The sequence below is a fragment of the Loxodonta africana genome, chromosome 11 (assembly GCF_030014295.1).
Source record: "Loxodonta africana isolate mLoxAfr1 chromosome 11, mLoxAfr1.hap2, whole genome shotgun sequence".
Taxonomy (NCBI): Eukaryota; Metazoa; Chordata; class Mammalia; order Proboscidea; family Elephantidae; genus Loxodonta; species Loxodonta africana.
The window spans coordinates 47,610,411-47,682,499 of NC_087352.1; the positions used below are offsets into that span (position 1 = coordinate 47,610,411).

The following is a 72,089-nucleotide window of genomic DNA, read 5'->3' on the forward strand; positions in this document are numbered from 1 at the left end:
AAACTTAGCCTTGGCCTTGGGATCCGTGGGCTCTCTTCACCCCAGGATATGTCTTATTTTGTTGAGGAGACTGAGACTCAGAGAGGAGAGCATGGAGCTGGAACCAAACCCAGGTCTCCCAACCCTCATCCAGGGCACTTTCCAGGTATCAACATATGATTCTCTACAGAGGAAACCTTCATATGAAAGCTTACAAAGAAAGATCTTTTTAGGTAGCTTAATTAGGGCCTGTGCCTTCATCCTTAAAAGAAAAACCGTAACAAAAAAGAGGCAGGATACTAAGCACAGAAGACATTAACACCAATATAATTGATTACGGGAAAATTTAGAATAATTGGCAATAGTTTTGACCTATCAAACTAATTAACCTATATTAAACCTATTAACCTAAAATACAAATTTTAGTAAATAATTTCAGAATATGACAATCTGGCTGTCAGCCAATACTCCTGTTACACCACTGGGCTCTGAGACTCAGAACAGTATCATGGGGTTCTCGAATTGCCTTGTGGTGATAGTTGCGGGGCTGCATAAATTCCCTAAAACTTATTGAACTTAAAGTGGGTAAAATGTATGCCGTATAAATTTCACTTCAATAAAGCCGTTAGAGCCAACCCTTCCCCCTCAAACACACATAATACTATGCTATGTAATACAGCCATGCCTCATTTTATTGCCGTTTGCTTTATTGAAAGTTTTAACAACCCAGTATGGAGCAAGTCTATCGGCGCCATTTTTCCAACAGCATGTGCTCATTTCATGTCTCAGTGTCACGTTTTGGTAATTCTCACAATATTTCAAACTTTTTCATTATTATTATATCTTTTTTTTTTATTTTATGATCAGTGATCTTTGATGTTACTATTGTAATTGTTTTAGAGTGCCACAAACTGCACCCACATAAGACAGCGAACTTATTCAATAAAACTTGTGTGTGTTCTAATTGCTCCACCTACCAGCCATTCCCTGTCTCCCTCCCTTTCCTCGGGCCGCCCTATTCCTTGAGACCCTGTTGGAATTAGGCCAATTAATAACTGTACAATGGCCTCCAAGCGTTAAAGTGATAGGAAGAGCCACACATCTCTCACTTTAAATCAAAAGCTAGAAATGAGTAAGCTTAGAGAGGAAGACACATCGAAATCTAGGCTTCTTGAGCCAAACATTAGCAACGTTGTGAATGCAAAGGACAAATTCTTGAGGGAAATTAAAAGAGCTACTCCAGTGAACAAATGAATGACAAGAAAGTGAAACAGCCCTATTGCTGATATGGACAAAGTTTTAATGGTTTGGATAGAAGACCAAACCAGTCACAATGTTCCCTCAAGCCAAAGCCTAATCCACAGCAAGGACTCTCTTCAATTGTACGAAGGCTGAGAGAGGTGAGGAAGCTGGAGAAGAAAAGTTTGAAGGTAGAAGAGGTTGGTTCACAAGGTTTAAGAAAAGAAGCCATCTCCGTAACATAAAAGTACAAGGCGAAGCAAGTGCTGATGTAGAAGTTGCAGCGAGTTATCCGGAAGACCTAACCAAGAAAAAACCAAACTCATTGCCTTTGAGTCAATTCCAACTCATAGCAGCCCTATAGGATGGAGTAGAACTGCCCCCTATAGTTTCCAAGGAGCACCTGTTAGATTTGAACTACCGACTTTTTGGTTAGCAGCTGTAGCTCTTAACCACTATGCTACCAGTATTTTCATGAAGATCTAGCTAAGATAATTGATGAAGGTGGCTACAGCAAACAACAGATTTTCAGTGTAGACAAAAAAGCCTTACATAGGAAGAAAATCCCATCTAGGACTTTCAGAGATAGACAGGAAATGTCAGTGGCTGGCTTTAAAGCTTCAAAGGACAGACTGACTCTCTTGTTAGGGGCTAATGCAGCTAGTGACTTTAAGTTGAAGCCAATGCTCATTTACCATCACGAAAATCCTAGGGCCCTTAAGAATTATGCTAAATCTACTCTGCCTGTACTCTGTAAATGGAAAAACAAAGCCTTGATGACAGCACATCTGTTTAAAACATGGTTTGCTGAATATTTTAAGCCCATTGTTGAGACCTACTGCTCAGAAAAAAAGATTCCTTTTCAAATATTCTTGCTCATTGACAATGCACCTGGTTACCCAAGAGCTCTGATGCAGATATACAAGGAGATTAATGTTTTCATGCCTGCTAACACAACATTCGTTCTCCAGCCCATGGATCAAGGAGTAATTTCAACTTTCAAGTCTTATTATTTAAGAAATATATTTCATAAGGCTATAACTGCCATAGATAGTGATTCCACTGATGGATCTGGACAAAGTATATTGAAAACCTTCTGGAAAGGATTCACCATTCTAGATGCCATTAAGAACATTAGTGATTCATGGGAGGAGAGAAATATACCTACATTAACAGAAGCTTGGAAGAAGTTGATTCCAACCCTCATGGGTGACTGAAGGATTCAAGGCTTCAGTGAAGGAAGTAACTGCAGATGTGGTGGAAATAACAAGAGAACCAGAATTATAAGTGGAGCTCAAGCTAACATCATTCTAAATGGACAGTCTGAAAGCATTCCCCTTGAGAACAGGAACCAAACAAGGAGAACCTTTATCACCACTCTTATTCAACATTGTACTGGAGGTCCTAGCCAGAGCAATTAGGCTAGATAAAGAAATAAAGGGCATCCAGATTGGTAAGGAAGAAGTAAAAGTATCCCTATTTGCAGATGACATGATGTTATACACAGAAAACCTTAAAGAATCCTCAAGAAAACTACAGAAACTAGTAGAAGAGTTCAGCAGAGTATCAGGATATAAGATAAACATACAAAAACCGGTTGGATTCCACACAGAAAACCCTAAGGAATCCTCCAGAAAACTACTGAAACTAATAGAAGAGTTTGACAGAGTCTCAGGTTATAAAATAAACATACAAAAATCACTTGGATTCCTCTACATCAACAAAAAGAACGCCGAAGAGGAAATAACCAAATCAATACCATTCACAGTAGCCCCCAAGAAGATAAAATACTTAGGAATAAATCTTACCAAGGATGTAAAAGACCTATACAAAGAAAACTACAAAGTTCTACAACAAGAAATTCAAAAGGACATACTTAAGTGGAAAAACATACCCTGCTCATGGATAGGAAGACTTAACATAGTAAAAATGTCTATTCTACCAAAAGCCATCTATACATATAACACACTTCCGATCCAAATTCCAATGTCATATTTTAAGGGGATAGAGAAACAAATCACCAATTTCATATGGAAGGGAAAGAACCCCCGGATAAGCAAAGCATTACTGAAAAAGAAGAAGAAAGTGGGAGGCCTCACTCTACCTGATTTCAGAACCTATTATACAGCTACAGTAGTCAAAACAGCCTGGTACTGGTACAACAACAGGCACATAGACCAATGGAACAGAATTGAGAATCCAGATATAAATCCATCCATGTATGAGCAGCTGATATTTGACAAAGGACCAGTGTCAGTTAATTGGGGAAAAGATAGTCTTTTCAACAAATGGTGCTGGCATAACTGGATATCCATTTGCAAAAAAATGAAACAGGATCCATACCTCACACCATGCACAAAAACTAACTCCAAGTGGATCAAAGACCTAAACATAAAGACTAAAACGATAAAGAACATGGAAGAAAAAACAGGGACAACGTTAGGAGCCCTAATACAGGGCATAAACAGAATACAAAACATTACCAAAAATGATGAAGAGAAACCAGATAACTGGGAGCTCCTAAAAATCAAACACCTATGCTCATCTAAAGACTTCACCAAAAGAGTGAAAAGACCACCTACAGACTGGGAAAGAATTTTCAGCTATGACATCTCAGACCAGTGCCTGATCTCTAAAATCTACATGATTCTGTCAAAACTCAACCACAAAAAGACAAACAACCCAATCAAGAAGTGGGCAAAGGATATGAACACACATTTCACTAAAGAAGATATTCAGGCAGCCAACAGACACATGAGAAAATGCTCCCGATCATTAGCCATTAGAGAAATGCAAATTAAAACTACGATGAGATTCCATCTCACACCAACTAGGCTGGCATTAATCCAAAAAACACAAAATAATAAATGTTGGAGAGGCTGCGGAGATATTGGAACTCTCATACACTGCTGGTGGGAATGTAAAATGGTACAACCACTTTGGAAATCTATCTGGCGTTATCTTAAACAGTTAGAAATAGAACTACCATACAACCCAGAAATCCCACTCCTCGGAATATACCCTAGAGATACAACAGCCTTCACACAAACAGATATATGCACAGCCATGTTTATTGCAGCTCTGTTTACAATAGCAAAAAGCTGGAAGCAACCAAGATGTCCGTCAACGGATGAATGGGTAAATAAATTGTGGTATATTCACACAATGGAATACTACGCATCGATAAAGAACAGTGACGAATCTCTGAAACATTTCATAACATGGAGGAATCTGGAAGGCATTATGCTGAGCGAAATGAGTCAGAGGCAAAAGGACAAATATGTATAAGACCACTATTATAAGATCTTGAGAAATAGAAAAAACTGAGAAGAACACATACTTTTGTGGTTATGAAGGGGGGAGGGAGGGAGGGAGGGAGAGGGTTTTTTATTGATTAATCAGTAGATAAGAACTGCTTTGGGTGAAGGGAAAGACAACACTCAATACAAGGAAGGTCAGCCCAATTGGACTGGACTAAAAGCAAAGAGGTTTCTGGGATAAACTGAATGCTTCAAAGGTTAGCGGAGCAGGGGCGGGGGTCTGGAGAACATGGTTTGAGGGGACTTCTAAGTCAATTGGCAAAATAATTCTATTATGAAAACATTCTGCATCCCACTTTGAAATGTGGCATCTGGGGTCCTAAATGCTAACAAGCGGTCATCTAAGAGGCATCAATTGGTCTCAACACACCTGGAGCAAAGGAAAATGAAGAACACCAAGGTCACACGACAACTAAGAACCCAAGAGACGAAAGGGCCACATGAACCAGAGACCTACATCATTCTGAGACCAGAAGAACTAGTTGGTGCCCGGCCACAATCGATGACTGCCCTGTCAGGGAGCACAACAGAGAACTCCTGAGGGAGCAGGAGATCAGTGGGATGCAGACCCCAAATTCTCATAAAAAGACCATACTTAATGGTCTGACTGCGACTAGAGGAATCCCGGTGGCAATGCTCCCCAGACCTTCTGTTGGCACAGGACAGGAACCATCCCCGAAGACAACTCATCAGACATGAAAGGGACTGGTCAGCGGGAGGGAGAGAGATGCTGATGAAGAGTGAGCTAATTAAATCAGGTGGACACTTGAGAGTGTGTTGGCAACTCTTGACTGGAGGGGGGATGGGAAGATAGAGAGAGAGGGAAGATGGCAAAATTGTCACGAAACGAGAGACTGAAAGGGCTGACTCAATAGGGAGAGAGCAAGTGGGAGAAGGGAGTAAGATGTATGTAAACTTACATGTGACAGACTGATTGGATTTATAAATGTTCACTTGAAGCTTAATAAAAGTTAATTAAAAAAAAAAATTAATCAGTGAAAAAAAAAAAACAGTTGGATTCCTCTACACCAACAAAGACAATGCTGAAGAAGAAATCACCAAATCAATACCATTTACAATAGCCCGCAAGAAGATAAAATACTTAGAAATATATCTAACCAGAGACACAAAAGACCTGTACAAAGAACACTACAAGACACTACTGCAAGAAATCATAAGAGACCTACATAAGTGGAAAAACATACCTTGCTCATGGATAGGAAGACTCAACATTGTAAAAATGTCTATTCTACCCAAAGAGATCTATAGACACAATGCAATCCTCATCCAAATTCCAATGACATTTTTTTAATGAGATGGAGAAACAAATCACCAACTTCACATGGAAGGGAAAGAGGCCCCCGATAAGTAAAGCATTACTGAAAAAGTAGAACAAAGTGGGAGGCCTCACACTACCTGATTTTAGAACATATTATATCGCCACAGTAGTCAGAACAGCCTGGTACTGCTACAACAACAGATACGTAGACCAATGGAACAGAATTGAGAATCCAGACTTAATTCATCCATCTATGAGCAGCTGATATTTGACAAAGGCCCAAAGTCAGTTAAATAGGGAAAATACAGTCTTTTTTAACAAATGGTGCTGGCATAAGTGGATATCCATCTGCAAAAAAATGAAACAAGACCCACACCTCACACCATCCACAAAAACTAACTCAAAATGGATCAGAGACCTAAATATAAAATCTAATATGATAAAGATCATGGGAGAAAAAATAGGGACAACACTAGCAGGCCTAATACATGGTATAAACAGAATACAAAACATAACTAACAATGCACAAACACCATAAAAGAACTAGCTAACTGGGAGCTCCTAAAAATCAAACACTTATGTTCATCAAAAGACTTCACCAAAAGAGTAAAAAAGACAACCTACAGAGTAGGAAAAAATTTTTGGCTATGACATATCTGATCTGGGTATAATCTCTAATATACAAGGTACTCCAAAACCTCAACCACAAAAAGACAAATGACCCAATCAAAAAATGGGCAAAGGCTGTGAACAGTCACTTCACCAAAGAAGATATTCAGTCAGCTAACAGGCACATGAGGAAATGTTCATGATCATTAGCTGTTAGAGAAATGCAAATCAAAACTACAATAAGATACCATCTCACCCCAATGAGGCTGGCATTAATCCAAAAAAACACAAAATAATAAATGTTGAGAAGGTTGTATAGAGACTGAAACACTTATATGCTGTGGTGGGAATGTAAAACAGTACAACCACTTTGGAAATCAATTTGGCGCTTCCTTAAAAAGCTAGAAATAGAGCTGCCACATGATCCAGCAATCCCGCTCCTTGGGATATAATGAAAAAAAACCAAACCCGCTGCCATCGAGTCGATTCCGACTCATAGCGACCCTATAGGACAGAGTAGAACTGCCCCTTAGGGTTTCTAATGAGCACCTGGTGGATTCAAACTGCTGACCTTTTGGTTAGCAGCCATAGTTCTTAACCACTATACCACCAAGGTTTCCCCTTGGAATATATCCTAAAGAAACAAAAGCTGTCACACAAATAAATACATGAATACCATGTTCATTGCAGCACTGTTTACAATAGCAAAAAGATGGAAGCAACTGAGGTCCCCATCAACAGATGAATGGATAAACAAATTATGGTATATGCACATAAAAAGGAATATTATGTAACAATTAAGAACAACAACAAATCCCTCAAACATCTCATAACAAGGAGGAAATCCGGAAGGCATTATGCTGAGTGAAATTAGTCAATTGCAAAAGGACAAATACTGTATGAGACCACTATTATAAGAATTTAAGAAAAAGTATAAACACAGAAGAAAATATTCTTGGATGGTTACAAGGATGGGGAGGGAGGGAGAGGGTTATTCACTAATTAGATGAAAAAAAAAAAAAACCCGTAGTAGACGTGAAATATTTTAGGTGAAGGGAAAGACAACACACAGCTAGACTAAACCAAAAGAAGGTCAGTACAACTGGACTAAACCAAAACCTAAGAAGTTTCCTGAATACAACCAAATGCTTCAAAGGCCAGAGTAGCAGGGACTGGGGTCCGGGGACCATAGTTTCAGGAAACATCTAGGTCAATTGGCATAACAAAATGTATTAAGATAACATTAGGCTTCCCACTTTGGTGAGTGGTGTCTGGGGTCTTAAACACAAGCGACTGGCCATCTAAGATGCATCGATTGGTCTCAAGTCATCTGCACAAATGGAGAATGAAGAACACCAAAGATACAAGGTAATTATAAGCCCAAGAGACAGAAGGGGCCATTTAACCAGAGACTGCATCATTCTGAGACCAGAAGAACTAGATGGTGCCCTGCTACAACCAATGACTGCCCTGACAGGAAACACAACAGAGAACCCCTGAGGGAGCAGGAGAGCAGTGGGATGCAGACCCCAAATTCTCGTAAGAAGACCAGACTTAATGGCCTGACTGAGACTAGAAGGACCCTGGCGCTCATGGTCCCCAGACCTTCAATTACCCCAAGACAGGAACCATTTCCAAAGCCAACTCTACAGACAGGGATTGGACTGGACTAGAAGATAGAAAATGATACTGGTGAGGAGTGAGCTTCTTGGATCAAGCAGACACATGAGACTATGTGGGCAGCTCCTGTCTGGAGACAAAATGAGAAGGCAGAGGGGGACAGAAGCTGGCAGAATGGACAAGGAGAATACAGGGTGGAGAGGAGGAGTGTGCTGTCTCATTAATGGGAGAGCAACTAGGAATACATAGAAGGTGTGTTTAAGTTTTTGTATGAGAAACCGACTTGATTTGTAAACTTTCACTTAAAGCACAATAAAAAAAAAAGAAAAGTGGAGCCTGAAAAAAGACGTGCCTAAATTGCTCCCAACTCATGATAAAATTTTAGCCAATGAGAAGGTGCTTTCTATGGATGAGCAAAGAAAGTGGTTTCTTCAGATGAAATCTACTCCTTGTGAAGATGCTGTGAACATTCTTGAAATGACAACAAAGAATTTAGAATATTACATAAACTTTGTTGATAAAGCAGCAGCAGAGTTTCAGAGTATTGACTTCAATTTCTAAAGTTCTGCTGTGGGTAAAATGCTATCAAACAGTGTTGTATGCTACAGAGAAATCTTTCGTGAAAGGAAAAGCCAATCGATGCAGCAAACTTCATTGTTGTCTTATTTTAAGAAATTGCCACAGCCACCCCAGCCTTCAGCAGCCACCACCCTGCTCAGTCAGCAGCCATCAACATTGAGGCAAGACCCTCCACCCGCAAAAAGATTATGATTCGCTGAAGGCTTTGATGATGGTTAGCATTTTTAGCAATAAGGTATTTTTTAATTAATGTATGTTAATTGTTTTTTTTTTAATTATAGACATAATGCTATTGCACACTTAATAGACTACAGTAAAGTGTAAAAAAAAACTTTTATATGCACTGGGAAACAAAAAAATTCATGTGCCTCGCTTTATTGCGGTGGTCTGGAACAGAACCCACATTATCTCTGGAATGTACCGGTATAAGCTACTTGGAAACCTGTTTTGTGAGTGGCTTTGGATTTCTACTTCCCTGGAATATATTTTTGCTCATCAAATTTTTTATGCTTAAATTGTTTATATTTTAATGTTAATTATTATAGACTTCAGTGATGAATTACAAAATTGCTACATATAACAAAAAAAAGCTACATAGCTGTTTTAGCTACATAGCTCAAATCTATAAAACTGGAAATAAACTGTGTTAGGTGGTGAAGAATGACTTAGCCAAGTGTCCACATCACTGGTGAACACTGGGAGCCAAGACCTGGGCATCTGTCCCCTTACTGACGATGCAGTGGTTAAGCGCTACAGCTGCAAAGCAAAAGGTCGGCAGTTCAAATCCACCAGTCGCTCCTTAGAAACCCGATGCTACGAATCGGAATCAGCTCAGTGCAATGGGTTTTATTTATTTATTTATTTTTGTCTCCTTACTAAGCACTTAATGCATATTATTAGTTACAGTGGAAGGAGCCCTATTAGCGCAACGGTTAAGTGCTCGATTGCTGACTGAAAGGTCGGCCGTTGGAACCCACCAGCAGCTCTGCAGGAGAAAAGACCTGGTGACCTGCTCCTGGTAAAGATTATAGCCTGGGAAGCCCTATGCGGCAGTTCTGTTCTGTTCTATAGGGTCTTTATGAGTTGCAATCGACTCGAGAGCACACAGCAACAACCGTTACAGTGGAGGCTGCCTGCGAAGTTGGATGAATGAAAGGGAAGATGGAATTCTTGCCATCAGCAGAAAACCTCTGAGTGGAGTCATGCCCTACTAACCTGGACTCTTGTGACTCTATAGATTATGCACACTCTATGTAATTAGAAAGCAAAGAAATCATCCATGAACCTAGCACTCTTTTTTCTTATATTTATTAACAGTAAAAATTTCCCTTGTTTCAATTCCCTTCTTAATTTTGCATCACAGTGACGTGTTGTGGTATGGTGAGATCCTGAAATAACGGGCTAAGTATCGTTTTTAGTCAGAGGAGTTCTAACTTGGGCAGTAATGCGGTTAAACACTGGCAGTTCAGGTGCCTGTCACCACATTGGTGTGTTTACAGATTAGGGATTCAAAGTGTGCACTGCCCACCCGGTTCTACTTTTTGAAATCACAATGGCAAGCTAAAGCCTAACCTCATATAAAGGGGGATAAAAAGTCTAAAAGCCACCTTTAGATCACAAATACCATGCCCTAGTTCTAACAAAATACTTAATTTGCTTTTCTGTGGAGGTTAAAAAAAAAATCTATTGCTGAATCGATTTCAACTCATAGCAACCCTACAGGACAGAGTAGAACTGCCCAGTGGGGTTTCCTAAGCTGTAATCTTTACAGAAACAGACTGCCCCATCTTTCTCCTGCAGAGCCGCTGGCCATCTTGGCTGCAAAATAGAGTAGGGAAGGGGCTTTGCCTTGCCATTTTGCCTTATTTCCCTTATGTTGACATTAAGGGGACTCATTTTTTTTTTTTAATAATTTTTATTGAGCTTTAAGTGAACGTTTACAAATCAAGTCCGTCTGTCACATATAAGCTTATATACACCTTATACTCCCACTTAATCTCCCCCTAATGAGCCAGCCCTTCCAGTCTCTCCTTTCGTGACAATTTTGCCAGTTTCTAACCCTCTCTACCCTCCTATCTCCCCTCCAGACAGGAGATGCCAACATAGTCTCAAGTGTCCACCTGATACAAGTAGCTCACTCTTCATCAGCATCTCTCTCCAACCCATTGTCCAGTCCCTTCCATGTCTGATGAGTTGTCTTCGGGAATGGTTCCTGTCCTGGGCCAAAAGAAGGTTTGGGGACCATGACCGCCGGGATTCCTCTAGTCTCAGTCAGACCGTTAAGTCTGGTCTTTTTATGAGAATTTGGGGTCTGCATCCCACTGATCTCCTGCTCCCTCAGGGGTTCTCTGTTGTGCTCCCCGTCAGGGCAGTCATCGGTTGTGGCCGGGCACCATCTAGTTCTTCTGGTCTCAAGATGATGTAAGACTCTGGTTCACGTGGCCCTTTCTGTCTCTTGGGCTCATAGTTGTCATGTGACCTTGGTGTTCTTGTTCTTCATTCTCCTTTGATCCAGGTGGGTTGAGACCCATTGACGCATCTAGATGGCCACTTGTTAGCCTTTAAGACCTCAGATGCCACATTTCAAAGTGGGATGCAGAATGTTTTCATAATAGGATTATTTTGCCAATTGACTTAGAAGTTCCCTTAAGCCATAAGGGGACTCATTTTGAAGAGATATTGGTTTGCCGGTTCCGGACGTATACTTATGAATATGACATTCATTCTAAATATAAAAGGAAATTGAAAGTGCTGCAGGACAAATTTGGCCTGAAAATAGGAGGAAAAGCTAGCGCTAACCCAGCTAGAAGGGCTACGCATTGATAGAAAAATATGATCTTGACAAGTCCTTCGTTCCATTAGGTCCTTGTGTAAAGGGGCCATAACGACTCCCTTCTTATGTTAACACTCACAAGAAAAATCACAAAAGAATACAGTGCATTTGCTAGGGTAAAGGTTGGAACGGAGGCTGCTAACAAATCTATCAGGGAAGAAGAATTGACAAAATGATGAGCTAAATGTGTTAACATACATACTGTAATGGATTATCACCTCTTAAAGTAATATTTATGCTTTGATTATCGCTATCAGTGTATTAAGATAATGTCTAAGGTTCAAAAAATCGTGCATAACAGTTCACATAGCCTTGTATAGTTTGGTAAATAAGCAACAAAATGCCTTAGTACATTCATAGGACAAAGAAATGTAACATTTGTAACTGTTAGCTGAAAGACAAATACAATGAATTGATAAGGCTGATCTTAGAGATGAAGGAAAATGCAAAAACAAATTATGAAAAGTGTTAGTTTCAGGGAGTACAATGTTGACTGGTTCTGTGCAGAGTTTAACTCACTGAAGTTAAAGATATCATAAAGCATACCAACCTTGACTATATTTAAAACAGACAATCATTTTTCCCTCTGGAGAGAAGTCTATTAGCTACATTTTAGTAAACTCTGAACCCAAGAGCCTCCAAACCTCACCTTTCCAACAGGAATCACCTTGGGTTTGTTCAGACAGGTCATTATGACACTTAGGAGAAATGTCAACAACTGTCACAGTGCTTTTACCTCCACATTTTACCCAAACTAATGGATGACAAGACTACTTTGGAAATGTTATCAGGAAGGATCAATCCCTGGCAAAGGATATTATACTTGATATCCTTTAAAGTAGAGGGTGAGTGAAAAGAGGAAGACCCTCCATGAGATGGATTGACACAGTGGCTGCAACAATGGACTCAAACATAGCAACAATTGTGAGGATAGCACAGGACCAGGCAGTGTCTCATTCTGTTGCACACAGGGTTGTTAGGAGTCAAAGCCAATTCCACAGCACCTAACAACAACAACGACCCATGACAAAAATAAATTTTAATAATCTGCTATCTTCTGGGAGACCACAATTTCTAAACAATTTCCTTTTTTAATTATCTTTATTGTGTTTTAGGTGAAAGTTTACAGTGCAAATTAGTTTCTCATTCAAAAATTTATACACAATTGTTTTGGGGACACTGGTTATAATTCCCGAAATGTGTCAGCACTCTCCCCCTTTCCATTTCCACTCTTGGTTCCCATGTCCATTTGTCCAGGTTTCCTGTCCCTTCCTGCCTTCTCGTCTTGGCTTTCAGGCAGCTGTTGCCCATTTCATCTTGTATACTTGGTTGAACTAAGACACATGTGCCTCACATATTTTGTTGTTTTGCAGGCCTGTCTAATCTTCGGCTGAAAGGTGGACTTTGGGAGTGATTTCAGTTCTGAATTAGCAGGGTGTCCACAAGCCATAGTCTTGGGGGTTCCTCCAGTCTCTGTCAGACTAGGAAGTCTGATCTGTTTTTGTGAATTTGAGTTTTGTTCTACATTTTCTCTTGCTCTGTCCTGAACCCTCTATTGTGATCCCTGTCAGAGGCACCGTCTAGTTCTTCTGGGCTCAGGCTGGTGGAGGCTGTGGTTCCTGCAGTCCATTACCAAATTATCCTTCTAAAGACAGCTGTTGCTTTTTTCTTGCTCTTCAAAGGATTAAAATTATTGGACAACTTCTCCTGCATTGGGTACAGCCATGCACATATTATTATCATTGTTCTTGTTCCTTAACGAATTTGCTTTGTTTTGTTTTTTCATCTGTTTTCCTTTCTAGCCAAACAGTTCTTTGTTAACAAAACAAAACAAAAACTTGCATTAGGCTACTGAAGAAATACTTCATACTTGCCCCTTTTTTTGAAACAAGACTTTCTTTGAGAACCTTCTCTTTTTTTATGCCTCACTTTTAAATTACAAATTGGATTTAAATTTTTTCCCATGTACTCTATCATCTTTTCTTAGATAAACTCAAAATACTTGTTGCCTTCATTTAACAAACAAATAATATTATGGAAAACAGATAATAGTCATTGCTATTTCAAGGTAAAGAACAAAGCTGTGTGGTTAAAAAGAAAATATGAAGAAATCTACACTCACTCATTATGTATAGGGAGAGTGGTCATCTCAGATATTTTATATTCAAGAGACTGAATTTACCATGGTGACTATATGAAGACAAGGAGTTTTATATTTGAGATCTTTTGGGGGAATAACTTGAGTTTTGGACTTGGACTTAAAGAAAACAACTCCTCGGTGTGTCTTGTCAGACCCCTCAAGAGTTCTTTGTGGAAAGTCAAGGAAGAAAAGGTCACATGTTTCCCTTCCCCCAAGTTCATTCACCTACCTCAGAACAAGTTTTATTCAGGCTCTGTCCCAGAATTTAAGTCATGGACACTCTCACACATACTTGGCAACCCTTGGCCTAGATGTTCTGTGGTCTCAGACCTCTAAACTTATCTAACTACTGAGAGAGTAAGCTTTGTCTTTCTTGCCAATTACAGGGTTCCTTTCTGTGGTTAAAAAACACCACCACTTCTTCCTGAGAACAAAGTTGCAACACCTTGCTGTTTGCCGTTGAGCAGGTCCAGAGCGCTGTGCTGGGTGAGGGGTAGCTGCCAGTTGTGACATGGATTTTAAGTGTGAGTCTTTCCTAAAGGAGTGGAATTCTGGGGCACCTGTCAGGAACATGCCTGGACTTGCGAGTCTCCAGAACAGACGCTCCTTTTCTCATTCGGGCCTCTCGTGCAATTGCTTTCACTTTTTAATGAACATATTAACTTTCTTCATACTGAGTTTCTACTATTCCTAGAAAACTTGATGCTAAACCAGAAAAACATTGGGAGCTTTGTGTCTATGTAAGACAATAAGCTTGCTATCTATTGATAACAATAATAAAATAACAATAATAGCAAACACTCATATAGCACTTACTGTATGCCAGCTCCTGTTTCAAATTCTTTGTGTATACTAACTCATTTTATCCACACAGCAACCCTGTGAGATACATTCTGTAATTATCCCTAATTTAGTCAAATTTCTCCATATGTTACCAGGTGGAAGCTCCAGGTTCTTACTCAGCATGACTCGTATAGGCCAATAAATGAGAGACCAAAGTGGGAGAACAAAAAAGGCATATTTATTTCATTGTACAAGGAAATGGAGTCAGTCAGAGCTTACTGCTGCCAATACTGCTCGCCAAGGGCGGGCAGGTAAGTTACTTTTAAAAGGGTTTACAAATAGGGAGTTCTTACAAGTTACTTCAGCAACATTCTTAACCACTTTATGCAGGCGCAATAGGGTTTACCTCCTAGCTAAAGCAGGATTCAAATGTAAAGCTGAGACAGGTTGCCCAGCAAAGGAAACAATTATGCTAAACAGCACTGTAGGGGAGGAAGCCAGGTAAAGAATGCGGCACTGTGGGGGCTCTGTCTCACTCCTCCCATTTCTTTTTGCACATTGGTCATTCAAGACCAGTGTCCATTTTGAACTATAGCCCAGCTCGGAATTGTTTGGCATATTTTGGGGGGAGGAACAAATATTGGACCTAGACCTTTCATTGTGGCTACTGACCTCATGTCGGTTTATAACTATCTACTAAATATTAAAAGAAAAAGAGTGGTTTTATGCCCCGTTTATGTGAATGTCTCCCTAAAAGATTCTTTCAGATTGCCTTAGCTATTATCTTTATAACTCAGGGCCCAGTTGATGTGTCTGTATGAGTCTTTGTGCGTCCATCTCCAGCTGGGTCACCTTCTCTATGCTCAAGGAGAGGGAATAACGATTCCAATATTATTTTCTAAGTCGTTCCCTCCAGTTGCTCAGAGATTGGAAATAACACATCGATGATCACTACCTGGACTTAGTCAAGCTCCTAACTGGTGGCCATTGCAGGCTCTTTAAACTCACGGTGCTGTTTTTCCACTGGATACTGTTTGGTTCTTCACGAGGATATTAAGTAAGAGTGATGTTCTTAATCTCATTGCCGAAGCGAGCAGACCCAGTGTACATCATTTTAGCCTGAGGCCCTCTTTTATACCTCTAGGTGCATAAGACAACAGAAGATAAATTTTATTATGCCTAATACTATCAGGGTGCAGACTAAGAACTTTACTATCCCTTGCCGTAGTGACCTAGCCCATGTACTTATTCCTGATGGTAACCAACAAAATAAATCTGGTGTTTGTAAGGGTGTTACAGTGTTTAACCAAGTAGCTTGCTGTCTAATTCTATGTATATCCTGTTCTACTTCTCCTGTGTTATTTATCCAAATGCAACAAGAGGTATTTGCTACAGCACAGACTATATTTTCTTGGGCTAATAAAAATATCTTAAGACTACTTAGTTTTCTCATGTCACCTTGGCTAATGAGGTCAGAGATTACTGTTGCGTCTCTGTATCATTAGAAACCTCTTCTTTTATTAGTCCCATAATGATTGCTACATTTCTTCAAGATTTCTCCAATTCAACTATACCATAACTAGGAATTAAAGCTGCCAACCGTACCCTGAGTGTTGGACCAATAGGTTTCTTTTTGACTCTCATTTTATAGTGTATAACAATTTAACATTACCTTTTCAATATTTACTAGTATCGTAACTATGAATATCTAAAGGTAATCTTAAAATTCTCAAAGTGCATTGCCCATGCATTCCCCAGGAATCAAATAAGAGATTGCCCACATAAACTCACTGTCAGTTGGAAAGGGATCATTTAAAACCAGTATAGTCAATTCACCACACACAAAATTTGCTTACAGGAAGCAGAAGGTATAGAAAAAGTTACATGTGACAACCAGATTTTCATTAGAGAATACATGATTAGCAAGATGATATAGGATGGACCTCTCCTATTGGACGTCTTCAGTTAATCTTTTTTAAATCATACTAAGTGTTCTTCTCCAGGGCAAGCTGTCCCTCCTAGGTCTACCTATTAACAGTCAGGGGCCAATTTCTCAGAAGCAGTAGTGTCACAAAACTGTTTTTAGGAGAGAAGAACTTCTAATTCAAGAGTTACAATATCTAAATCCATTAGTTAAATAATTTAGGAGAAAGGAAAATGGTTTCTTATATCTAGAAAGTAGGACCGTAAGATATCAGCGATATTCCCACATAAAACCCATAGTTTCCTTTCATTTACTCAGTCTTAGGTAGTTAACATTTGTTCCACACGATTTTAGATCAGCCACAGTCAGCTTCTGTATAGGAGTTCTGGAAATTTTATTCAGTATAGTCACAGCCCTTTCACAAGTCCAATATAGTCCATCTTTTTGTTGAGACATTTCGGTCAAACATTCTCAACAAATCAGCAAAGTAAAACATGTATCTATACTTAGCTGTTTTGCATTGCTGTATGGCCATGTGTCTATTCTAATGTCGATGGGCATTTGGGTTGTTTACAGCTAGGGCTTTTACAGGCAACATCCATGGGAACGTTCTCATACATGTCTCCCAGAGCACGTGTGTAAGAGTTCCTCTAAGGTAAATATTTAAGGTTGGAATTGCTGATTGTAGAGTACGTACATCTTCAACCTTGCCTGTTTTCCAAAGAGGTTGTGCCAATTTAGAGTTCTACCAGAACTTATGAGAGTTCCCATTGTTCAATCTCCTCAGCCCCACTCGGTGTTGTTAGATGTCTTAGTTTATTGTCAGTGTAAGGAGCATGTGGTTTTTATTTTGCAATTCTCTGATTCCAAATGAAATGGAACATCTTATCAACTGTTTATTGGCATTTGGATTTCCTGTTAGTGAAGTGCCTCTTCAAGGCTCTGGCCTATTTACCATCGTGTTGTCTTTTTCTGATTGGTTCATAGGAATTCTTTATATATTTGGTTAAACGTTACCTAAGTATCTTCTTCCAGTATGCAGTATGTCTTTTCACCCTCTTTGTAGTGTTTCTGATGACCAGAAGCTCTAACCTTAATGAAATTGGGCTCCTCCATCACACCATACAGACAAATCAGTTTCAGAGTGATTGCAGGCCTTGGGGCAGGGCAAGATTTCTTAAACTAGACACAAAATGCACATACCATAAAGGAAGAGGCTGATAAATTTACCTACATTAGGATTAAGAACTTTTTAACATTTCCCTGTGGCCTTCCTAATAACTGTCTTGGGGAAAACTTTTTCTAAGTATAGACTTTCTGCAATTAAGCAAGCTAATGGGACTGAATTCTGGACCATGGAATAGAGATGGGAAAGCGGATACCATGTTCAGGCTTGGCCCATAAAGAGTTCTGGGGCAACTTCCTCTAATCTTCAGTGAGGAGAAAACTAGCTCTTCCTGACCTACTGTTTGTTTGAATCTTTTTCATCTTACACCTGGCTGTCAGCTTTTGAAACTAAAAGCCAAGATTTTGATTGTTGTTTCTCTGGTTCTCCAGACAATTCTCCCTTGAGGCAATGGAAGCTTGCTATCTTTCCTGCCTAACAGCAGGAGGTTCATGGAGTAACAGGGAATATCATACACACCTAAAACTCAGGTAACATACTATTTTCCTGCCATCTTATCAAAATAAAGAACTGGGAACATGCAGCCTTCACTTTATGCTTGTTTGAGGGACAAAACAATCAGAGAAAGATGCTAGCAATCGGAGGACATATTTACAGCCAAAGGCAATCTGTCCTCCTGTGGGAATCCTTGGCAACAAATCAGATAGGATAATATGCTCATCCTATACTTGACAGAGAAGTTGCTTGTTGTCAGGTGAAACAAAGATCCCCTCAGAGACATGCAAGTTTTATGGGCTACCGGACACTGGTGTTGTCTTGCAGACAAAGCGTGGCCATGTTTGGTGGCATCCCAAAAGCATATGCCATCTTGGGCATTCAGATCAGAGCTGTATTATGGAGATGAAGCCACCTGTTTAGATTACAAGGCTTAGAAATACAAGTTTTGCTCCAGCACAACTAGATGGTGCCTGACTACCACCACCAGCTGCTCTGACAGGGATCACAATAGAGGGTCCAGGACAGAGCTGGAGAAAAATGTAGAACAAAATTCTAACTCACAAAAAAAGACCAGACTTACTGGCCTGACAAAGACTGGAGAAGCCCTGAGAGTATCACTCCTGAGGTTCACCCTTCAGCCAAAGATTAGACAGGCCCATAAAACAAAACAAGACTAAAGGGGTACACCAGCCCAGGGGCAAGGACTAGAAGGCACTAGGGGACAGGAAAGCTGGTAATGGGGAACCCAGAGTCGAGAAGGGGAAAGTGCTGACATATCACGGGGATAGCAACCAATGTCACGAAATAATATGGGTATTAATTGTTTAACGAGAAACTAGTTTGCTCTGTAAACTTTCATCTAAAGTAAAATTTAAGAAAAGAAAGAAAGAAATACAAGGTTTGTCATAAAATTAAATTTTAGCCAGCCCCGGGTAGCTTATTTCCCTCTGTTACACACCAGGTTGAGCTAGACAAAAGTCATCCTCATGGTATTTTTAAAGCATCAAAAACTTGAAATGAATCCCAGCAAGTTATTTTGTGGATATTGACAAACTGATTCTAAAGTTTATATGGAAAGACAGAAGACCAGAAAAGCCAATACAATGTTGAAGAAGAACAAAGTCGGAGGACTGACACTACCTGACTCCAAGACATACTATGAAGCTACAGCTATCAAGGCAGAGCAGTTTTGGCCAAGGAATAGAGAAACAGGTCAATGAAGCAGAATAAAGAGCCCAGAAACAGACCCACACACAGTCAACTGGCCTTTGATAAAGGAGCAAAGGCAATTCAACGGAGAAAGGGTGGTCTTTCCAACAAATGGTGCTGAAACAACTGAACACCCACATGCAAAATAACTTGAAATGATCTATAAGTAGTAGTTACTGGTCAGATTTTAAGACAAAAATATTCTAGAAGGCTCTTATCATTGTAAGATATTTTGCATTTCAGAGTATCAGGAGGCCACAGGTGGCTACCAGTATTTTGACCCCAGCTCAGACTATTATTTAGGACAGGCTGAATTCTCACATTTTCATGCCATTCCCTGCAGGTGGGTAGCCCTGGTGGCACAGTGGTTAAAGAGCTGGACTGCTAACTGAAAGGTTGGTGGTTCGAAACCACCAGCAGCTCCTAAGGAGAATACTGTGGCAGTCTGTTTCTGTAAAGATTTACAGCCTTGGAAACCCTGTGGGGTTACTATGATTTGGAATCCACTCTCGACAACAGTGGGTTTTGTTTTGTTTGTTTTCCTGGAGGTGGGAGGCTTTCAGAAAGACCAAAGAAGCTTCCTCAAATTCAGAAATTGCCAGAGATCAGCATAAGCTACACAGAGCAGCACTAAGAGCTATTTTCCTGCTGGGTCTCTACCAGGGAATCAAAGCAGAAGAAGGTAAATGTTGTTGAGTAACGGGTTGGTTGGCTTGGTTGGCTGGGTAGGTGGGTGGTTTGGTTTGGATTTTTCCTGCACTCAGCTTATAAAATAGGTGGCAAATAACAAGAAAGTTAGCTAAGATGATAAACCTTCAATGGGATTTAAGGAATTACTCCCTTCTACCCTGGTGGTATAGTGGTTAAGTGCTATGGCTGTTAACGAAAAGGTCGGCAGTTCAAATCCACCAGGCACTCCTCGGAAACTCTATGGGGCAGTTCTACTCTGTCCTATAGGGTTGCTATGAGTCTGAATCGACTCGACAGCAATGGGTTTGGTTTGCTTCCCGGGTCTTGACATTTTGTAGTTGTGGAAATTGGCATCTGAAGAATGACTTTCCACGGTCGCTCAATAAGTTAATTGCAAAACTGGGACAAGAACCTGGTTCTTCTGCCTCCTAGCCCAAGACTTTTCCCACTTCAGAATACTGCCACCTTGGTGGTCATGGGCTTTATCATAAACGCTACCTACTAGCCATGAGCCAAGCCATCTTTCCTCACCACAAACATAACCTCAGTTTCTGCACAGTGGTCTACTATTTCCACACAATGAAAACTCAAGAGAACACCAAAACCACGCAGTGCAAGTCTTACTAAGACAGGAACCTGGAAGCAAAACACATAACCAGTTGCTGTCGATTCAATTCTGACTCATGGTGACTCCACGTGTTTCAGAATAGAATTGTGCTCCATAGGGTTTTCACTGCCTGTGATCTTCCAGAAGTAGATTACCAGGCCTTTCTTCTGAGATGCCTCCGTGTGGATTCAAACAGCCAACCTTTCAGTTAGCAGCCAAGTGCCTAACCATATGTGCCACTCAGAGACTCCATGCACAGCATAGACCCAACCCATTGCTGTCGAGCCAATTCCTACTCATAGCAACCTGACTGGACAGAGTAGAACTGTCCCATAGGGTCTCTAAGGCCGTAATCTTTATGGAGGCAGACTGCTGCATCTTTCTCCCCCGAACAGTTGGTGAGTCTGAACTGCCAACCTTTGGGTTAGCAGCTGAGCGCTTAACTATTGTGCCGCCAGGGCTCCTTGCATAGCACATAAATAAACAAACTAAATCCACTGCTGTTGAGTCGATTCTGACTCATAGCGACCCCACAGGACAGAGTAGAACTGCCCTACAGGGTTTTCAAGGAGTGGCTGGTGGTTTCAAACTGCCAACTTTTGGTTAGCAGCCAAACACTTAACCACTACGCCACCAGGGCTCATCTGTGCCACCAGGGCTCATCTGTGCCACCAGGGCTCTGCACAGCACATAAAACCAAAAAACCAAACCTGTTGCCATCCAGTCAATTCCAACTCATAGCAACCCAGTAGGACAGAGTAGAACTGCCCCATAGGGTTTCCAAGGAGTGGCTGGTGGATTCATACTGCTGACCTTTTGGTTAACAGGCAAGCTCTTAACCACTATGCCACCAGGGCTCCTACATAGAACATAGTAGGTGCTTAGTAAGCATTTTATGAATGACTGAATAAGTGAATAAAGTATGGAATGTTGTCAGGGCAGTGTATATGTAATGAGGAACCCACAATTTATTTATTATGTGCCTCCTTTTAGGTCTAATGTTCTCAAAATAGCCAAAGGTTAGCTGACAATGCTAAACTTATTAATGATAGTAAACATAGGCTCCAAATTAGGACCACTCTAGTGTTCAAATGAGGAGTACCTGAGTGGCACAAACGGTTAAGCACATGACTACTAACCAAAAGGTTGGTGGTTCTAACCCACCCAGGGGAGCCTCAGAACAAAGTCCTGGCAATCTGCTTCCAAAAAATGAGCCAATGAAAACCCTGTGGCTCACAAAATTCTGATCCGTGGGAGATACAGACAGGGTTAGCTGATGGAGTGACAGAAAGTGAAGGGTAACAAGAAGAGAAGTGTCTTGGATAAATCACCCTTATCGGTCTGAGAAGACTTTGCTTCAAAACCAGCCCAGCTAAACTCCCGGTATCTTGTGAAAGATGATGAATGACCATTCACGTTTTTTAACACCTTTTACTTTTCAACATTTATCTTGTCTAGACTCACAATGAGTCTGGTTATCTCAGTTTTACAGCTGAAAAAATGGACTCCAAACTAAATAAAATAGCCATGATCACACCACCAGTCAGGGCTAGAATGGGGACTAAAACGAGCATTTTCCAATGCAGCAGGGTAGTTCTACAGGCTATTGACTCCTAGATAAGGAGAGCCATGCATGTCTCAGCCCTGTGATCCCCACAGCACCCCGGCATATTCTAAGTCCTCAGCAGACGCCCCTCAAGCTACTTTTCCCCAGGGAGAGGCCACATTCATAAAGGTCGAGAGGCACAGGCTGCTCTGAACTCCAGCCCTATCTCTGCATGTAGTCCTGTGACTTTGGGCATGCTTCCAAGCCTCCTAGACTTCAAGTTCATCTCTTGTTAAAAAAAGAAAAAATGGGTGTAATCATTTTGTTTTTGTAGGGCTTAAGTGAAATCGTACTTACAAAACACATAACACAGGAGCTGGCCCACACACGGGGCATTCAGAAAGTGGAAACTATCATTAAAATGTATATAATCCCTCCTCACTCCCCAGCCAACATTTCAGTTCCTACTAAACATGTTATAAGATCCTGTAGCTTAAAATATAGCAACTGCGGAAAGGTCTCCTCTGCTCAGCTTTTCTCAGCCCCACCCTGCCCAGCCTGGAGAAGCTGACTGAGGAACGCGGCCTGAGTCATCCCAGCTGCCGGCAGGGCAAAGTGAAGTCCCACAGGGCTGTGTCACTGTCCAGACCCCCAACACTCCCACACCCAGCTTTCCTGTCTGCAGAGAGATAAGTCACAGAGGGGCAGCCATGTGTGTTTCTGATCTCTGCACAGTCCACGGTGGACCAGCCGTCTTATCTCAGTCTCTATCCAGCCTCGGTTTGTATATTAAAGGCAGAGAGACATCAGGCTCATACAATACCAGTTTGGAGAGAAAGGCAGAGGAGAAATGTTGGTGATTAGGATATTTCATGGGCAGTTATTAAATAATTATAGCTATTTGAATCTGATATAAGAAACTGAAATATATTTCAGATGTACCTGTTTGCTCATTTTCACTGGCTCATAAATAAATTGAAAGAGACTTCCTGGAAAGTGGCTTGCTGAGTCACCCTATGAAGGCAGCTGTGGTCCATTCTTAGGATATGCGTATGGACGCATTTTTCAGATTCACGTTATTTGTCCCTGTCCTCACCACCGCCCACTGGCTGCCCCCTTTCTCTCTGACATTCCCCCACCCACTTGGGAGCCTGGTGTGGCTGCACCCTCCCAACCCTCCCACTGCTGCCCCTTGGAAGCTGGACAATGTCCCCTGTGGCTCCCAATCTTTTTTTTTTTTTTTTAATGGTAAATCCAAAGTTCTTGGCATTCACTTGATTTTTTTTTTTTATTGTACTTTAGATGAAGGTTTACAGAGCAAATTTGTTTATCGTTAAACAATACACAGATTGTTTTGTAATGTTGGTTGGCAACACCACAACATGTCAACCAACACTCTCCTCTTTTCGACTTTGGGTTCCCCATTACCAGCTTTCCTGTCCCCTCCTGCCTTCTCGTCCTTGCCCCTGGGCTGGTATGCCCAGTTAGTCTCATTTTGTTTTATGGCCCTGTCTAATCTTTGGCTGACGGGTGAACCTCAGAAGTGACCTCAGTACTGAGTTAAAAGAGTGTCCGGAGGCTGCTCTGAATTCCTCCTGAATACAAAATAATGTAGGAAGTTGGGGAGGGACCCCTGGGGAACCTGCTGCCTGTTTCAGGGCAGCAGAAATGTCTGTCGTTGTTGTCCTCATCCTAGTTGATTCCAACTCGCTGGGACCCCGTATGTGAAGACTAGAACTGCTCCATAGAGTTTTCAAAACTGTGGCCTTGGGAAGCAGATTGCCAGGCTTCTGAGGTGCCTGAGGGTAAGTTTGAACCACCAATCTTGTGGTTAACAGTCGAGCACTTAATCATTTGTGCCACCCAAGGACTCCACAGAAACCTAAGGAAATTTCTTGAAATATATGTATGCCTTTGTTAGTATTTTAAATCCTAATACTCATGGCTCTAAACAAGCCCTCCCACTATGGCACTGACAGTTTAATGGCTAGGCTGACCTGCTTATTTAATAGGCAGACAGGGTCTGAATCTGAACATTAGTGTCAGGATTCGGGTTAGGGATCATCCACTGCCATGGTTCCCAGCCCAGCTGCATGCTATACCCACCTGGGGAGTTACTGACACTCCCAGGCCCATTGAATCTGAATCTCTTGGGTTGGGACCAGGCATTTTAGATATCTGCAGATCATTCTAATGTGCAGCTAATTTAGCCCGATGGCTCTTAAATATTACTGAGTCACAGGCTCCTTTGAGAATCTGACAACTACGATGGACAATCCCTTCATACTCAGTTTTAGGGGAGACACTGACACCCTGCGATCCCTTGTCAAGTCAGACTTTTCTTGAGCCAAATGATGAGTGAGGCTGGGTGAGGCTAAGGAGCCTTAGTCCAGCCGATAAGGACCATGAGCTAACAAAAAGCCAGGTCAGTGTTCTTTCTCCTCTCTTAAAGGTGAGCACTAGCCAGAAGCATGTTCTCTTACAGAACATAGCCAGGTACTAGAAATAATGAGATGGGCAACTGTGCATATCTCATTCATTAGGCAGAGCTCAGGCAAATCACAGACTAGTACTGAAATTCATCAGTGTACTGGAATTGTCTTTAGTGAAGTTTACTGATTATCCTAAACCGGTTGCCCTCAGGTGGACTCTGACTCACGGCGACTTTGTGGATGTCAGAGCAGAACTGTGCTCCACGGGATTTTCAATGGCTGGTTTTCTGGAACAGATCACCACACCTTTCTTCCAAGGAGCCTCTGGGTGGATTCAAACTTTCAAATCTTTTGGTTAGCAGCTGAGCATGTTAACCATTTCCACCATCCAGGGACTATGATTATCCTAGATATCTCTTAACTGTCCCGTGAATTTGAACAGCAAGCTAGGGTACAGATGCCTGAGGAGAGCTACCAGGAATCTGTATCCCAGACTTCTTGCCTGGCTTGGTGAACAGATTTCTTTGATGGGAACTTTGAAGCTGTCCTCTGCTCTGCCTTTTTAAAAAAATTCTACTTAGGTATTTTGTTCCCTTTTAGTTTCTCTCATGGCACCCTGTTTATTTCCTTTGGGTGCTTATAACTGCGTTTAATATCCATCTCCCCAACTTGATTGTACCATTCCTGCGGTCAGTGATAATCTCTGTCTTGTTCCCTGCCAACACCTATGCCAGTACCTGGCATGAAGTAGACTCTTAATAAAGGTTTTGAATGAATGAACTCACATGCGAATGATCTTCCATCTTTATCTTGATGGACTTCTCTGGTGCATTTGGCCCTGCTAATCATTGCTTCTCCTCCATTGATTTGAGTGATGCTCAACAGTCTCTTACTCAGACCTCCCTTTCTCTGTTGTTGTTAGTTGCTATCTAGTCAATTCTGACTCATGGAGACCCCATGTGTGCAGAGTAGAACTGCTCCACAGGGTTTTCAAGTTTGTGACCCTTTGGAAACAGATCTTCAGGCCAGTTTTCTAAGATGCCTCTGGGTAGGTTTGAATTGCCAACTTTTGGCTTTTTCTGTACACATCCCTAAAGATCTGGTGTTCCCCAGGTTCACTTCTCATCTCATTTTCTGTTCAACGTTTCTAGTTTTAACATCCACTGATATTCATATGACTCCCAAACTTTAGACCAGGTTCTTCCTAGAGCTTCACAGTTGTACATCCCCATTGTATGCAAGATGTTTCCACCTAAGTCTCCCACTGGTAAATAAAAGCCAACTAACTTTACTCCTTATTTATGTCTCAGATCCATCCCCTCTTCTACCCCAAACCGCTATAAAATTGAGGCTACCTCCTCTGTGGCTCTCTGGATTTTAGACTCGTCCACTGAAATCCATCCTCTATTTTTTTTTTTTTTTATACAGGTATCTAAAACCTCAACCTTTTGAGTTACCCCTTACTTATACTAGCACAACCATTCTACAGGATAAAGTCTAAGCCTTTTACTATGACCAACCATGCCCTGTTCTCTCAAGCCCCTAATTCTGCCTCTCCTGCCTCAAACTTTAAGGTTCAGTAACATCAAAGTGTCTCATATGCCATGCTGATTCTCCTCATCACATATTTGCTCATACTGTTCCTCTGAGAGAAATAGACCAGTTAACTTCTCATTCTTTAAGACCCATTGTGGTGGACAGCCTTCTACAGAGCTTACAATAATTCCCAACTTATGGTATTCGTGTCTTATGTAATCCCTGCCAAGTGAGTTGTTTTTAACAAATAGGATACAACAAAAATGATGGGGTATCACTTCCATGATTCCATGATTAGGCTATAAAAGATTGTGACATCCGTCTTACTTGCATTCAGTCTCTCTCTTGTTCTTCTTAAGTGCTTGCTCTGACGAAGCAAGCTGATCAGGCCCTCATGGCAAGCAACTAGACAGCCTCCAGTCACCTGCCAGTAGGAACTGAGGCCCTCTGTGCAACAACCCTGAAGAAACTGAGTCCTGCCAACAGCCACATGAGTGAGCTTGGAAGTGGACCATTCCCCACTTGAGCCTTCATATGAGACAGCAGCCTCAGCCATCGCCTTGATTGTAGCTTTATGAAAGACCTTGAAGCAGAGGCCCCAGCTAACCCATGCCCGGATTCCTGACCCACAGAAACTACGAGATAATAAACATGTGCTATTTAAAGTTGCTAAGTTTTAGTGTAATTTGTTACACAGCAATAGATAACTAATACACTTTCTTCAGGCAACATCTATTCCGTGAAGACTTCAACACCTCCTGCCAAACACACACACCCACACTTTGTGAGCCTCCTCATAGCTCCCACAACTGTGTGCTCCCCTCTTAGCACTGTAGTTAAAGGATTCACTGCAATCATCCATGTCTGTATTGATGAATCCACTAAATCTGGAGGCATTTGAGGACTGTGGCATGTCTTCTTAGTTATATTGTTATTTTTGTATCTGTAGTGTCAAATGTTGGCACATATGATCAAAAACTATTTTATAATTCAGGACCAGTGAATGGTGGTGGTTGAACAACGTGATGATCATAATTCATGTCACCGAGCTGTACATGGGGACAGCGTAGACATAGCAAATGTTTTGTTAACTGTATATTTACTACAATAAAAAAACTTTTAAGATTATTTTATGGATGAATGCACGAATGACTGTCATTTTGCTAAGTCATTTGCTAAGAAAAAAAATTGCTAAGAGAGGGTCAAAAATAAGTTAGATCTGCGCTATACCTGTAGGAGCTTATAATCAAGTCAGAGAGGCAGATGTAAAATCAATTGACATAAATGTGAATAAGTGCTGGATCATGATAAGAAAAAAGTACTGTGGGAACATGAAAGATAGACTACCCTTTCTGATTTGGGCAATCTGAGAAGACTTCTCAGAGGGGATGGTTTTTGACATGAGGCTTGGAGGGATAGAGAGCTTTAAGCAGTGAAGATGAGACGGGAAAGAATCCAAAGTGGATGAGATGCAGGAACAAACCCTAGTAGATGAAGATTTAGCAGGAAGAGAGATTCAGCCCTGGAGCTCAGAAAAGAAACCCAAATGGAGATGAAAGTTAGAAATCAGTTAGCTCAAGGGGAGCACCTGAGGTCATTTCTCTGAGAGGAAATGGGGAAATGACCTTTAAAGAGCAAGATAAAAGAGGAACTTGTTTAGGACAAAGAGTGAAGAGAATTCAAGGCACATGTGTCCTGTGCTAATACACTTTACACAACTTGGAAGGAGGAGGTGATGCCTAGCTTCAGAGGTTGAGCATGATGCAGTCTAAACAGGGGCCCTGCAATGTGGCAATTCGGCAGCTTTAAGAAATTAGGCTGCTTTAAGAAAACTGTATCAACTGAAAAACTTGAAGATGGAAGACAGATTACAAGACTATAAAAATATGGTATGTTTGAGGAAGTCGACCAAGGAAAAAGAACCTTTGGAGAAACAGTCCCAGTGATAAGTGGGTAGACCTGTCCATTGTGACTTCTGAGTCTCTGGTGATTTTGACAGTAAGACTACTTATCTGAGAGTAAAAGCAACGTCTCTCTTTATTTGAAATAAAGAAATACCTGACCCTACCTGTTTTTTCTCTTCTCTTCGGTGAACACTTTCTCGGTTTGTAACTATTCATTCTGGACCATTTGCAGATGTTTCCTCTGGTTGTTCTTACCTGTCTCCTCAGCTAAACTGGAAATTCATAAAGTTAGGAGGGTGCTGTTTCCATCTCTTCACTCAGTACACACTTCATAATTCCAACAAAAATCGTGGTAACGTTAGATATTTGTAAGCTCTTGGCAATTTCCTGAAGTATTTTTTTCAACAACCACTCATTGAGGGCTTACAAACTGCCAGGCCCTGGCCAAATGCTTAGCATCTATGATCTCTTTTAATCCCCTTAGAAGCCTTGTGATATAGGCACAGGGCTGGTGAGTGTGATTACTTCTTCTCGCAAATAAGCCAAAAGGAAAAACAAAAAAGCAGGCCTAGCTTATTTAGATGGAGGACCTCAGAGTTAAATCTGCCAGAAGTACACGTGGTCTCATATTCCAACCACACTTAGGGATTTGCCCAGGACTGAGGAGAGTTTCCAGCACATGAGACTTTCCATTTTACAGCAAGGGCAATCCCAGGCAAACCACGACCAAAGAATTTTCCAATAAAACATTGCAATAAAAAGGCCGATATGGGTGGTCTATCTGCAATATTTATTATGAAGAAAATTCCAATGTAACTATAAAATGATTTGGATTGAAAAATGATAGCCGAGTATATTTCTAAACATGTAAAGATCTATACTTGCTCATGTAGCCAGCTTATTCTAAAAACAGTGTGGCTTGCTTTATTAAAAAACCAAACCTGTTGCCGTGGAGTGAATTCGACTCACAGCAACTATAGGACAGAGTAGAACTGCTCCATAGGCTTTGCTCGCTTTATTACCCATGCTTTATTATCACCTTTCTTCCTTGTTCACGTTAATTTAAAGGCGTGGAAAAAAAGTCCAGATTTATCATCCAGGCCCGGTACTTTCCCAGGGCCCCAGGAAAGGTCCGTGGCTTCCATAGCAACAAGAAGAGTCATCTGTCAAGTATTAGCCTGACTTCCTTATATTCTTTTGTAACTACATCTTGAAAGTTAAACTGAGGTTTTAGTCCCAATTGGCTAATATCAGAAATCTCTTCGTATTAATGTGACACCAGTAAAAAATTCCAAAGACTGGAAAGGAGCCCTTTTCTCACCTTACTTGTGGGTGTTAGAGTGTGTTGTATGTGCCATTACTTTTTTAGATGAGAAAGTTGGTCCTCCCCCGCACCCCGCACCCCGGTCGTTTTCTGATTAACTGATAAATGTGTATGTGTCATGAATACAAAGCATCTGGGAAAATCCTATTAAAAAGTAACCTCCAAGAAAGGCGAGGATTTCATTTAAAAAAAAAAAAAAAAAAAAAACCACTCGTGGATCCCTGCCCCTCCCCCAACACGTGTCCAAAACGAATCAGAAAGAAGGCAGCCTTGTTAATTTAGTTGTTCTGTGCTGTTCAGAAAGAAAGAGAGAGAGAGAGAGAGAAAAGAAAGAGAGAGCTGAAGAAAAGAGAAAGTCGGAGAGGAAGGGAGGAAGGAAGGGAAGTAGAAACGGCAATCGTTTCTTGGTCCTACCCTCTGCCTGGCTTGGTGAACTACGGTGGAGGCAGCGGTTGAGCACAGAAGTTGCCGTTTTGACCGCTTCTCTTAATCCTTTTCTGTCCCACTTACAATAGCTCCTGCAGGTCTATCTCCGTAGGTGTTAGTTTTAGCTCCAGATGATAAAAAGCTAACAGATGGGTAGAGTATCTTTCATCCACCACGGATTTCCTTCTGGGGATGTGGTGAGGGACCGCCTTCCCTAACTGGCTGGCTCTGGCTTCTTGGATAACACGGGACACTTCCCCGAGGTCTGGAATTCGCTGCTTGCGATCAGAACAAACAGCTGCCGTGCTATCCAGAGGAACGCCACCGGGGCTGCGCTTCTCAGTGTTTTTTCACATATCAGCTGGCTTAATAATCAACCTTCCGCCCGCAGAAAGCCCAGGGATATAAACCTGGGCTGTATTTAGTGAGGCGCTGGGCTGGAAAACAAACTAACTTCGCTCTAGGAAAGGGACCCCTGCCCTCCAGCCCCCCATGCTGACAGGCATTTGTAGTCCCGCGGGCAAAAAGCAGACAGTTTTGAGGTCAGAAAGGCACAAGTTCAAATCCTGTGTGTTCAGCTCATTTGTCAATTGACGTGGGGAAAATTGCTAGTTTTCTGAGGTTGTTTCCTCCACTATAAAATAATAAGATAATCATACCTTCCAGAGAGGAGAGTGGTAAGCACTAGATGCAAAAGATTATGTTTCTAAAGTGCCTGGCACATCCTGGGTGATCAGCATTAAGTACTCATCTTGTGAGAGTTTTGTTCTTATGAATACAAACCCAAAATAGCACTAGCTAAGCCCCGGGAGTGAATACAACTCAGGTTCTCTAAAGTGAAGAAATTTTTAAAAGAGCAGCGGGATTGGGTCCTCCACATTAACAAACTTTCACAATCTCCGGGTAGAAGAGAGTCCTTCAGAATTTCCCACTCAAAAGCAGGCTGGCCCAAAGCTAGTTAAGTCAAAATAAGAAGGAAAACTCCTTTCTTTTTCCCGAGGCACCATGTAAATCAGGACGCGGGTTTTTATACGAATACATGGAAGAGGCTTCAGATGAGTACGGGCTGAGAATAGATGGCTTACCATCACCGACTTTACAGATTAAAAACAGTGGCCTCATCAAGGTAAACGCCGCCATTTCCCCTCCCAACCCCACCCCTATCCTACTGCCTCCTTCAAAGGGTTTCATTTTAGTCCAGTCTTAACTGGTTAAGATCTCCCACGGCTTTGTAAGAAAGCTAACATCTAACCCCCCGTCTTGAAGGGACAGTTAGCTCACATTTGCTAAGCGCTGATGAGGCAAATTTTCATGATGATTTAAACAGGCATATGTTACATCTATGTTACATCATTTTATGAGAAAGCCAAGATGAAGTCATTTACCCGTAGTCCCACAAAGTGCAAGTGACAAAACAATTGGCTAATTCCAAAACCAGATGCTGCAGGCAATCGTGGGGAGAGGAGCGCTGTGGTTTCGAAAATAGCTGAGTGTAAGTACGATGTTGGAAATAAGTAAGTTTCATACGCTGATCAGAGATGGTTAGCGAGAGCACGACATTTAAGAAGTCTCTTTCGGAAACGCAAGAAATATCCAGGAGGTATTTGCACATTCCATTTGGGCCCCAAACCTAACCCCAGGCACGTGCAGTTTCTAATCACAGAGAATACAGGGTACACTGACAGAGGCGTAGCGGGAGAGGTTAGAGGGAGGCATTTGTCCCCGGGCGCGAATCCAAGGAGCGCCAGACGAGGCCGGCCAGCGAATTACCCCCACCCCAGGTGACCAAGCTGGCCCGTGAGTCACAGCACCCCCCCCCCACCGCCCCTGTCGAGGAGCCCGACGGGGGAGAGGGCGCGCAAACTTAGAGATTGCCCTTGTGCGCACGTTACCCTCGCCACGCCTCTCTACACCGAGTGTGTCAATTGCGGGGGGGGGGGGCGGGGAATGGGACCCAGAGGGTTTGGTCAATAATTTACTAAGTCAAGAAATCCTAAACCTCCATCTATAACTCTTATCAACAACTTTCTCATTTTTCTTGTGTTTGGGAGATTAAGTAGTTGAATGAAGACCATGGCAGAAGAAATTATAGGTGGGTGTGAATGTTTTCACTCTGGATTTGCTTAACTGATTTCTGAGTCCTTAAAAGGGAGCCCCTTAGTGCCTGGCTAGTATTGACAAAGGTTTTGCTATTTAACCATGACCTATTACATTAGAATATTCAAGAGATTACCCGGTAGGGTGTGTCTGTCAGGTGACCCATCTATTTTCAGCTAGGTATAAGAGGTAGCCCTGACAGAGTGACTCCAGCCATTTGGGAAACCAGAATGAATGGGGAATTGTCTTTCTCAAGAAAATGCTTACAAGGCAAAGAAGTTCCCACCCAGTCTCCTTCAAGACTTAGAATCAGTATTTGGGAGAAGAATAGGAAAACAGATTTTTTTAATTTTATTTGTTTTGCTTTTAAAATCCCACTTCCCTGCTGCTTTTTTTGCAAACTCTTTAGGTCCCTCTAACACACCTGAAATGAGGTCGGGAATGGGGGGGAGCGGGGGAGTGTGGAGGCTGCTAGTACTGGGAACCTGATGGAAGAACTTAAGACCCTTCTGACATTTCCTTTTTTTTTTTTTTTTAATTCAAACCACCAGGGGTCCTTAAAGATGATCTGAATCTCCTACTGTCAGGAGAATAACTCTGGCTCAGAGAGGCTGCCTTGCTCACGGTCACACAGCTCATTAATGACCTTGAAAGGCCAGCTTCAGAACTCCATCACATCCCCAGTCCACCAGTGTATATTTAAGGTGCCAATTATCTCCTTGGTGCACTAGCCCCTTTGACCAGGGTTTGAGGAGTTTGGAGTGACTTTCACCATTTCTGTTGCAGCACTGAGGGCCCGAATTGCCTTAGGCCAGAGGAAAGTTGTGCAGGGAATCAGCAGGGAAACAGGAGCAAGGGGCAGAAGGAACTTGCTCAAAATACTTCTAACCCATTGGTGAAAGGGGAAGGAAGCCGTGATGGGGACAAAGGTGGAATTACTCAGAGCACTGGGACCTCCCAATTATCCCCTGTTGTAGGCAACAGATCTGGTCCCCATCCTTCACTTATTTATTCAAGTACTCATTCATTCCGCAAATCAATATCTGGTTCTTGCCAGGTACAGTGCTAGCACTGGAGCTTCAGAAATCCCCAAATTCCAGAACAATTGTTCTGCCATCTCTGGCAGTTGTCTCAAAAGCTCCAAAAGACAAGGAAAGCTGCAGTGCCCCAGACCCAGGTACCTGAAGACAAAACTGGAGGAGTCTTGGAAATGCTCGAACTGGTCTCCCTGCTCCTCTCTCTGAACCCTATTCGAACTCATTCTTTTACCAGAAGCTCCATCTCCAACCGAGCCAAGGTGGGTTGACACGTCCCCCACACTTTAACCTCTTACAGTCCATTTGTAATTTCCTCTTTGAGGATCCCTGTCCTGTAGCAGCCCCAACCCTTTTATCTCTACCTATGCAAAATTTTCTCTACCTCCAAGTCCCAACTTAAATACTAACCCACTCCTAAATGAAATTGACTGAATGGCAATGGTTTTGGTTTGGGGTCCTAAACTCACACCACTTTGATTTATACTTCATTCTAGAATGACTAGTCCTGGCAGTAAGGAAACTGTGTCCTGTTCAGCTCTGTGTCCTCCTCAAGAGGAATTTTATAATATTTGCACTTAAGAAAGGAGTCCAAGTTCAAGGAAAATTCATCTGCTACAAGCAGTGGTTCCCAGTCCTGGTTCCAGAGCCCTAGTTAGATACATATTTTCAAATATATAGACTATTGAGGTTGAGGCTTTCTTTTAAATATAAACTCAAGTATGTTAATTCCTAGTAGCCTTTTGTCAGTCCACAGATACAATTATGTGGGTATCTTGGAAAATTTTTGACATTAAAATATATTACTTTTAAGCAAAGGTAACATCAAGGTTTGGTTTTGGCTACCTAAAGAGGTTTATGAGCAGGGAGCTACTCTCCAAAGACCTTGAAGTCCAGCCTACAGATTGGCCGACCTTTTATGAAGCCAACCTCCCCCTCCTCTTCCTCCTGCAATACAAAGCTCCCCTCCCTCAGGGAGCTGGCACCTTTGTCATGTACCTCTTCTCCCTGGCTTCCCATCCGTCTGGTCCTCCAGCTCTCATCTCCTGCTGTGACCTTCCTCCTGTAACCTTTACTTCCTCCCCCTCGCCCCTCTTAAAGGAGGCAATTTCCATTCCACCATGTCAGCAGACTTATTTTTGAAGGCAGGGGTGGGGTGAAGGTGTGGTTCCTAGGGTGAAGCTACAAACTAGGGGTATCTTTTAGTTCTCACACTCAAACAGGGAGGCCACGAGTCAACCTACTTCTGCACATGACCTGCTGGGATGAAGCAATACTTGCTGCTCTAGATCGGGGCAGAGCAAGGGAGAAGTGTGAGGTCACCTAAAAGGAAGTGAAGGGAGCTACTCTTGCCTCAGACCAACCCTGGAGCAATCAAGTACCTTTAATTAGATCCTGGATTTCTATAGCCTACTTGAAATTAACGTAAGGCATTTGGCAGCACTCAAGATGGATGTCTGCCATTCTTTTTTTTTACTATTTCCTCTCCCAATTCAAGTGTAAATCCCTTGGCAGCAGAGACCAAGCCAAATGCCCTCATGTTCACCAGCTCCTGGCATTGACCTGATACGGTCAAAAGGTGCCTGCTGATGTAAATCAGTTCAAATATTGGGGCCAGAGAGTGAACACTTAGGAGTTTACGTGATGAAGAAATAAACAGAGGAAATATAATTTTTTAAGTTTATTGCTACTGTATCAAATTATACATACATATATAAATAGTTACAGACCATAAATACCAATATGACAATCTGCCTGTAGCCAGGAAAAAAAAATGACACCTTTTACAAGCATTAAATGAAACTGATAGCCTTATATAATACTGGAAAAAATGCTGAGGTAACTTTTCATCTAATGTGACTATAAACCCCTTGATTCTGACTCACAGCAAGCCTATAGGACACAGTAGAACTGCCCCATGGGGTTTCTCCAAGGAGTGGCTGGTGGACTCAAACTGTGAGACTTTTTGGTTAGCAGCCAAGCTCTTAACCTCTGTGCCACCAGGGCTCCAATATGACTATATCCTATATTAAGACATTTCAAGTAGTTATGAAAGCTTTGTCTGAACTAAAAAAAATACATGGTTAATTAATGTACATTCAGATTAAATTAAAAAGATTTTAGTTATAAATAGGCACAATAAATAAGATTATTCCTGATGAAATGTAATCAAATGTTATAACTTCTTAGTTGTGTATTTGGGAACTTTGTTTATAGTCTGAAACTTTAATTAAAAAAAAAAACTCATGAAATCTTTCTAGGGTTCTGCATTAACACTCTAATGCAAATGTATAGAGACATCCCTGTGTGAGCGCACACACAAATGTACACATATATTCGTGTATGTATATGTAGAATTTTCATTCTGGATGAGAAACATCTGTTCCTCTTTTTAAAAAGTACATCCCAATTATGAAAACATGATTAATTTCTTTTTTAAAAAAAATCACTTTTTATAGGCTGCACCCTGGTTAGTACAAGAGGATTTTACAGTTTAGAAACTTTAGAAAGACATTTTTTCTTTCCTTGACTTTAGAAGATTTGTCTCACTAGGTTTTAACTACACCAATGACAGTCAAATTCCTTTTCTTTTTGTCTTTATTATTCTTAGTTACACAAAATCCCCACTCTCTTATCATTAAATATTCAATCTACAAGAGTTTTACTAACACCAAGTAATGACTCTTATAAGCCTGTGGAATTTTTTCAAAAACATACTTTCCAGTTCATGCTCACAGGGATACATTCAATGAGAGGTCAATTGAACAGAAGAAATACAACATGAGTCAAAAGAAATTATCAAATGATTTTACATTTTGTAGTGGCCTACGAAATCAACATTCGCTATAACAGTCAGTGTTCTCAAAATGCAATTCTGACTACTAACAATAAAAAAAAATATATATAGCATGTATAAACCCAATATTATACAGTGTTCCCGAGTTGTCATCTAAAAGTACAGGCAAGAATTGAACATATTCCGTTTCTTCCGCCATGTCCACAGTCTTTCATCAACTCCTCTAACGTGGAAAGCACCTTCATAGGAAATACTAGAACAATTCTCTAAGCAAAAAAGAAATGTATAAGTAATTACTTCCTTATTTCAAGGATCTTCTATTCTTGCTTTCAAACAAACAAAATCCCAAAGAATGGCTTCTGGGAAACCTCCGTCTTCATTTCCAAACGTATTCAAAAAGCAAGCAAGGGCTGCTTTATGTTCCCCAGGATCACAGCTGGTGAAATTTGCACCTACGAGGGGATCTTCCATTTTAAAGGAATCTCCTCTTTCAAAGGATCTGAATCAGTCAGGTGCCTGAGCAGAAGAGCTTGCATATCACATTCAGAAGTTTCTGCCGGAAATTAATTTTGTCTCCAATTCTCCTGAGTTGAATAGCACACTCGACAACATCGCGCTCTGAAAAGGAAAGCAAAATACTGACATTAGCACTGGCAACAATCCAAACTGTACTCAACTAGAGTTAATACGCCCATCCAAGTGAGTTATTTATCTTAGCTTTATGTAAGCCTGACCTCTGAATGTAAGACATAGAAAGACCCAACACATACACACCCAGTAGCACACTGTGATTCATAAACAACAACAAAAAATAGTAGAGGTAAAAATAAAGACGGTTATTTTGAATTTTGTTTTTAGAAAGCATCCTGAATGAGGCAAATGTTACTTTGAAATATGGAAATTTAATATGTCAAACACCACAAAGAGTAACTTTAGTCTATCTTTAGCAATCCCAGGTGAGGTCATCCTTTTCTCTCTCACTTAAGGTTGGTCGGGGAACAGAAGCCAAATTCTAAACCCTTCTGTGTTGTTTTTCAAATAGAATTCATTTTTTAAATGTCAATAATTCATCGCTTAGGTTTTACCCTTAATAATAGGCCAATCTAAATTTATCCTTTTCCTCATTAAAAAAAAATCCCTTTGAATTTTTATCATAAAACTCATTAATTTTATTTCAAAATTTCTAAGTGCAAATTCTCTTAAATAATTTAAAAGTTTACATTTTACTCTAGCAAAAATTTCTTCCTACAAGCCCAATCTGTACCAATCCATTGCCTTTATGGAGACGACTGAAGCAGAAAACAAGTAATGTTAAATTTCTATTAAGTTCCCTGCTTTTTAGAATTGAGATACTGTAGTTAACTGAATATTAATTTAAGAAAAAGAATACTTAGACCTAATTTCCAAGTAAATTCATAAGTAAATGAAATTAATTCTAAATCTATACTAAGGATAATTTTAATTTTCTCTGATATTTCAAAGAGCAACTCAGGGTCTTTTAGTCCACTTGAAAATAATGATTATGAACATTAAAAATCTCTGACTACAAATCGTGAAAAACAAAAAAACCCGTTGCTGTCCAGTCAGTTACCACTCATAGCGACCCAGGACAGAGTAGAACTGCCCCATAGGATTTTCAAGGAGTGCCTGGCAGATTACAACTGCCGACCTTTTGGTTAGAAGCTCCAGCTCTTAAGTAGTGGCTGGGCTCAAAATAAATGAAAACTGTAAATATACAGTAAAACAGGTTTTTAAACCTCCATTTTAATCAATTTCTCTCCAAGAGCTGGCAAAATCCTTCCTTACCCCTGTTCAAACCAAACCCGTTGCCGGCAAGTCCATTCCGACCCCTACACTGTGTAGGAAGAAGCTCATAGCCACCCTATAGGGCAGAATAGAGCTGCCCCATAGGGTTTCCAAGGAGCGGCTGGTGGATTTGAACTGATGACGTTTGGGTTAGCAGCTGCGCTCTTAACCACTGCCCCATCAGGACTCCTGACCCTTTTAGAAAGTAATTTTTGGAGAACTAATAGCTCTCAAGAGTCCTGGTGCTGCAGTGGCTAAGAACTTGGCTGCTAACCAAACGCTGTCAGTTCGAATTCACCAGCCGCTCCTTGGAAACTCCATGGCGGCAGCTCTACCCTGTCCTATAGGGTCGCTATGAGTCAGAATCGACTCCACAGCAATGGGCTCGGGTTTTTGTTTTTTAATAGATCTTTTAAGATGCCATTCTTTATAGACTATAGGGTCGGGTTTACTCCAAACATTTTGAAAAGAATTTACAAAGAAAAGTTTACTTTTCAGTGAGTGGGATATTAGCATCAGAACCGACTTGATGGCAACTGACAAGATATCATTCAGCATAATATTCTGGGAGCCCTGAATTCTAAGAGCAAAAATGATTCCTTTCACCAAAAAAAGAAAATAGCTCCTAGTTATTTCTTTAACTTTTTTATTATAGTTGCACACCTGTAAATGTACTAATATCTAATCAAGTTTAAGAGGGACTTCCTGCTGTTCCTTGTTCCCGCGAACTAAGTAGATGGAGCCTGGGAGGGCTACGCACAGGTTCCCGGCAAATCTTTAAGGAACACGGTCAGAACTTTGAACTTCACAAGAAGTCGTCAAAGCTTTTTTCACCCCAAGCCAAGATCCAGAAAGGGCGGCCTGGTTGCACACAGCCATCTCCACGTTCACAAAGCACCCCCACTTCCTCTGCCGCCCCAACGGCTTTATAAAACGAAACTAAGAGGTGTCTATTAGCCTTCTGATGCAACAGCAGTAGGACCTACACGGATTTCAAGCCCAGAGGCCTAGGGCCCTTCCTCGCTACTGCCCCTTACTGATGGCTGCCTTCTTTGATAAGATTTATGAAAGGATGGGGGGGCGGTGACTTAAAAAGTCACCTGATGGAGATCTGTGTGCGGGGGATGGAGCGAGGAACGGATGGATGGGTGGAAAAGGCTTGGGGACCAACCTCTACTCATCTATCTAGCGCCACCCCCACCCCCGCTGCAATTAATATGGACCATTTAAGAGGTACACTCTTAAGCTTCGAAGAAAGAAAACTTTCTAGGTCCCTAAATGTCGAGGTTCTTGCGGGGTCCCTATAAACCCTCAATTAGCCCTGTGTGGAGAAGCCGAGGCAGTAACAAGCTTTAAGTACCGCGTAGTGGGTTTTTGGTAACAGAGCAGAGACCGTCAGAGGACCACGACTCGGGAGGGAAAGGCCTGTCGCGGGCAGCGCTGGGGTGCAGGCTCCGAAGGGGGGCCCGCTCCCACCCCACCTGCCATGACAGTGACTTTCTGCTCACTGCAGCCGCCTGCACTTGCACTTTTTTGTCCCACGGCCCCAGCGCAGGGCAATCGGCTTGTGTGTGTGTAGGAAGGGGGAAGACAGGGGAGCTTTCTGTCCCGTCTGAAACGTAGCTACATCCCAATACCAAGCAAAGCTTCCTCCCAGGCCGCCTCCACGGTCCTGGGAAAGCCCCGCAAGGGCTTCCTGGCGGCATCGCAGGCGGGCAGACCTGGCCGGACCTGGAACCGCATGCAGTCTGGGCCCGAGCCCCATCCCCGCCGGCCCGAGCCCCGACCCTGCCCGCCCGCCCGAGACCGCCACCCCGGCCCGCCTGGTCCCCCCGGCCTGCCTGGTCCCCCCGGCCCGGCTGTTGAGTACCTGCCGGGGTCCCGGCAGGGCCGGGCTGCGCGCTCTTGCGTGCCTTCTTCCCCGGCATCTCGGTCAGCAGCCGTTCGCAGCTCTGCGGCGAACCCGCGAGCACAGTCCCCAAGCGAGTTCCCAGGGCTCTGACTGCAGGATGCGGGCGGAGCGCGGGGAGTACACTGCACCAGGCGGGAGACAGGCGGAGGTGTGACCGAACTCTGTACGCGCTCGGACACTCTGAGGTCCCCCCGCCCCCCCGCGCGCTGCACTTAAAGGGACTTCCCGGTGACGTAGGGAAACTTAACGCCCGCACCGCCCCCTCTCCGCCAGCCAGGACGTCGCTGTGGGAGGAGCGCGTCCCGGCCAGGACCGCGGGAAACTCAGCTGCGCGGCTGGCGCAGAGCGCGGACCTGCAGCGGCGCCGACTCCGGGCCCCGCTCCGCACCCGCGGTGGCGCCGCACCCCGGACACCGACCCCCGGCCGCGCTCCCGTCCCGCAGCGGGGCGCTGGGCGGGCCAGGCGGCGGCCGTCTAGGGCGCCTGCAGCGCCTTCCGAGTGCGGAAGACTGTGGCGACACCTTTCCCCAGCCCCTAAATCACTTCCTGAAATGACTGGGAGAGGAGACGCGGTAAAACAAAATAAAACTATTGCCATCGAGTCGATTCCGACTCACAGCGACCCTATAGGACAGAGTAGAACTGCCCCATACGGTTTCCAGGGAGCGCCTGGTGGATTCAAACTGCCGACCTTTTGGTTAGCAGACATGGCTCTTCACCACTGCGCCACCAAGGTTTCCGGAGACGCCGTAGGGACAGAGAATTTGCAACAACCGGTCGTAGAGCAGGCTGCGGTTGTAGCGTGGTTTTAAGAATTGCAAGAGAAGAAAGGTTTTCCTGGCAGGAAAGGTAGGGTGGGGGAAAGTACTTGCCTTGTCCTTATCATAAATAAGCAATTAGAGATATCTGTAAACAATCCCCGGAAAGAGTTCAGGAAAGAAAGGTTTTCACACTAAGAGAGCCGGGCTAGCTCCAGCGAAGTGACAAGCACAGACCTTTAATAACAGAAAAGGGGTGTGTGTGTGTGTGTGTGTGTGTAAGGGGGATTGGTTTTCACCCGGGTTAGATCTGTGATTTTAGAAGTAGAGCATATTCGACTCAAAAGATCAGATAGGAACCTTAGAGAGCTGTGAGTTATGTTAATGGGAGGAACAACTCAGAGGAGGGTGCGAATGGTTGCTCAACTTGAATGTAATCAGTGTCACTGAATTGTACACAGAAATTGCTGGATTGGTATACGTTTAGCTGTGTATATTCTCACAACAACGAATAATTTTTTTTTTTTTTTAAAGTAGAGCATGTTCCGTTTGGATACACAAAAAAGGATGGGTGATAATACGGAGAAACCTCAGGTGCATGAAAAGAGGAATGAGATATCTGGGACTATGAAATCTTTTGCACAATGTTTGATGCTTCAGTCATGCCATTGTTATGAAGAGAAGAGAAATTAGGAATAGTTAGAAGGTATTGAGGACCATTTCTTACTAAGGGGCCTCACAACACCCCTAGGAAGCAGGTATTAAGATCATGGCCACTTTACAGGTGTGGAATCTGAGGGTTATAGAGCTTAAGTTGCCCAAGTCTGCGTAGGGAGAGGGCAGTGCCAGGACCTGAACCCAGGCTGGCCCGCCTGGAGCCAGAGCTCTTAGCCTTTACAGCCAGCAATCGCAGTTTCTTAGAAAACGAGTGTTCATGATTTATCTGCACCGCTTAATGCAGAGGTTGCACACTGGCTGCTGAGAATTTTGTGGCTCCCCAGAAGTGTTTGGTTTGGCTCATAATATTTGCCTGCAAAGTGTCTTGTGAAAATTTGAATTGATTACCAGTATTTAAAAATTGAGAAATTAATAAAAGCCAGGTTTGGGCATGTTATCAGGAAGGCCCAATCCCTGGAGAAGGACATCGTACTTGGTAAAGTAGAACCCGTTGGCATCGAGTCAGTTCTTACTCCTAGCCACCCTATAGGACAGAGTAGAAGTGCCCCATCCGGTTTTCAAGGAGTGGCTGGTAGATTCAAACTGCCGACCTTTTGGTTAGCAGCCAAGCACTTAAACGCTGCACCACCAGTGCTCCATTAACCACTAGAGGGTCAGTAAAAAAGAAAAAGACCCCAACAAGATGGACTGACACAGTAGCTGCAACAATGGGCTCAAACATTCCTGCTATTGTGAGAATGGCACAGGACACAGCAACGTTTCATTGTTATGTACGGTCATACCAACTCGATGGCATCTAACAGCATTAGAAAATCAGAAGCTCTGACAACCTTGGGTTCTGTTCCAAAAGTGGAAAATAGACTGAAAGTGTGGCCGCAGGCCGGTCCTTCGGAGGAGTAGTAGGCGCTCCTGTTTACCACACTCCCTGCTCTGTTTGCTTTAGTGCTTTACGCTATCTGGCCCCTGTAGGCATTTGAGTTTGCTTATTTATCTTAAATCAGTCAATCAACACAAACCAGCAAGCATTTTATTTATGGTGTCGTCCTGCAGAGGGTGCAGATGAAGCTATAAGCATAACACAAAGCTACCCTTGAATTTAAACAGCTTAGTTTTGAGGCTGATGTTGGGTGCTTTTGAGTGTGGCAAACAGATCAGGATCGGAGCAGACGGAATTCAGGAGTCGCCACCACAGGACCCAGCTGGAAGAGGGAAGATGCTGCCTGGAAATGTTACCGCAAACCTGAGATCCCAAAGGCAGTGTGGCCCCCTCAAGGCTAGTTTTTACATACTTAACATAGACATTAACTCCTGCATTGAATAAATTGGTAAACTTCTGTTCAAATTATGCACCCTGAAATGCAGTGAATAGAATCAGCATAAGAAAAGTGTAGTATAACAGTGTTTACCTACCAAGGGTCTGTCAGTCCTGCCCTCTGGCATTGTCATTATAAAAGGTCATTGGTCATGTGACCCATAAAAAAACCAAACCTATTGCCCTCCAGTTGATTCCAACTCACACTGGGCTCTATAGGAGAAAGTAGAACTGCCCCGTAGGGTTTCCAAGGAGCAGCTGGTGGATTCAAACTGCAGACCTTTTGGTTAGCAGCCTAAGCTCTTCACCGCTACGCCACCAGGGCTCCTATGTAACCCATAAAAAAAAATAATAATAAGGGAAATAAATCTTAGGCAAGTCTGTAGAGTCTGCAGTCTATTTGGTTGTTGCTGTTGTGGGATGCCGTCAAGTCGATTCCGACCCATAGGAACCCCATGTAACAGTTTAGAACTGTCTCATAGGGTTTTCTGGGCTGTAATCTTTACAGAAGCAGATTGCCAGGTCTTTCTGCCTCAAGCTGCTGTGTGGGTTCACACTGCCAACCTTTCATTTAACAGCCAAGCACTAACTCGCTGGGAAGAAAAGGGAGGAGAGAGATAGGGGAAGGTAGACTTCAGGGCTGGATCAAAACGAAGTGGATTATGAAGGACTTTTTATGCCTTTAGATTTGATATGAGCCATAAACTCTTTCAGATCTGATCTAACATTCTATAAGGGAATGTAGTGAGAGTCGGGAGAAGCTGAGTGTGAAAAACCACTGTCGAATGTATACCTTTCTGCAAAGGTGGTGTATCATTTAATGTTGGACTTGAACGACATATAAACATATTGGAATATTTAGTCCATCCAGGCTGACAAGGAAACCCTGGTGGTGTAGTGGTTAAATGCTATGGCTGCGAGCCAAAATGGTCGGCAGTTCGAATTGCCAGGTGCTCCTTGGAAACTCTATGGGGCAGTTCTACTCTGTCCTGTGGGGTCGCTACTAGTCAAAATCGACTTGATGGCAGTGGGTTTGGGTCTGGGAGGCTGACAAACAGCAATGATTGTGAGGATAGCACAGGACCCAGCAGCGTTTCATTCTATTGTACACGGGGTCGCTGTGAATCGGAACCTACTCACCCAGCGACAGGCTGAGAAAATAATGAAGATTTACCACGAAGCAGGAGATCCCCTACTATCTTCTTAAAAAAAAAAAAATTTGTTTTTAAATATAGGACTGATGAGGATGATAATTTTAAAACTATTAACAGATAATCAGTTTTTACGAATTTACTAAGTTCAAAAATGACTGTGACAATCTGGCCACTTGTGTGCTGTCATTTAGAGCTAAAAATATAGTGAAACAAACAAGCATAAGTAATAAAGGGGTCATTTATATGTTTCTTGGAGAAAATGGGATTTGACAGGAAACAAGGATATGCGATGAGTGAGGGGGTGTCCTGAAGAAGCCTGTCATGAAAGGTACAGGCTGTAGATCTGATTAGGTTTATGCTGATAGAAGGGGATGTGGTTTTTTCCTGTGTAGTGTGTTTGTGAACATGAGATGAGGCTGAAGCATTGATCAATTAAATCTCTATTTACTTGAAGACAGACATCGGGCTAATCTCTGGGGAGACAGTGTTCCCAGCCCCCAGGGAACCTGCAGTGAAGAGATTAGTACTTTACAGATTTGACGGTGCATAAGAATCACTTGGGTATCTTGTTAAAATGCGCATCTGATCCTGGAGGGCCAGCTGGGGCCTGAGATTCTACTTCTCTAACAAGCTCTGCAAGGCTGATGATTCTGGCCTGTGGACATCACTTTGAAGAGCAAGGCTGGAGGGGGAGGCAGATACGTAAACTCTCAAGTACAAGTAAGATGCACTGGCAGTGCTGTGATGGGGGAACTATGGTGGACTATGACAGTGCCTGGAAGGGCAACCCTCAGGAAGGGCAGGTACATAGAGACCCGAGGACCAAATAGAAGTTGGTAAGCCATGAGGCCAAGAGAGAAGTATATTCTCGGCAGATAATGAAGAGCAGTGTGAGACAGGTAGTGTTGAGACATGAGTGAGGAGAGAAGCTACTTGAAGGTTTTGGATATTATCTTGGGGGCAATGGAGGGCCCATCGAAGGTGGTTCTAGAAAGCTCACTCTGGCTTTAGCGTGACTAGATTACCCATTGCCCTTGAGACGATTCTAACTCATAGGGCAGAGAAAACTGTCCCACAGGGTTTCCAAGCAGGATGTCACATCTTTCTCCCTTGGAGCTGCTGGTGTCTTCGAACCATTGACCTTTAGGTTAGCAGCCAGGCACTTAATCACTGCACCACCAGGACTCCTTGTGGCTAGATTAGTAGGGCTAAGATCTGAGACACAATGATTTGTTATGGATGACTCATTTCAAGGTCTATCCTGAAGTACAACATTGTTAGTAATGGGATTAATATCCATACACCTATAAGGAAAACCAGTTAATAAGACTATTATTCAAATTTATGTGCCAACCACTATTGCCAAAGATGAGAAAATAGAAGATTTTTACCTACTTCTGCAGTCTAAAATTGATCAAATATGCAATCAAGATGCATTGATAATTACGGATGATTCGATTGCAAAAATTGGAAACCAAGAAGAAGGATCAGTAGTTTCTATTACTAAGGCAATATTTTCGAACTACTAATCCTTCTCTGTTTCCAACTTTCACATTCCAATCACCAGAAAATAACACATGTTGCAGAGAATGTGGAGAAATTGGAACACTTCCATATTGCTGGTGGGAGGTGGGAATGCAAAATGGTGCAGCCATTGTGGAAAACAGTGTGGTGGCTGCTCAAAAAACTAAAACTGGAACTACCACATGACCCAGCAATTCCGCTCCTAGGTATATACCCAAAAGAGATGAAAGCGGAGACTCAAGCAGACTTGTGTACTGTCTTCATTGTAGCCAAAAGGTAGAAGTAACCTAAATGCTCATCTACAAATGAATGGATAAACAAAATGTGGTACCTACAGACGATGGAATACTACTCAGTCCATAGGAGAAATTAAGTCTTGATGTTGTTGTTAGGAGCCATTATGTCAGTTCCAACTCATGGTGACTCTATGTACAATAGAATGAAACACTGCCCAGTCCTGTGCCATCCTCACAATCATTGCTATGTTTGAGTCTTGATACATGCTACAATATAGATGGAGCTGGAAGACATTATGCTGAGTGAAATAAGTCAATCACAAAAGAGCAAATATTGTCTGACCTCAGTTATGTAAAAAGACAAGAAAGGGAAAATATATAGGGAACAAAGTTTATTAGTGGTTACCATGGATGGGAGAGGGGAAAAGGGAGAGTTAACAGTGATGGAAATATCATATCGATTAAGGGTAGGGTTGCACAGCCCATTACTGTAATTGCTGTCAATAAGTTTTACACCTGTAAAATGTTGAACTGACAAAAGTTGTGTGATAGGTATATTTACAATGACAAAAATAAAAAGTAGCTGCTGAGGCTGCCTATGTACAACCAAAAATCTCATGGGATTTGGTATCTTGGTTTAGAGATTTAGGGTCATGGTTTCATGGGACATCTCAGTTAATTGACCAAATAACATGTTTCTTGCTTCTGCCCTACCTCCAAGTTTGATGTGTAATGCCTGGGGCCTTAAAAACTTGCAGACAGCCATCCAAGACACCATAATTGATTTCTGTTCATCTGGAACAACAGAGGAAGAAGGAGAGCCAGGAATAAACCCAAAAACCAAACCCGTTGCCCTCGATTCAATTCTGACTCATAGCGACGGTATACGACAGAGTAGAACTGTCCAACAGAGTTTCCAAGGAGCGCCAGGTGGATTTGAACTGCCCACCTTTTGGTTAGCAGTGGTAGCACTTAAACACTACGCCACCAGGGTTCCTGAGCCAGGAATAGGAGGAGGATATGGTATTTGTGGCTAATTGCCTCCACGAACCACTGCCTCCTCTGCCATGAGACCAGAAGAACTGGATGATGCCCAGCTATCATTACTGAACATTTTGATCAAAGATTGCATAGAAGAATCCAGATCAAAAGGGAGGAAATGCAGAATAGAAATTCAAATTCTCATTGAAGACTTCCTGGAGCCATGAAGATTGGATGAACCCAGGAAACTATTGCCCTGGGATAATCTTTGAACCTTAATCCAAAAATATCCTGTGAAGCCTTCTTAAAACCAAACAAAAGTTTAGCTTAACTAGGAAAAAGTGTCTGCCTTAAGCATTAGACTCTTTTAAGAACTATTTATATGGGATCCAACTGACAACAGAAACTGCAAAGATTAGATAGGAACCAGTGGACTTATGTTAATGGGGGAGGAACAAGTCAGAAAAGGAGGGTGAAAATGTTTGCACAACTTGAAGAATGTAATCAATGTCACTAAATTGTACATGTAGAAAACTTGATTTGGTATATGTTTTGTTGCATATATTCTCAGCAACAACAACAAAATAAATAAAATTTTATATATATGTATACATAAAATTAAAGCTGATGCCTTGCTCATCCTAAATACACAAGCCCTGGCTGGGAAAACCTGTGAGCCACGGCATTCAAGTGCAAGCATGGCAGGCCAAATGTCAACCAGAACTCAGTGAGTATAAACAGGACCATTTAGTTGAGGTCCTCAGAGAAAGGAAAGAGGCATCAGGAGGGAAAAGGAAACTGAAAGAAAAAGAGGAAATGAATCACTTTCTGAGCCTGAGACCTCAAGCTCACACAAACACAGGGCTGGGAAGTAGATCAGCCCATTCATCAGTAGGTAACTTTTTTTTGAGCTATGCCTTGGGAACCATGCAAGACCAAGTGTCCACATTTATCTCACAAAATAAAATGCTGGCAGGAAAGGAGAGCAGGATGTCAAACCGTTGTTGGGAAGCATGTTCATTGTCTCTCAAGGGCTTAAGAATTGTCTGTTGTCACTGAATTGTGCATGTAGAAACTGTTGGATTAGTGTATGTTTTGCTGTGTATATCCTCAACAAAAACGGAATGCAATGAAATAAATTATATTTTTAAAAATCATCTATATGACTCCAAAGAGTCAACAATTACTTCAAAGCAAAGATGAGAAATCAAGGTGATAGGGAAACTCGATTAATGGAAACGGAACAACCAGAATGGAAATAATGAGAATGTTGAAACGTGAAGAATGTAACCAATGTCACTGAACAATTTGTATAGAAATTGTTGAATGGGAACTAATTCCCTATGTAAACGTTCACTGAAAACTCAATAAAATGTTATTTAAAAAAAAAAAATTGTGTGTGTAGCTCAGCACCAAAGGAGACTGCAGCTCAGGCCCTAGGCAAGCTGTGGTTACATGAGGCAGATAGGCCCACAATCAAAGCTCTGCCAGTCTCCGTGCTGTGCTGTCAGACACTAACTTTGTTTCCGTTCCACAGGAACAATGCCAAGTCTTAGAGTCAGAAATCCTGGGTTTACTCCCAGCCCTACCACTGAAAACCCAACTTCTTCTTAGGCAAAGGATTTACTTCTCTGAGGCCCACTTAACCTGTAAGTTAAATGGTAGTTGTAACCCTGTTGTTGGGTGCCATTGAGTTGATTCTGACTCATAGTGACCCTATAGGACAGAGTAGAACTGTCCCATAGGGTTTCCAAAGCTGTAATCTTTATGAAAAAGCCCTGAACGCAGTGGTTAAGTGCTCGACTGCTAACCAAAAGGTCGGTGTTTTTAACCCACCAGCCACTCCGCAGAAAGATGTGACGGTCTGTTTCCATAAATTATAGTTTTGGAACCCTGTGAGGCAGTTCCGCTCTGTCCTATAGGGTCACTATGAGTCAGAATCAACTCGACAGCCATGGGTTTGGTGTTTGGCATCTTGCCAGGAGCAGATCGCTGGGTCTTTCTCCAGCAGGGTGGCTCAATGGGTTCAAACAGCCAACCTTTCGCTTAGAGGCTTAAGCATGACTAAATAAGTGAGATAGTAGATATAAAAGTGGGTTGTAAACTGCAGAGTAATGTAGACATATGGTTTATTTGTATCATTAGGCAGTAATCCAATCAATTAGGATGTGGCTATAAAGCTGTCTCTGGGAGGTGCAAAAGGCTAACGCAGTCCACTGCTAAGTGAAAGGTTGGCGGTTCGAGCCCACCCAGGGGCACCTCAGAATAAAGACCTGGCGATCTACTTCCAAAAAATCAGCCACTGAAAACCTTATGGAGCACAATTCTACTCTGACACACATGGGGTCACCAGGAATAGGGAGTCCACTCAACAGCAAGTGGTTTTAAATCTCCTCCGTTCTAACTTCCACTCCCTAAATTAAACTAATTCATCACAGTGTGCAAATGGCTGATGGTTTATTACCATTCCCAGAGGGGGCTGCACAGTATTGTAAAAAGATAACATTCCACATTAATCCCTATTAATGGCGATCTGGCAGTAAGGTAAGTGAAAACAGTGGGACTGATGAGAAAGAATTGCGGGCAAGGGCCTGAGGTTAGCCCTGTGATTCCAATCTCCTAACGGTCCCTGCTTTCCTCAGCTTTTCCCCTCCCCCCCGTTTCACCCCAGATCTCAAAAACACCAAGATATTTCACCTTTTTCTTCCTGCCTCCCACAGTAAGGATGGCCATGGGGGCCCCTGTGGTTTCCATGTTAGAGAGAGGTAAATTGAGCCTCAGGAAGAAGGAGGCCTGTCTGAGGCATATGGCCCTTGTGAGGGTTGGTTTCTAGAAACCCCAAGATTTCTAGTTTCTGGTTCCAAGCATGGGTTTTAGCCAGCGGCCAGACACTGTGGTTTTTCCAGATGGGGCAGTAGTCATCTCTTGCCAAGCCTCCAGTTATTCATCTTGTTATCATTCTGGAACTCGAAGTGTCCCACCAGGAAAATTAGTGTCTGGGCAGTGGGGACAAAGGTTGGCTCAGAAGAACAAACAAAGAGAGGAAGCCCTTGGTAGTAATAGCAACATGGGTTAGCTGGCAGGAAGCAGAGCTTGCTGGGTTTCCAGGGTGGCTCTATCCACAGCCTTTTCTGTAGTCGTTTTCATCCAGGTGTTATAAAGTCTGTAGCAGTAAGCAGGGGCCCCTTTGTACCCCTGTTGTTACGTACAACACACGCAGGCATCTCTCTCTCTCCTCTCACTCCCTCATTTGTTCTCTCTAATCTGAGTCCTCCAGAACTCTGGCCCAGGGCTCAGCACTCTGCCCAGCTGATGCTGGCTCCTGATGAAAGCGAGGGTACATTTTGTCTCTTCAGATGGCTCCACCCTTGCTTTTTCCTTTGGCTATCATTTTCCTCCTGGCAGCTGGGCTTCGAGGTGGCCTTCTTTGATGGCTGGGTGTAACTAACCCTGAGGGATGCTGCTGTCTGGCCTGGCCAAGGCTCCTGTACTGGCACTCCCCACATTGAAGAGACAATTCAGTGACTTTGGTCATTGTTTCCTCAGCCAGAGCTGTTCTTTCATCTCAGCCTCAGAACCAGCCTCCCTGCCCTGAAGGTTTATGGCCTGGGGAGTCTATTTAAATAAAGAGCTTTCCAAGGCAAAATTTGTAGGGTCCTGCCTCTTCAGGGTCCTTTTAGTCAGAATCAGCTTGATGGCAATGGGCTTGGGCTTGGCCTCTTCTGTGGAGGAGCCATGGTAGAGTGATTAAGTGCTCAGCTGCTAATCAAAAGGCCAGTGGTTTGAACTCACCTGGCGGCTCCACAGGAAAAAAGACCTGGCAATCTGCTCCCGTAAAGATTAAAAAAATAAAAACAGACTAGGAAATCCTATGGGGCAGCTCTACTCTGCCATATAGGGTCACTATGAGTCAGAATCGAATTGACAACACACAACAACAACCTCGTTAGTGGGAACAGTGGTGATTCAAGTGGTAGGATTTTTGTCCACCACACAGGAGACCCGGGTTTGATTTACAGACCATTTGCTTCATGCACAGCCATCACTCATTGGTGGAGGCTTGCATGTTGCTATGATGTTGAACAGGTTTCAGCAGAACTTAAAGACTAAGACGGACTAGGAAGAAAGGCCTAGTGATCTACTTCCAAAATATCAACCAATGAAAATTAGGGATCACAGCAGTCCAATCCCATTGTGCATGGGGTCCCCATGAGCTGAGGGCTGACTCACAGCAGGTAACAGCAACAACCTCGTTAGCAGAACCCCTCTCTTCTTTTCCTAGGCTCCACATTTCACAGGATTCAGGCAATCTCCAGTGGGACCACAGTTAGTACACTTGCATAATAGAAATCCAAGAAAGAAGGGGAAAATTCAGGCATCACAGAGATTCTTCAGTGTCATTGTGACTTGGGAAAAAATTGCACTTCTTCCTCAATTTTTTTTAGTAAGGAAAAGTCCCACACATAGAATGTATTTACCTTTCTTCACAGAGCTTGCCTTATAAATTTTTGCCTCCAGAGCAAAACTAAACTCTGTAGTTCAGGGCTATGTCACTCATCCCACCAGCCTTGCTACTTACCAGGAGATACAGGCACCAGGAACATCTCCATCTCCTGGAACTTGCTGGAAATGCAGAATCTCGGCCCCCGCAGCCCATCCCGTGTGTCTGAATCTGCATTTTAACAAGATTCCCAGGTGATTTGGGAGCACTTTACAGTCTGAGAAGTGCCTCCTAGCCTCTCTCATTGTTAACTTTTTTGACTAGCACCACCCAGTCTCTGAGAACCCACATGACATGTCTGAGTCCACCACAGGATGACAACAGAGCAATTGGAAACAAGATAGGGCATTATTATTGCCATTCGGTCAGTAGTTAAAAAAAACAAAAACGCCTCTGACGCCTGTTGGAATGCATAAAAGTTGTATTTTCTTATCCTTATTTAGAAACTCTGGTGGCATAGTGGTTAAGACCTATGGCTGCTAACCAAACTGCTAAGGTCAGAAGTTCAAATCCCCAGGTGCCCTTTGGAAACCCTAGGGGGCAGTTCTACTTTGTTCTGTAGGGTCACTATGAGTCAGAATCGACTCACCAGCAGTGGTTTTGGTTTCCTTATTTGACATTTTTGAAGTCTTATTTGTGAACTGTATACTTTGGACATGTCATAAGGAAGAACCAGTCCCTGGAGAAGGACATCATGCTCAGTAAGGTAGAGGGCCATCGAAGAAAAGGAAGACCCTCAGCAAGATGGATTAAAACAGTGGCTACAACAATGGGCTCAAACATAACAACAACTATGAGGATGGCACAGGACCAGGCAGTGTTTCCTTCTGTTGCACATAGGGTCACTATGAGCCAGAACTGACTTGATAGCACCTAACAACAACATTTGTGAAAGGAAGATGTTGAATTTGTTTTATTTCTCTCAGTTTTGTGTAGCAAGCATTCCTTGTACCAATTTTTTAATGTAATTTTTACTGTGCTTTAAGTGAAAGTTTACAAATCAAGTCAGTCTCTCACACAAAAACCCATATATACCTTGCTACACACTCCCAATTACTCTCCCCCTAATGAGACAGCCCACTCTCTCCCTCCACTCTCTCTTTTCGTGTCCATTTCGCCAGCTTCTAACCCCCTCCACCCTCTCATCTCCCCTTCAGGAAGGAGATGCCAACATAGTCTCAAGTGTCCACCTGATCCAATCCATGTCTGAAGAGTTGGCTTTGGGAATGGTTCCTGTCCTGGGCCAACAGAAGGTCTGGGGGCCATGACCACCAGGGTCCTTCTAGTCTCAGTCAGACCATTAAGTCTGGTCTTATGAGAATTTGGGGCCTGCATCCCACTGCTCTCCTGCTCCCTCAGGGGTTCTCTGTTGTGTTCCCTGTCAGGGCAGTCATCAGTTGTAGCCGGGCACCATCTAGTTCTTCTGGTCTCAGGATGATGTAGTCTCTGGTTCATGTGGCCCTTTCTGTCTCTTGGGCTCGTAATCACCTTGTGTCCTTGGTGTTCTTCATTCTCCTTTGATCCAGGTGGGTTGAGACCAATTGATGCATCTTAGATGGCTGCTTGTTAGCATTTAAGACCCCAGACGCTACTCTTCAAAGTGGGATGCAGAATGTTTTCTTAATAGTTTTATGACGCCAATTGACTTAGATGTCCCCTGAAACCATGGTCCCCAGACCCCTGCCCCTGCTACGCTGGCCTTCGAAGCATTCAGTTTGTTTAGGAAATTTCTTTGCTTTTGGATTAGTTCAATTGTACTGACCTCCCATGTATTGTGTGCTGTCTTTCCCTTCACCTAAAGTAGTTCTTATCTACTATCTAATTAGTGAATGCCCCTCTCCCTCCCTCCCTCCCTCCCCCCTCTTGTAACCACAAAAGAATGTTTTCTTCTCAGTTTAAACGATTTCTCAAGTTCTTATAATAGTGGTCGTATACAATATTTGTCCTTTTGCAACTGACTGATTTCACTCAGCATAATGCCTTCCAGGCTCCTCCATGTTATGAAATGTTTCACAGATTCCTCACTGTTCTTTATTGATGTGTAGTATTCTGTTGTGTGATTATACCATAATTTATTTATCCGTTCATCCGTCGATGGGCACCTTGGTTGCTTCCATGTTTTTGCTATTGTAAACAGTGCTGCAATAAACATGGGTGTGCATATATCTGTTCGTGTAAAGGCTCTTATTTCTCTAGGATGTATTCCAAGGAGTGGGATTGCAGGGTCGTAGAGTAGTTCTATTTCTAGCTTTTTAAGGAAGCGCCAAATTGATTTCCAAAGTGGTTGTACCATTTGATATTCCCACCAGCAGTGTATAAGTGTTCCAATCTCTCCACAGCCTCTCCAACATTTATTATTTTGTGTTTTTTGGATTAATGCGAGCCTTGTTAGAGTGAGCTGAAATCTCATTGTAGTTTTGATCTGCATTTCTCTAATGGCTAATGATCGTGAACATTTCCTCATATATCTGTTAACAGCCTGAATGTCTTCCTTAGAGAAGTGTCTATTCATATATTTTGCCCATTTTTTAACTGGGTTATTTGTCTTTTTGCAGTTGAATTTTTGCAGTATCATGTAGATTTTAGAGATTAGGCGCTGATCAGAACAAACTCATTCTATGAAGCCACCATATCCCTGATACCAAAACCAGGTAAAGACACCACAAGAAAAGAAAATTATAGGCCTATATCCCTCATGAATGTAGATGCAAAAATCCTCAACAAAATTCTAGCCAATAGAATTCAACAACATATCAAAAAAATAATTCATCATGACCAAGTGGGATTCATACCAGGTATGCAGGGATGGTTCAACATTAGAAAAACAATGAATGTAATCCACCACATAAATAAAACAAAAGACAAGAATCACATGATTTTATCAATTCATGCAGAAAAGGCATTTGACAAAGTTCAACACCCATTCATGATAAGAACTCTCAGCAAAATAGGAATAGAAGGAAAATTCCTCAACATAATAAAGGGCATTTATACAAAGGCAACAGCCAACATCACCCTAAATGGAGAGAGCCCGAAAGCATTCCCATTGAGATCGGGAACCAGACAAGGATGCCCTTTATCACCACTCTTATTCAACATTGTGCTGGAAGTCCTAGCCAGAGCAATTAGGCTAGATAAAGAAATAAAGGGCATCCAGATTGGCAAGGAAGATGTAAAAGTATCTCTCTTTGCAGATGACATGATCTTATACACAGAACACCCTAAGGAATCCTCCAGAAAATTACTGAAACTAACAGAAGTGTTCAGCAGAGTATGGGAATACAAGATAAACATATAAAAATCAGTTGGATTCCTCTACACCAACACAAAGAACATCGAAGAGGAAATCACCAAATCAATGCCATTTATAGTAGCCCCCAAGAAGATAAAACACTTCGGAATAAATCTTACCACAGATGTAAAAGACTTATACAAAGAAAACTACAGTACACTTCTTCAAGAAACCAAAAGAGACTTATATAAGTGGAAGAACATACTTTGCTCGTGGATAGGAAGACTTAACATTATAAAAATGTCTATTCTACCAAAAGCGATCTATACATTTAATGCAATTCCGATCCAAATCCCAACGACATTCTTTAATGAGATGGAGAAACAAATCACCAACTTCATATGGAAGAGAAAGAGGTCCCGGATAAATAAGGCCTTACTGAAAAAGAAGAACAAAGTGGGAGGCCTTACTTTATCTGATTTTAGAACTTATTATACCACCACAGTAGTCAAAACAGCCTGGTACTGGTACAACAGCAGACACATGGACCAATGGAACAGAATTGAGAATCCAGACATAAATGCATCTACATATGAGCAGTGGATATTTGACAAAGGCCCCAAAACAGTTAAATGGGGAAGAGACAGTCTTTTTAACAAATGGTGCTGCCGTAACTGGATAACCATCTGCAAAAAAATGAAACAAGACCCACACCTCACACCATGTACAAAAACTAACTCAAAATGGATCAAAGACCTAAATATAAAATCTAAGACGATAAAGATCACAGAAGAAAAAATAGGGACAACATTAGGAGCCCTAATACATGGCATAAACAGTATAGAAAACATTATAATGAATGTAGAAGAAAAACTAGATAACTGGGAGCTCCTAAAAATCAAACACCTATGCTCATCCAAAGACTTCACCAAAAGAGTAAAAAGACTACCTACAGACTGGGAAAAAGTTTTTAGCTATGACACTCCTTGTACCAATTCTAACAAAACCCACAAATATGCTTTAGACCAGTCAGTCAGTCAATGGGGTGCTTAGTGTTACCTCTGTGAATGTGTAGTGCTGGGGCACTCACAGGAGGAACCTGAGCTGGCTCTTTGTTGGTGCATTGTTAACTGTGGGGCACTGTATTAGTTTCCCAGGACTGCCGTTAACAAAGTGCAGCAAAATACGTAGCTTGAAATGGCAGAAACTTGCCTCATAGTTCTGGAGGTTCTAGTTCCAAATGCCATTGAGATGAGACCCTCATGTGTTGTGAAGTCTACTCTGTGCTCCACAGGGTTTTCAAAACTGTGTCCTTTTAAAGCAGATCTCCAGGCCTTTTTTCTGAGGTGCCTATGTGTAGGTTCGAACTGTCAACCTTTCAGTTAATAGTCAAGCACTTAGCCATTGCACCACCCGGGAACCTCTGCTGCTGGAGGCTAGAAATCCAAGTGAAGTGTTGGCAGGGCCGTGCTCCCTCTGAAGGCTCTATGGAAAAATAACTTCCTTGTCTTCCCAGCTTCTGGTAGTCCCTGGCATTCCTTCGCTTGTGGCAACATAACACCAATGTCTGTCTCCATCTTCACATAGTCGTCTCCTTGTCTCTGTGTGTCTTCCCTTATAGGACACCAATCATATTGAATTAGGACCCATCTTACTCCAGTATAGAGCCCTGGTGGATCAGTGGTTAAGCATTTGGCTGCCATCCCAAAGGTCGGCAGTTCAAATTCACCAGGCGCTCCTTGGAAACCCTGTGGGGCGGCTCTTCTCTGTCCATTAGGATCGGTATGAGTCAGAATCAACTTGACAGCAATGGGTTTTAGGTTATGCTAGTATGACCTCATGTTAGCTGATAGCATAACAACATCAAAGATCCTATTTCCAAACAGGGTCGTGTTTACAGGTACCTGGGGTTAGGTCTCTAACATGTTTTGGGGGGACCCAAACTAACCCATAACAGCCGTTAATGCGCCCACCTTTAAAATGACTACTGCTGTATTGTCACGCAGTGGGTTTTAAATGGCACCCTCTGATTAGATCTTGAGTATGTTAACGGCTCACTGTTTAGGTTACTTTTATACTTGAGAAGGTGAGTGTACATAGGAAAAAGGGGCTCTGGAGAATAGGCTGGACAGGAGTGGGGTGGGGAAGAACTGACCTAGTAGCTCCAATTTAAAATGAGACCTACTTTTCTTAAACACTAACTACATAGAATAATATGTGGGCCCAAAATTCTTACATGTCATATTTTCTTAAACATCAGAGTACATAGAGTATTAAGTTTGTACAGTCACCTCACAAAATATTAATCCTAAAGACTTGATTCTCTTAAACATTGCTATACCTAATTCAGCTTCTTCTCCGGATTAAAAAATCTGACTCACAAAGATAACTCTCTTTTCAAAGCACACAAATTTCAGGGTTATCTTCCCATGTAATTTTGGGGATTGTGATGTCTGAATTCTCATCAGACACGCTGATGGAACGTTCCAAGCCTTATTTATAGTCTAGGACAGAGGTTTCCTAACTCGTGGGTCCCAGAGCCCATGGTACCCAATTCACTCCATCTGATCTACCAGCCAGTTTGCCTCAACTTGATTCCCATTTACGGCAACCCATGTTTGTCAGAGTAGAACTGCACTCCACAGGGTTTTCAATGGCTGATTTTTAGGAAGTAGATCACCAGGCCTTTCTTCCAAGGCACCTCTGGGTAAACTGGAACCTCTGACCTTTTGAGTATACCTATGGGGGGGGAACCCCACTGCCATCAAGTCGATTCTGACTCATAGACTGTACCCATGGATGTCTGCAATTCCCACCCAAGTTGGTCTATTAATTGATGTTGTACTGCTTTGGACCAAAGCTACGTAAATGTGTTTTCTATCTCACCTGGTTTCTTTTTCATAAACTTCCAGTCTCAGGACCACAAGAGTCTTAATGACAAAACAATAATCTGATTAGATTCTAGACAGAGTCTGTGACTTTGCATGACAATTTGGTCGAAATGTCCAAGATCATTCTATAGACACTCCAAGACACACATACACACACATGGGACAGTCAGAGCAAATGGAAATAGTTATAAAAGTGAATAATTTCTGCATTGAGTAATATCTTATAAATGAAAAGAGGAAATGATACATATTGCCATGCTTTCTTAGAAGCTAGAAATAATTTTAAACAAATCAATATATTTCTGATCAAAGACAGGAAAAAAAAAACAAAGAGAAAAGGGGCATCTGGGTGGACGAGGAATGTTTGTGTAATCAAATGTTTCTTAATTGGGCAAGCTGTCCTAAGCAAAAAGGGGAAGTCATCTATTCTTACTTAGTTCCTTGGATATCCAGCTATGTAGAAGAAGAGGAAGAGAACAAAGGTCCCCAGCCAAAGGTCTAATTTTACCTTTGGACAAGTCGATAAAATTAAAGATGTTGTCTGTATGATTTCTATTACGGACATCTTTTTATCATAGTGCCATTGTCCCTATGTCTGATGGAGCTGAAGAGCGTTCTACTATCTGAAAAGAATGTTTGAGACTAGGACACTAAAATTCTGACCAGTTGTGACTGAAATGTGGTGGTTTGCATAAAAAGTACTTCTTTTTGAGATTTCTAGACTCACTCCTGCCCTCCACCAGTTCCCATTATCTTGAGAAGATGCTTGGTAGCTGTGGTTTCTGAAGTCACGTTCCAGTGGGAGGGAAATTGCTCTGATGCTATTTTTAACTGAGGATTTGTTTTTCTGTTTTTAAGTCACAAGTTTTCAGTTCTATATTTTTGTTTAGTAAGTATGTCTCATATTTTTGCCTTTTAACCCATAGGCTCCATATTTAGTAAATATGTCTCATATTTTTGCCTTTTAACCCATAAACTTTTTTTTTCAATTGTACTTTAGTGAAGGTTTACAGAACAAACTAGTTTTTTATTAAACAATTAGCACATATATTGTTTTGTGACATTGGTTGCCAACCCTATGACATGTCAACACTCTCCCGTTCTCGACCTTGAGTTCCCCATTACCAGCTTTCCTGTCCCCTCCTGTCTTCTCGTCCTTGTCCCTAGGCTGGACTCATTTTGTTTTATGGGACTGTCTAATCTTTGGCAGAAGTGACTTTGTTACCGAGTTAAAGGCCATACTCTTGGGGTTTCTCTAGCCTCTGTCAGGCCAGTAAGTCTGGTCTTTTTTTGTGAGTTAGAATTTTGTTCTACATTTTTCTCCAGCTCTGTCCAGGACCTTCTATTGTGATCCCTGTCAGAGCAGTTGTTGGTGGTAACCAGGCACCATCTAGTTGTACTGGACTCAGTCTGGTGGAGGTTGTGTTATATGTGGTCCATTAGTCCTTTGGACTAATCTTTCCCTTGTATCTTTGGTTTTCTTCATTCTCCCTTGCTCCAGATGTTCTAAGGCCAGTGAAGTATCTCAGATGGCCGCTCACAAGCTTTTAAGATCCCAGACACTACGCGCCAAAGTGGAATGTAGAACATTTTCTCTATAAACTAAATTACACCAATTAAGCTAGATGTTCCCTGAGACCATGGTCCCCACAGCCCTCAGACTCCTGGATAACTGTTGTTAGTTGATTTCAAGTAGACTCCAACTCCTGGTGACCTCATGTGTGTCAGAGTAAAACTGTGTTCCGTAGAGTTTTCAAGGCTGTGACTTTTCAGCAGATTGCCAGGCCTGTCTTCTGAAGCTTCTTTGGGTGGGTTTGAACTGCCAACCTTTTGGCTAGTAGTGGAGCACTTAACTGTTTGCAGCACCCAGGGACTTCTTGGATCAATAGAATAATGTAATTTTGTTAGATTGTAATTTCAGGGCACAATGTCACCTAGTGTCCTATTTAATTGACACTGCCATCCTGTAAAATAAGCGCTATTCCAATTTTACAAGATAAGAAAACTGCCTTTGGCTATATAGCGGTAAATGGGCAGCAGTGGAATTCCAAGACAAGAGTTTTTAAATTTCAAATTCAGACTATTTCCTGATATTGGGCTCTTTGCATGGGCCCATGGCACCTCTTCAACAAAAACAAATCCTCACTTAAAAATAGCATCAGAGAGATTCCTCTCCCACTGGAACGTGACATCAGAAACCATAGCCACCAAGAATCTTCTCAGGATTTATGGGAACTGGTGGAGGGCGGGAGTGAATCTAAAAATCTCAGAAAGGAATATTTTTTATCCAAGCCATCACATTTCAATCACAACCAGTCAGAATTTTAGTGTTCCAATCCTAAAAGTTCTCTTAGATTTCTTTTAAAACCAAAACTCATTGCTGTCGAGTCGACCCTGTAGTAGGACAGAATAGAATTGCCTTGTAGGGTTTCCAAGACTGTAATCTTTACAGAAGCAGACTGCCACATCTTTCTCCCACGGAGCAGCTGGTGGGTTCGAACTGCCAACCTTTTGTTAAAAGCATGAGCACTTAACCACTGTGCCACCAGGGCAGCTCTTAAAGAGAGGAAGATGTAACATTTGGACTTGTGTATCAACAGTAAAGTCTAAGACATGGTTGATGTGTTCTGAGTGCATGAGAAAGTTAAACATCCTCGCTGGTGAATCGCATCAGTGGCTTATGAATTCCACAAAGGAAGGTGAAGTCCAGGTCATTAGAAAACATTTCAACATAACGTAATTCTCCTTTGATGGCCCAAATGACCAAATACATATGAAATCATTTTGTATACCCTAAAATAACTTTATAAAAGTAAGAGGACTTCCCACCCACTAGGATGGCTGTTATAAACACACACACACAAGAAAAACCACAAAAAATAACAAGTGTTGGCAAGGATGTAGAGAAACTGGAACACTCATGAATTGCTGGTAGGAATGAAAAATGGTTCAGCCACTGAGGAAAGTCGTTTAGTGGTTCCTCAAAAAGTTAAACATAATAATAACAACAAAAAAATATTACCCAGCAATTCCACTCCTATGTACCCCAAAAATTGAAAGCAGGGGACTCAAACAGATACTTGTATACCAATGTTCAAGCAGCACTATTTGCAATAGCCAAAGGGTGGAAACACCCCAGGTGTCCATCAAAAGCTGAGCAGATGAACAAAATGTAGTCTGTACACACAATGAAATACTACTGAGTCATAAAAAGAAATGAAGCTCTGATACGTGTGAACCATATCAGTGAGCCTTGAAATCATTATGTTAAACAAAATGAGTCAGAAAGAAAAGGACAAATATTATATGATTCCACTTAAATGAGGTTATCTAGAATAGGCAGATTCACAGATGGCTTGAACTCATCCAGGAAGAAAGGCCCGACCATCCGATTCCCAAAGGTCACAGTCCTGAAAATCCTGTGGAGGAATGCCATGTTGGTTTCTTTGTTTTTGCTGTTTATCTGCTTACGTCACCCTTTTCTTTTCCAGTTGGGATAAATGTATATATAATAAAACATTTGACATTTCAGTGTTTTTTACATGTACAATTCAGTGACATTACGTTCATAATGTTGTACTACTATCTATGTAGCCTTTTTCTTTATTTACATATTTCATTACTTCATCCCATTCCCATGTCACACAAAACAGCTATTACACTGTGAAATTGGGCTGCTTTTAACTCATTTCTATAGTAGTGAAATAGGAAGCTTTTGGGGGGCGGTGAAATATAGGGAGCAATCCCCTGCCTTGCTCTGCTTTCGTCTGTAGTTTTATTTCCAGGCCTTTTCTCATTGTGTTCCAGGATTCTCTGTGGAACATGAAGAACACAACCTTGGGAAAAAATCTAGACTTTCATTCTAACAGATTGAAAGAATAGGTTTCATAATGCCTATAATATTGATTTCTACATGGTCATATAAATATAAGGGTAGAACCTGGTTGTTTTTAGATCACCATCAAATTCACAGAAGAAACTTGGAAATTTATTCCTGCTAGTTTCAAAGAATGTGAAAACCAAACGTTTGATTGTGGAGGCCCCAGGTCACAAGGCTCAGTATTATACATCTTCCAGCTGGCCATTAGTTATTTATGCGTGTGTTTTAAACCCTGGAAACCCTGGTGGCATAGTGGTTAAGAGCTAGGGCTGCTAATCAAAAGATCAGCAGTTTGAATCCACCAGGTGCTCCTTGAAAACTCTATGGGGGAAGTTCTGCTCCACCCTACAGGCTTGCTATGAGTAGGAATTGACTCGATGGCAACGCATCTGGTTTTTGGGGGGTTTTGAACCCTATCTTAATACTAGCAGTAGCACTGAAAGAAATAGCAAAAAGAAGCATAATTATTATTCAAAGAAGGCAAATGGTTAGTAGTCCTAGATTTTTTAAATGGTGTAACACTAAAAAGAAGTCTTTAAAATATTTCAAGAAAAGAAAAACTTTATATCCTTTATAAAGTTCAGAAATAGTTGCTTAAATGTACATAACTCATTATGTTCTTTAAAAAACAGAAGACAGTGAAAGGCTGTGCTTAAGAACATTAAATTTTAAAAAGGAAAAAAAATGCTAGACTGAAGGCCCTGTCTTAGTGCAGGAAACAGGACAGGATTGGAACTGGAAGTCTTGAGTTCTAGTCCTGACTCGGCCTCTGAGTGCATGTGTGATCTTTGCAGGTTAATTTCTGGACTTCAGGGGAACTAAAACTTTGTTAAATATTTATTTGCCAGGACCTGATCTTTATTACATCATTTAATGTCTTTAAATATCGGATTCTTCATCTGCATGTCAAAAGGAGTTTTGAAAAAAGAACTCTCATTCTTCAGATTACAATAAGGGCAATTTTCAACACAGCAAAGATCTTAAAATGTATCATGAGGTATCTGCCTATGTGGCCCCTCCCTTCCTTCCTTCCTTCCTTCCTCCTTCCTCCCTCCTTTCCTCCCTACCTCCCCCCTCTTTCCCTTCCTCCCTTCCTTCCTTCAGTTGTTTTTAATTGGGTCAAGTAAGTACAGTATATATATAACAAAACATTGCTATTTCAACATTTTTTATGCACACAGTCCAGTGACATTAATTACATTATTTACATATTTCATTACCTTGCACTGTTCTTATGTCACAAAACAGCTATTCCTCAGTAAAATTGGGATGCTTCTAATCAGTTTCTAGAGTGGTGAAATTCCTTTCTTATTTCAACGTGCTCTCTTAACTTGAAAATGTATATCCTTTTTTTAAAATAACAATGTTGGTTTAAAAAAATAAAAATATGTAATAAAAACTGAAAGCGATATAAATCAAAAACTGTTGCATGCATATAATGGCGCATCATCCTACTAGGTGCTTGTGGGATGAATTTTCTTCTCTCATTTGTGATTGTTAAATTACAGTATTCTTTTCTTTTTGAAATGAAGATTGAGTAAAACCATTTACTGTGTGTATAATGTTGCTGTAGTGTTGGGTGAAGGAGCCCTGGTTGTGCAATGGTTAAGTCCTCAGTGGCTGCTAACCGAAAGCTCAGAGGTTCAAATGCACCAGTGGCTGCATGGCAGAAAAGACCTGGAGATCTGCTTCTGTAAAGATTTCAGCCTAGGAAATCCTGTCCGGTAGGGCCACTATGAGTTGGAATCAACTGGATGACACACAACAACAACACAGTTGAGTGCTTTATAAAAATTTGGAAAATACAAAATAGAAAAATGAAGAAAAGACATACTCCTACTATCTTTTTTTTCTAAGATGTAAATACATTTTTCTCCTAATCTATAAATAATCTATGTCTGCTCATTATGGAAAATTTAACAGCATAGAAATGTAAGAATTGAGAAAACAAAACCAAACGCATTACCGTTGAGTCGATACCGACTCATAGCGGCCTTATAGGACAGAGTAGAACTGTCCCTTAGGGTTTTCAAGGAGCGGCTGGTGGATTTGAACTTCTGACTTTTTTGTTAGCAGCCAAGTGCTTAGCCACTGTGCCACCATGGCTCAAGAGTTGAGAAGTATTTTCTTATTCCATGGAGCCCTGGTTACAGAGTGGTTAAGTGATTGGCTGCTAACAAAAAGGTTAGCAGTTCAATCCAACAGCCACTCCTTGGAAGCCCTATGGGGCAGTTCTACTCTGTCCTATATGGTCACTATGAGTTGGAATTGACTCGATGGCAACAGGTTCTTGTTCTATCCAACTGGAGGTAACTCTCATCTTAAGTAACTTTCTAGACTTACTTATACTAATATGCATATATATTTAGAATATACTGCATATCCTGTTTGGCAATCTTTTTGCATTTAGTAATATATATTAACATCTTTCCCATCTATATCATTTTTTGTTTGTTTCTTAATTAAAAAAAAAATTTATCGTGCTTTAAGTTAAAGTTTACAAATCAAGTCAGTCTCCCATACAAAAATTTATATACACCTTGCTATATATTAAAAAAAAAAAAAAATTTTTTTTCTTTTTTTTTATATATTCATAGTTGCTGTCCCCCTAATGAGACAGCACACTCCTCTCCACTCTCTATTTTTGTGTCCATTTGGGCAGCTTCTGACTCCTCTGCCCTCTCATCTCTTCTCCAGACAGGAGCTGCCCACATAGTCTCATGTGTCTACTTGATCCAAGAAGCTCACTCTTCACCAGTATCATTTTCTATCTTAAAGTCCAATCCAATCCCTGTCTGAAGAGTTGGCCCTGAAAATGGTTCCTGTCTTGGGCTAACAGAAGGTCTGGGGACCATGACCTCCAGGGTCCTTCTAGTCTCAGTGAGATCATTAAGTCTGGTAATTTTACTAGAATTTGGGGTCTGCATCCCACTGCTCTCTTGGTCCCTCAGGGGTTCTGCATAGTGTTCCCTGTCAGGGCAGTCATCAGTTGTAGCCAAGCACCATCTAGTTCTGGTCTCAGGCTGATGTTGTCTCTGGTTCATGTGGCCCTTTCTGTCTCTTGGGCTCATAATTACCTTGTATCTTTGGTGTTCTTCATTCTCCTTTGCTCCAGGTGGGTTGAGATCAATTGATGCATCTTAGATAGCTGCATGCTTGTGTTTAAGACCCCAGATGCCGCTCTCCAAAGTGGGTTGCAGGATGTTTTCTTAATAGATTTTGTTATGCCAATTGACCTAGATGTCCCCTGAAACCATGAAACCCCTGCTATGCTGGGCTTCGAAGCATTCCGTTTATTCAGGAAACTTCTTTGCTTTTGGTTTAGTCCAGTTGTGCTGACCTCTCCTGTATAGTGTGTTGTCTTTCCCTTCACCTAAAATAGTTCTTGTCTACTATCTAATTAGTGAATACTCCTCTCTCTCCCTCCCTCCCCACTCTTGTAACCATCAAAGAATATTTTCTTCTCTGTTTAAACTATTTCTTGAGTTCTTATAATAGCAGTCTCATACAATATTTGTCCTGTTGCAACTGACTAATTTCACTCAGCATAATGCCTTCCGGATTCCTCCATGTTATGAAATGTTTCATGGATTCGTCATTGTTCTTTATCGATGCATAGTATTCCATTGTGGTGAATATACCATAATTTATTTATCCATTCATCCGTTGATGGGCACCTTGGTTGCTTCCATCTTTCTATATCATTTTTAAAATAAGTGGCATAATAGAACATGTCATCAACAATAACCAGTCTACTAGTGATGGTTTTTAGTGATAGACATTTTGTCTTATTTGTCCATTTGAAAAGAAAAAAAAGTATCTCCCTCTTATTTTGGAAGGAGCCCTGGTGGCAAAATGGTTAATCTCTCAGCTGCTAAGAGTCAGAGGTTTGAATCCACCAGTTGCTCCAAAGGGGAAAGATGTGGCAGTTGACTTCCACAAAGATTATAGCCTTGGAAACCCTAGGGGGCAATTCTACTCTGTCCTATAGGGTCCCTATGAGTTGGGATCAACTCGATGGCATGGGATTTTCCCTCTTTACTTCACATTTCCATTGTTCTTCATGAACTGAACTAAGAAAATTTTATTTATTTATTTTTATTTTGCATTACATAGCAAATTAGTTTATGTAGCAGATTAGTTTCCCGTTTGATAGTTGTACCCAAAGAGTTCCATGATACTAGTTTCATTTCCCACAGTGTGTCTGCCCTCCCAGAAGTCAACCTTTTAAAATATGTTGACTGACAATTTTAATTTCTTTAAAATTGTTTCATAAGTTTAGCACATTTTCCTGCTAGACTTCATTTTTTTCATCGATTTGCAAGAATTCTTTATATTTGCATATTCATTTGCAACAAAATTCAGAAAAAGAATATGAAGGGTATGGTTGCTTTTTTAGTTATATGCGTTGCAAATGTTTTTAGTTGCATTTTAGTCTGATGGGGATCCCTAAATTGTGTAACCTCTGTTGTTGACCAGAGGTGACCACCAAGGGGAGGAAGGGAGAAAATTTTCTAACAGTTTATGGTAAATAACAAGACAAAACAAACCCAGCCCCAATTACATGCCGCCAGAAAACATGACTCACTCTCATGCTAGCTAACATTCATCTGTTGATGACGTGTTTAGGAGTGCGAATCTGGGCTTCTGCCCAAAGGATCATAAGGGAAACTAACAGAGAAGCCCTCATGGTGCAATGGTTAAGAGCTTGGCTGCAAACCAGAAGATAGGCAATTTGAATTCACCAGCCACTCCTTGGAAACCCTATGGGGCAATTCTACTCTGTCCTGTGGGGTCACTATGAGTCGGAACCAACTCAATAGCACACAACAATAGAGAAGCATAGCTAGAAGAGGAGGGAGGGAATTCAGAGCGTCTTGGGGCTCTCCAGCTCATGATAACCCATAAAATCCATGTGGAAAACACTTGGAGATTGCCATAGACTGACAGTGCATTTCATCTCTGCTTTGACTTAGCTGTATGATGCATGGGTAAGGACAGAGAATTAAATACATAAACCAAATCAAACCCATTGCCATCAAGTTGATTCTGACTCATAGTGACCCTACCCAAAACCAAAATCCCACTGCCATCAAGCCTATTCCAACTCATAGTGACCCTAGAGGACAGAGTAGAGCTGCTCCATAGGGTTTCCAAGACTGTAAATCTTTATGGAAGCAGACTGCCACATCTTTCTCCTTCAGAGCAATTTGTGGGTTCAAACCGCCGACCTTTTTGTCAGCAGTCAGGCACTTTAACCACTTTGCCACCAGAGTTCCTAGCAACCCTTTAGAGCCCCTTAATACATAAACTACTGTGCAATGTAATATTAATGTGCTTATTTCCTTAAGCCAGAGCTCTAGAGTCATAAAAAATGTTTTGGCTTCAAATTATTCCTCCCTCCCACTTAGCAATTATAAACAAATAAACCAAAAAACAAAGCCATTGCCATCAAGTGGATTCCAAGTCATGGCAACCCCAAGTATTACAGAGTAGAACTGCTCCCTAGGACTTTCTTGTCTGTAATCTTTCATAGAAGCAGATCACCAAGAATTTCTTCTGTGGCATTGCTAGATGGGTTTGAATTGCCAACCTTTAGGTTAGTAGACAAGCAGAAGCCATTTGCAGCACCCAGGGACTCTTTTAGCAATCATTTGTGCATTTCACTTACCATGGCCACCAAGTAAACACAGAAAACAATTTTTCTTAATAAGGTACACCTTGCCTATAATGCTCCAAGTCTCAAAACTTGAGATTTTTGCATCTCCAAACTCCCAAGCTCCGGATTTGGAATCCTGGTCTTTTCATAGCTTACCCTAGCCCTAGTGTGACATTGGAGCCCTGGTGGCACAGTGGTTAAGAGCTTGGCTGCTAACCAAAAGTCAGCAGTTCAAATCCATCAGCTGCTCCTTGGAAATCCTGTGGGGCAGTTCTACTCCCTCATATAGGGTCACTATGAGTTGGAATCCACTTCTTGGCAACAGGTAGTATGACATCACCATTTGTACTTCGATGTTTCGTTAAAACATAGGCACTTAGGTAATAAGAACATGTTTCCCATCCCTCTGTACAAATTTCCATCGATACCTGTGCATTATCTCAGTATCAGGCAGCCATTCCAGGAAACACCTCCTTTTTACACTTGCTGCAAGTTCATCGCCTCGAAACAGTAAAGCCAGATAAAGTCTCCCTACTTGACCTTTGTCATTATTTACCGCACTTTTATCATGAGCTTTGAAGTAATACTTTTATGTAAAGTTTTCTGCTTAATATGGTATAGTGATTGCAAAGCTTTCTGCATGGCAATCAGTGTGTCCCATACACCTTCACGCTATTTGATTTCGGTGCATCCTTGCTTGTAAGCAGAGCCAAACCCCAGTGCGACCAGCAACAGCAACAGCAAATCAACCACGGTGCAATGTTCATAGGCGATGACTTTTTCCTCATTCTTGAACCTCAGAACTAGTAATAATAGTCTGCATAATAGATGCTAAATCGAATTGGGAAGACAGAAACAGCCTCTGCTGCTTTTAACCTTTCTGAGAAGTCTCATGATTCTCCACTTCCTTGAAAAGGAAGGGTGACCTCATCAAAGTGTGTACTTATCAAGAAAAGTGTGGCAAATCCCTATAGTTATGGGGGAGCACGTATACATGTTGCCTTTGTTGCCCCTATTTCAGCCAACATTTTTTCCCATAAAACTGAATTGTGGCCTGACGCGTCTAATGATCAGTTTAAGGGGAAGAAAGATAAGGGCAGAGGGGTGGGGGCAGAATGAGGAGAAACCGGCAGAGGTGGGAAGGCAGGGAGAGCATATAGACTTGTTGGATGGTGTCAACCTGGTAGAATCTTCTAGAAACACTCTAGAATCATTCTGAAAAAATCCTACTTCTGAAGCATAGGAGAGTAGTCTTAGTGCCTTTGTGCTATGGTTATGATAGAAAAACATCATTACCTAATCTGAGTACCAAACCGCTCTGAGGATAGGGTTACAAACTCTGGCAGGGATAAGTCTGTACATGACGGGAATAATACTAAAAACCAATTGCCATACAGTCAATTCCAACTCATGGCCACCTCAAGAGTGTCAGAGTAGAGCTCTGCTCCATAGGATTTTCAATGACTAATTGTTCAGAAACAGATGGCCAGGCCTTCCTTCCAGGGCACCTCCGGGTGGACTTGAACTGCCAACCTTTAGGTTAGCAGCCAAGCAACACTAGCCACATATAACTACAGTTGCCTGGACCCTGAATGACTCACTAGCTGGGGAAATAGGGTTGGGGGCTGCTGGGGTGGGAGGTCTGGGACTGCGGGAGAGGGAGAGGAGGGAACTGACTATGGAAACCAGTATTGCTGAGAATAAAAACAACCCTTTTGGATTGACGGTGAATAATCAAGAAAGTTAATACATGTTAAACTTGGACTATTTCTCTATGTAGGCTTTTTCTTTATATCTGCACTAGCCCACTATCCTACCCCCTCAGTGAAGGTTTGTGTAATTTACCCATTGGAGGCTACCTTGTATACTTTCACAATTTCAATGATGCCTTTTTTTTTTTTTTCCTTTAGCCTCAAACCTGTTGCCATCAAGTTGATTTCAACTCTTAGGGACTCCATAGGACACAGTAGAACTGCCCCATAGGGTTTCCAAAGCTGTGATCTTTATGGAACCTGACTGCCACATCTTTCTCCTGAGGAGCAGTTGGTGGGTTCGAACAGCCAATCTTTCGGTTAGCAGCTGGGCACTTAACCACTGCACCACCAGGGACTTTAGAGGACTTTAGCCTGAATAGAGACTCCAAACTTCAATTTTCTTTTCAAACAACAATATTAGCTTGTAATAACTATGTTTACTAATACCTTTTCAAGCTCCTCTTATTCATACGTAACTATTTAGTCATATAATCACTTTATAAATAACACATGACAAGCATATTGATCTGCCTTATCTCACTTCACTGTTTTTAAGTTGAGTGTCTTTCTCAGAACTTCTTAGAAATTAGGCATCCAGTGTGTAATTTATCTCACCCACCGACATACTTATTTTTAACTCTGGCTTTGGCCTTTGTTCAGATATGTGTCAGAAAGTCAGTAATCATTGCTAGATACACATACACCCCTCCTAAGCTGGCTCTGAAAAGCAAGGAGCGAGAGAGTAACCCTATGTGTGATGCAAATGTTGTTTACCAGAGGGTCAGCCCTTATAGAAAAGCACTTCCCGGACCACTGCAGGTGAATACAATGCTGAAGGATGACAACAGTCCCAGAAACTTCCTAGAGCCTTGCTTCATTCTTATGGTGATGAATTGCGTTAGGACCTCAGCAGGCGGGCCTGTCTCCGGGATATGCAAAAAGGCTCCTGGCTTTGTGTACTTGCTTCCAGCTGGCTTGGACCTTTCACAGTGAACATCCAATCAGTAGCGATTGTGGACAGAACAGACCTCTGTTCTTGGAGGAGGGGGTCTGAAACCTTTTTTTTCCTTTCTTTTAATATTTTTTCTTCTTTGTATTATTGTAATATACACACAACAACACATAAAACATTTCATTTTTTTTACAAGTATGCTCTTCAGTGACCCCGATCACGTTCTTCAAGTTGTGCAACCGTTTTCACTCTCTTTTTCCAAATTATCCCACCACCGCCCTTAATACACCTTTAATAAACGCTAAGTAAAAACCCCTCCCTCCCACACGCCCCTGTTGTTGTTAGGTGCCATGAAGTCGATTTTGACTCACAGCGGCCCTGTGTAACAGAGTAGAGCTGTCCCATAGGATTTTATTGGCTGTAATCTTTAGGCGAGGGGAGCAGATTGCCAGATCTGAGTAACCAACCTTTCTACTAACAGTGGAGTGCTTAACCATTTGCACACCGGGGCCCCTGGTAACCACGAACTACCATTTGTTTCTATATGTTTGCTTATCTCCTATAAGTGAGATTATGCAGTATTTATCCTTTTGTGTCTGACTTAAGTCACTCAGCGCGTAATGTCCTCAAGGTTTATCCACGCTTTGGCATTCATCAGGGCCCCATTCCTCTTTATGGCTTAGTAGAGGAGGTCTGGAAGCTTTTAAAGGAGAGTGCCAAGTGTTTTCCTTTTGGTACTGGGAGGGGTTGCTCAGGTGGGTAGAGCTTCCTTTCAAGAAGAGAGGAGGCGGGGTGATGGCTGCCTTTTTGCCAAATGCAAGTTGGTGCCCAGCGGCTGGAGAGACATAAACAGAACCTCCAATAACCTCCGTGGTTACAGCAGGGAGGCCTGGTCCTGGTGCTAATCACTTGTGCCCTAGGGACCAGGGGAACCCCTGGGTTCTCCTTTACTGCTTGTGCCAGATGTCTGCTGGCCTCCAGAGAAAACCAGGCCCAGTCTTCTCTCTTTGTTTCGCTAATTACTGGCTCTTTAGGACCTTGGGCCAGGCATGGAAGTGCTGTTTACCAACCACTTTGTCTACTTAGGACAGACCCTTATCACTTTCTGCCTTGATTTATAGCCCTGTAAGTCCACGTCTTATCTCCTTTACTGGAGGCTTGAATTCCCGGCAAGAGGACCCTCGCCCAAGTCTTTAGAGTCCCCAGTACCCACAGCTGTGCCTCCGCAGAGACGGCATTCAATATATACTGAACGGATAAAGAGAAACGTGATTGTCGTTGTGGAGACATCATGGGGTGTTAGAGAAAACGGTCAAAACTGCTGACACCATCTATCCAACACTGGATAATAATGATTACCACAAGGAGCTGTGGTGGCACAGTGGTTAAGCACTCAGCTGTTAACCAAAAGACAGGCTGTTCAAACCCACCATCCACTCTGCAGAAGGATGTGGCAGCCTGCTTCCGTAAAGATTGCTGTTGTTGTTAGGTGCTGTCTAGTCAGTCTGACTCATAGTGACCCTGTGTACAACAGAAGGAAACACTGCCTGGTCCTGCGCCATCCTCGCAATCATTGTTACGCTTGAGCCCATTGTTGCAGCCACTGTCTTCCGTAAGAAACCCTATGGAGCAGTTCTACTCTGTCCTGTAGGGTCACTGTGAGTCGGAATCAACTTGAAGGCAGTAGGTTAAATGGTTACCACCTGTTGATCTCCAACAAAGCGTTATAGTGTAGCCGTATTATCTCTAGTTGATACAACCACTTTGCAAGTTATATATCTATATATTCCTCTTTTTATACAGGAAAAGACAGATGCTCAGAGAAATTAGGCTACTTGCTTACAATCACATAGCTGTTGAGTTCCAGGGCAGGAGGTTCGTTTGTCCCCAAGGCCCTTTGACAGTGCCCTGCCTGGAGCTGCTCCCTGAAGGTGTTAGAGAGGTACAGCATGATGGAGGCACATCAGGGCTACACAGTAAATCATGCACTGCTGGACAGTGGGGGCCTCCTTCCCGCACAGTCCTGTGTTGTTGCTGTTAGGTGCCCTCGAGTCGCCTTGGACTCATAGTGACCCTATGGACAACAGAATGAAACACCGCCTGGTCCTGCCCCATCCTAATAATCATTCTTATGTTTGAGCCCACTGTTGCAACCACTGTGTCAGTCCATCTCACTGAGGGTCTTCCTCTTTTTTACTGGCCCTCTAATTTACCAAGTCCCTTCTGATATAACATGTCCAAAGTATCTGAGACAAAGTCTCGCCATCCTCACTTCTAATGAGCATTCTGGCTGTACTCACTCCAAGACAGATTTGTTTATTCTTCCGGCAGCTCATGGTATATTCAGTATTCTTCACCAATACCAGAATTCAAAGGCATTAGTTCTTCTTCAGTTTTCGTTATTCATTGTCCAGCTTTTACGTGCCTATAAGGCAATTGAAAACACCTGGGCTTGGGTCAGGTGCACCTTAAAGTGACATCTTTGCTTTTTAACCCTTTAGAGAGGTCTTTTGCAGCAGATTTGCCCAATACAATTTGTCTTCTGATTTCTTGACTGCTGCTTCCATTGGCATTGATTGCAGATCCAAATATAATGAAATCCTTGACAACTTCAATCTCTTCTCCCTTTATCATGATGCTGCTCATTGGTCCAGTTGTGAGGGTTTTTGTTTTCTTTATGTTAAGGTGTAATCCATACTGAAGGCTGTGATCTTTGATCTTCATCAGTAAGTGCTTCAAGCCCTCTTCACTTTCAGCAAGCAAGGTTGTGTCAGCTGCATATCACTGTCAAGTATGTGCTGCAGGGGTCCATGGGGGGGGGTGGGGCACAGGGCTCAAATCTTGGCTCAACCGTAACAGAGCCCAGCACCTTGGACAGGTTAACCAGTCAAACTCCAGCTCATGGCAACTCCATATGTGTCAGAATAGAACTGTGCTCTATACGGTTTTCAATATTTGATTTTTTTAAAGTAGATTACCAGGCCTTTCTTCCAAGGTGCCTCTGAGTAGACGCAAACCTCCAACCTTTTGCTTAGCAAGCAATCATGTTAACCGTTGCTTAATCCTAATTTCTTTTGTCTTGAAAATAGGAATCATAGCAGTGTCTCCCTCACCGGGAAGTTGTATATGTTAAATACGATAACATACATGAAGAATTTAGTACACAGGATGTAGTCAGTAGCTCCTGGAATCATCACTGTCATGAAAACTCTTATCAGGTAAAGAACCCTTGTCAGAGCTTGCCCGTGAATCCTGCCCCATCTCCATCGTCCATCCATGTCTCTGCTAGGGCACCGCTGTGGTAAAGGGACATTATAGCAGTTCATGC

At 42.1% G+C, this 72,089-nt stretch overlaps 1 protein-coding gene and 1 pseudogene across 1 annotated transcript; one reads left to right on the forward strand and one right to left on the reverse strand.

Annotated features, from left to right (window-relative positions):
- Nucleotides 1-834: 834 nt before the first annotated feature.
- LOC135232849 (tigger transposable element-derived protein 1-like) lies at nucleotides 835-8,817 on the forward strand (annotated as a pseudogene).
- Nucleotides 8,818-33,178: 24,361 nt separating this feature from the next.
- Nucleotides 33,179-39,441, reverse strand: PMAIP1 (phorbol-12-myristate-13-acetate-induced protein 1). The gene is made up of 2 exons (XM_003406274.4): nucleotides 39,208-39,441; nucleotides 33,179-36,149 (listed from the first exon to the last, which is right to left on the reverse strand). The coding sequence occupies exons 1-2, from the start codon at nucleotides 39,263-39,265 to the stop codon at nucleotides 36,040-36,042; spliced, it is 168 nt and encodes a 55-aa protein (XP_003406322.1). The 5' UTR covers nucleotides 39,266-39,441; the 3' UTR covers nucleotides 33,179-36,039.
- Nucleotides 39,442-72,089: the final 32,648 nt, after the last annotated feature.

Bases quoted from the DNA above. Each gene is read 5' to 3' on its own strand.
- PMAIP1 (XM_003406274.4), bottom strand. From the start codon at position 39,265: ATGCCGGGGAAGAAGGCACGCAAGAGCGCGCAGCCCGGCCCTGCCGGG. The intron at 36,150-39,207 runs GTACTCAACAGC...TTTCCTTTTCAG, and splicing joins CCCTGCCGGGACCCCGGCAG to AGCGCGATGTTGTCGAGTGT.